The following is a 72,089-nucleotide window of genomic DNA, read 5'->3' on the forward strand; positions in this document are numbered from 1 at the left end:
GTCATTTCACAGTTTTTATTGATCTCTTTCCATAAAGTACACACAATTCTGGGCACTGGAGAGAGAGAGTATTAATCTATTCATTCTGAATAAAAGAATTGTAATATTAATACATTTATTTTAGATAATTTTAATGTTTTGCTACTCTTTACCTTTAAGACAGGACATGAGTCACAAGAAAACCATTGATATTAATGGTAACAACAACAAAAAACAAACAAGCTCTACTTTGTTTAGTGTTCTGAGGCTAATGTCAATGTAGCCTCCCCACCTTACCTCTCTCTCTGATCTTGAATAGTCCTTAGTCCTCGAGAAAGGCAGAATCGCAGAGTGGTTAGGATTTTATATTCTGGAGCCTAATGACCTAAGTTTGAATCCTGGTTCTGTCATTGACTAGCAGTGTGACCTGGGGCAAGTTACATTCTTTCTCTGTGCCTCAGTTTCCTATGTTGTAAAATGGTGTTTCTAATAATGTGTCTACCTTATAGAGTTATTGTGAACATTAATGAGGTAAAATCCTTAAAATAGGTCTTGACACCTCATATGTTCCAGATGGGATGATGCTGATGATTATGACAATCACAATGATGATGGTAAAGTGAGAATTACCTTTGAGATGGTTACCTGAAAGATGTCCCATAATAAATACAAATATAATTACACTTACTAGGCTGAGATTACTGAGACAAAATAATAGACTTAGATATTTATGGCAAGATTAAAATAAGAACCACAAAAACAAATATATCTCAGTGAGCCTTTAGTTAAAAATAAGTTACTAAAAGCTCTTCTACCTCCTCACAGCCCCAAAAAATCAGCTAATGAAAGTATATTAGATATCTATTGCTATGTAAAAGATTAACCCAAATCTTAGCATCTTAGGGGCATCTGGGTGACTCAGTCGATTAAGTATCAGTCTCTTGATTTCCACTTGGATCATGATCTCACAGTTCCTGAGTTCAAGCCTTACATCAGGCTCTGTACTGACAGCTCAAAGCTTGGAGTCTGCTTTGGATTCTGTGTCTCCCTCTCTCTCTGACCCTCCCCGGCTTGTTCTCTCTCTCTCTCTCTCTCTCTCTCTCTCTCTCTCTCTCTCTCTCTCTCTCTCAATAATAAATAAACATTAAAAAAATTTAAAAGCAAAATTTAGCATCTTATAAAAATACATTTATTATTTCATAATTTCTATAGGTCAGGAATTTGGGTATGGCTTAAGTATGTCCTGCTCAGAGTGTCCCAAAACATTGCAATCACGTTGTTACCCAGGTTCACAGCCATTCCAAGGTTCAATTGGCACAGGATTTGCTTCAAAGCTCAGTCAGTGGTTGTTAGTAGGATTCAGTTCTCTGAAGGCTGTAGGACTGTGAGCCTTAGCTCTTCACTGGTTGTTGGCTGAAGATCACGGGCCTCTCCATTAGACCCCTCATAACATGGCAGCTGGCTTCCATCTGAGCAAACAGAGAGCAAGTGAGGATGAGCTCTAGAAGCCTGAATCTGTCATAGCCTAATCTCGGAGTTGATATCCCTTCACTGTGGTCAAATTCTATTCCTCTGAAGTAAGTCACTCAGTCTAGCCCTCCCTCAAGGTGAGGAGATTAAATCGTGTGAGAATGGTGGAGGGGGGTGTGTATCACTGGGGACCATATGAGAAACTGCCTAACACAACCTTATATGAAACATAATTGGCTCATAGATTGCTACCATAGGAGGTTTGATATTCTGTGCATACTTATATAACTTGACTTAGTTGGTCATGAAGTGACCAGGCAGCAATCCTTCAGTAGCTCTAGTTAGAAAGGATGGTGAATATGAAATGTCTATTGTATATTTTTGTTTTTTATATTTTGAAGAGGGTAGGGAAAAGGTGTATTTCAAGGTTGGACTAAACTTAGAAATGCTTTATTTTCCCAATCTCTAGAATCTTTGAGAAGAGGATAATATAATATTCTTCCTACTATTATATCATAGATCAAACAAGAGAGAAGGAGAGAAGGAGGGAAGGGAGAGAATCAGAACTGAGGGGGCACATAACAGAGAGCACAGCTTGGCAGACACTATTCCCACTTTGTAATTTGTAACTCCTTTTCATATTTACAACATTCCTGGGTAGGTCCTATTATTTTTCTCTTTTTGCAGATGAGGGGACTGAGGCATAAATAGATAAAACAACTTGCCTAAGGTCCTAGGCAAAGTGAGGATTGTTAATGGCAAAGCTAGTATTTGAGCAGAGACATCAGGCTCCAGATCCAGCACACCAAACCATTGGTGAAGATGCTCTACTTAAAATGTGGTTGTACCAGTGATCATTCCATCCTTTGTTCATACAACAAGAACAGCACAGGGCAAAGGTAAAATCAATGGCCTTGAACACAAAAGAACATTCAAATAAGCCAAAGCAGAGGCATTTTCTTTAGCTGTCCTTGGTTATAGTTTCACCAATTGCCCATGAAGATGAACACTGTTCAGGTGAGTCGTTTGTTGGTGTTATGTAGTTATAACCAATTTAAATTTATTATTCTTATTCTATGGGGTGAGTTCAGTTACTCTCAAGTAATTTTTTCATTGACAGTATAAAGCTCCTATAAATGAGACTTTATCTGGGATTGTAACAAATGAGCAGATAAATTTTGACCATAAAGTATTATATTGTTGTCTGTAGTGGGAAAAATTTATAATCTGTAATTCATACATAGTGATACCTTAAAAAAGACTTATTCTTGCCTTACTGTGTAAACATATTTCTTCTCTCTCTCTCTCTCTCTCTCTCTCTCTCTCTCTCACACACACACACACACACACACACACACACTCACACACACACACACACACACACTTCTTGTTAACTGACAGGGTAGTAACAAAGGGAATAAAGAAATTTGCAAAGTCAAATTATCCCCCAAAAGTGCACTGAATTTCAGTTATGTCTTCCAAAATTTACTGAGCATTCAGTATATTCCAAGGAGTGTTCTCTTGATACCCTAGCTCAAACACAGCCTTATTTTCACCACTCAGGGCACTATAACGCTAATGCTGTAGAAGTTAATCAGGTTTGAAAAAAGATGATGGTCATGACGTATGTGTGTGTCCATATGAGGCATAAGACACACCAGGTGATTCTGAGAAAGAAAATAATGAAGAGCAGATTGCTAAGCATATAGAAGAGGGTGAGTGCAGGGGAGAATAGAAGGACTAAGTCACCTCACCCTGCTGCTTCTCTTCCTGCTTCCTCTGTTTCCCTCCCTTTCTCCTACAAAAGATTACGTGTTCCTTGGGGATTTTCAATTAAACAGGAACATGAATACATTAACCTTTCTTGTTTACAATACATCCATCAGAACAGCCTTGGCATGCCTTTGAATTCCAAAGCTAGGCTCTAAAGGAAGCTACTATGATATCCAGCAAATGCAAAAATTTGTCCAGATAAGGCTGGAAGAACCTACACTATGGTGCATAAATGAAAAGACTTATTTTTAAAAGGATATTTTAAAAGTTAAGTTTCTAGTTGGAAGAAAAGTGCCAGAACTCTGTGCTTATCTGAAGAAATTTTCACTAAAATAAGATTATACTAAATAGCCTCTATCCATATTTTGACTATGATACACATGGGTGAAGCTCTCCTTATTTACCCAGTGGTTTCACAGGTACTCCTCACAACAACCTGGGAAATAGGAGAAATGAAGGGAAAAGAAAGGAAGTAGTGTTAATTGAGATATGTATCAGGCTCTATGTTAGGGGCAAGTATTTTTATATTCCCATTTTTATAGATGAGAAAGTCAAGATCTAGTAAAGCTAAATGGCCAGCTACAGGAGCTCTTAAGGTGGACATTTTTGGGTTTTGTGGACAGGATAGGTCTTTGATGTATGGGACTGCCCTGAACATTGCTGTACATGTTGGGTGTCTGACGGCCCTGAATGCAAAGTAGCATTGTACTCCCCAATCAACCTGACAACTAGAAGTCTCCACATGTTTTCACATGCCATCCATTAGCGTAGGTATGGGAAGAGGGGCATACACACCACCTCTGAGGATTGGGACTGCAAACTGCATTTGCTGACACAGAGCTCTCTTTGCCCATATCTGCTGAGAAGTTTTCTTGACTTTCTTGCATTGGCATAGACAGGATTGCTGGCTTTGTCACGCTGAAAGAGTTGGGACCTAGTCTAGAATCAGAACTTGCATTGTGTGGGTATGAATGAGCAACACCATTTAGGGGTTGGCCGTTGTAGGAAATGAGTGGAGTAGGAAGAGAAAGAAAGTTCTGCACAGGGTCGTTGTCCTGGGTAAGGAGTTCGAGTGTGGTTCTGGGAAGCAGGGCAGGGTTCATTTATGGTGTCAGTTTGGGTCCAAGATACCAAGACAGAAATAGAATGCAAGGGATTTGTTAGGGTAATGCCTATGAAGGTAGAGCAGAAAGGACAGGCAGGGAAAGTCTTCAGACGTGGTTCCAGATCTCAACTCATGTGAAGGGAGAGATGGAATCAAGAGGATTGAATAAGAAGAGGCTTGACTACAGAGCAGTTTTGAGAAAGTCTCAGTCAGGCAAGAGATGGACCTAGACAGTTGCCTGTCAGAGTTTCCTGTGAGGCAGAAATAACTTTACTCAGACATTGCTGGAGGCAGCCTAGGCATGAATGCTGAAGCAAATCTAGAGGTTGAACTCCAGGGGCTCTCAGCAAACCATACTGCTCACAGCAGATTCTCTCTGGAAGGGGATCAGAGCAGGTACTTCATGGCTGCCTCCATCATGCTTCAGAGGGAGGGTCCTCAGAGGAAGGAATAAGGTAGAAAGGGAATGGGTGGGCATTACTGTGGAGACACAAAGTGTGTTCTCTCTGTATAAATAAATAGAAAATGACCATAAGGGAAGCTCTTAATGGCCACCCTTGTGAAAACAGAACTAAATGCCAAAACAGCCCTCTCTGTCAATCTATGCAAGCAAGACCAACATTACTTGAAGGTGGAAGATGAAGCCAGATACCAGGGAGGATGGGGAAAGACCAAGAAGGTGGCGGGGTGGGGGGGGGTAGGGGCGCTGTCCCAAACTAACTCCTCCACTTATATCTTCACTTCTACCTTATAGCATTCTACCTTTTATTTACTGGGTTATGTGAGGCCAGCAGCCCAATTCCATTCAAGAACATATTTCATTTTGAATTTATCTGTTGATGTGCTTATAATCAAAAGTATTCTCCCGAAGTATTTAAGAAAATGTATGACTGGAAGCAGTATACCACACATATTAAGAACCCAGATGGGGCGCTTGGGTGGCTCAGTCGGTTAAGCGTCCGACTTCGGCTCAGGTCATGATCTCGCGGTCCGTGATTCGAGCCCTGCGTCAGGCTCTGTGCTGACAGCTCAGAGCCTGGAGCCTGTTTCAGATTCTGTGTCTCCCTCTCTCTCTGACCCTCCCCCGTTCATGCTCTGTCTCTCCCTATCTCAAAAATAAATAAACGCTAAAAAAAAAAAAAAAAAAAAAAAAAAAAGAACCTAGAGCACTCTAGTGAAACTGTCTGTAAACAGCAAATTACTATTCTCTAAGCCATAAGGAAGATCATGGATAATAACAAAACCTGCAGCTGAAAAAGTAGGTTCCTGTTAGTGGAGAGATCTAGGTGGAAGAATAAGATACAGCAGCTAGAAGAAATGGACACAAATACAGTTCATCACATTTTTGCTGAGAGCCACTACTACATACAGAGTATATATAGAAGTGTGGCTTAAACCAGTGGTTCTTGAAGCATGGTACTCTGACCAGCAGCAACAGCATTATCTTGTTAGATGTGCAAAGTCTTGGGCCCTACTCCAGAAATCCTGAATCAGAGATTCTGAGATGGGGGGCAACAACCTGTGTTTGAACAAGCCTTCCAGAGAATTCTGATACAACTCTGTCCCCAAGCTTGGGAACAACTGGCCTAAATCATATTTTCACAGTAACCTTCATAATCTGACCTCTCTGCCTGTGTTAGTGTTACTTGGACCTTGGCTTATCTTTTCCCTTTTCCCTTCAAGTTAGACATACCCTACACTCCCATTTACCTCATTCCACCACACTCTCATCAACACTTACTACACACACACACATTCACTCAGGGACCACACAATTGATTTTTAATTTTCCATATATATAATCCATCTATCTTCATAAAAAGTTTACAGGCTCACATCAATTATCCCCACAGTCTGGACCTCAACCTCATCCAACAGTCTTCCAAGAAAAGCCCATTTCCCCAAATGTAAGAAGATAATATCTTACCTTTCCTCTGTAAGTAGACATAGGTCACACCTATGGTTAGAAAGTATCTTTCTATTTTGATGAGTACTAGAATAAGGATTGTTTTGGGTTGGAGACAGTGTGGGTAGTAGAAAGTGGTAAATCTATTTTGACACCTGCATTTTCCTAAGAAGTGTGAAAAAAAAAAAAGTGAGCGTCTATGTAAAATGATCTTCAAAGGGGTGTGGTTGAAAGAAAGGGATTGAAACACTAGAGCTATCATTTGAGGATACTTTTACTGCAAACAGCAGGTAAAATGGGGTCCTAACAATTCCAGGTAAATTCAGAGTTCTTTATGTGGTGAGCTGGATAGCGTTATGCTTCGTGCATTTTCCTTTTTATTCCTTTTGTTCCTTGTTGGTGATCTCCCTCAGCCTTTAGTGAAATCTTAGCCTCCTCTAGTTGTTAAGAGAAAACAAGAAATGGACTTGTTTTCAGGAAAAAGAAGAACACTTCTTGGGGGCCAGTGTGGTTGTAGCAATAATAAACACTGTAAGAGACCCCAAGTATATGGTGAACTTTGTGGGGAACTGTAAATCCACAGTTCACTTGCCTATGGATTCTCCTTCATGCTTCCTGACTTTAGCAGATTCTAAAAGCAATGGAAATTAGAGTCCAAAATATAATTTTAAGTCATTTACGTGGTTTGCATGACGCCCATAGCATGTGTTTCAAATTGCTTCCGAAAAGCAACTTTCAGTACTGCAAAAATACAGTCATGAATTGTTGGCTGAAATTAGCTCCCTAACTTAGCTACAGGAGCATAATTACTCACATCAAGAAAAAGCAGACCAGACACACAAAGAACTTGTTGAGGGGAAAAAAATGCACCACTGAGCCCTGGTAGACTGAACACTGCTAAATGGTTTTGTCGGATCCAATTTTGATGATTATTTAGCAATCTCCTACCCGCAGCATCAAAGTTCCCAGGGCATATCCTAAATTGAAGGATATTTGTAATAAAAAGATATAAGCCTCCAACTCTCATTTTTACCAAACATTAATAAAAATCGAATTAGAAGCAAGTGCCTTGAAAGGCTACTGGCAAAAGGTTTGAGGATTGTAACAATGTGAATCTGATAAGAAAAGGAAATGCTCTTCTTTTTTTCTTCCTTTTTTATTATAGTAATAATATAAAAAAAAACTTCTTTTTTAAAAAAAAGTTGTGAAAAGGGCAAAAAAAATCTCACATTCTAATATACCTAGAAAGAATGGATTCTTTTTTTTTTTTTCACTTTGCAGAGAATACACAGATCTGAAAGGCAGCTACCATGATTAAAAGCTGCACAACTACCTCAAACCACAATAGAGATTCTGACTCCAAATGCCCTTTTCATTATTCTTAATGAAATGCAACTTCATTTTCCCACACTCTTGAAATTGTGTTAGCTGAGAGTTCAAACATGCAAATGAAGCCAAACACTCAAAAGAATACCTCCATTCTCTGTTTCCAAAGGCCATGTGAGGACACCAGCTTGTGCCAAGTGAACACATGGGAGGCAGAGAAGGAGGATGATGGATTATTAACTTTTTACTTAATCTCTTTTGGACTTAGACTGGTTCTCTGGCTGATTTTGTCTTCATATACTCTCATGAATATAGTTAAACTGGTTTTAGATCCCATCAAGCCAAAATTTTCAGAAAGACTACCATTTCAGATTGATTTCCTTCTAGGACCAATGCCAAGGTCCTTAGAGGTCCCTTTGTGCTCTCCTATTTTATCTAAATACACATACCATGTTGTTCCCAGAGGTGCAGCAGAAAGATCATTGGATTCGGCATTGGAAGACCTGAGTCACAAGTCCAGGCCAAAGGATTCCTTAATCTATGTGTGCTCTTAACTGGAAGGACATAATACAAACAGGAGAATGCTCCTATTACCCTTATATGGGTTAGCAACACCAAACAACTTGATCATCCCGTTTATTGTATCCCTCCTTGTTTCCTTGCCTTATTTCTCAATATGAAAGGAGTTTGAGATGATGGGCAGGTAGAGTTAAGGATGCAGGGTAGAGGGTTTAGAAGAAAGTTTGGCATCAGACCTAAGGGGTGACTTATACCTCTTACAAGCCCAGAAGACTACACATACATGACTTCCTCTATCATCTTACTCCTTCCCCACCAACCCCCAACAGGCTTGCCATTGATAGAGCAGCCTTGTTTCTGTTCCTTGATATCATCAAGATCCTTCCAAACACAGTATTTTTGTTCTTGCCAGAACACTTAGCCTGGAATGTTCTGTTTCCAAATTTTCATGTAGCTAGCTTGTCCCCATTGTTCAAGTCTGCACTTTGATCTCCCCTTTTAAGAGGATCCTATCTGATCCACTCTTCTAAAATAACACCTACACACACATACACTCTCTCTAGCCTATTATCCTCTCTTACCTTCCCCATAGTACTTATAATTCTCTAATTTTATTCTGAGTATTTCTTTGTCCATTGCCTGTCTCTCTCTGATCACACTAGAAGGGAAACATCATTTGAACAGAGATATTGTCCAATTTGTTTACTGCCTTATCTTTAGGGTCTAGAATATTGTAAAATCTGTCTCACCATTGAGTTCTCATATTGCCTTGTGTTCAGTTGCTCAAAATACCTAGATCAAAAAATGTATTATTAGAAGCATTAGAAATGATCCATGCCCCTGGTTTGCTTATAGTTAAGTTGTGAAGACTTGCATTAAATATACAGAAAACTTGATAGTAAAAGTTTTAATACGATTTCAAGAAAAACAAAAACAGAGACCCATCACAATGCCTAATGAGGGAGCAGAGTAACAAATGGGTATTTTTTTTTATGCCCCCTAGGACAAAAGACCCCTAGAGAATTTTGTTCCTTTGATCTATTTTTAGAGACAAATGGGAAATATATTCTTAAAGCTCTTTTTCTGAAAATGGATTTCTTCACATGTTTTAAAACTTTTCCTTCTGCTCCTGTGATGGCCCCTTAGCTTATTATTTCCATTAAAGTGAAAGCACTAATGGTTGACATTCTCAATGCCATTTTAAAGATACTTGGAATTACAGGATTCAGATTTGTCTGCTTCCTTCCCCTTGCCACATGAAGCATTTATTTAGTTGAGCCTATTCTTCACTGGCTTGAGAAATCAACATTTGGCACCTTACATGAAGTAGCCCAGGGCTCATTCAGAAAATTGCCTTTTGTTAAGAAACTGGAAATAATCTTGGGGTAATATCATTTTCTCTGATATGGTTTCCAACCATACATTGGACATATTATGGATATATTGCACATATATACCCCCAGTTTCCATCTGAGAGAAACACTCAGCATGTCTACCACTGCAGAAGTGCTAGGAGATTTCTTATTCATGTTCTGTCACACAAGATAGCGCCCCCTTTCCCACAGCTGATTAGATGGTACCAGTGGCCCTAGGGTTCATAAAGTAGCTGACCTCATCTAAACTTTCTGATCCTCATAGTTGTATTCTCTAATGTAAAATTATGATCCTGGCCTTTTTTTCACCAGGCTGCCATGTCTCTGTGTCATATTCACATGTGAGTCTGAGAGATCAGAAGAGTTCTACTCCAAGATTTCAAAACTTTTGGTGGATCCAAAACAAGAAAAATGACTATTTTAAAATATAGCAATTTTGTCTAGTTCTGCTAACAAGAGAAACAATTCATTTGTGGGGAGGGGTAATTCTTCTCTTACTTGAGGATCCAGGTTATTTGGTTACCCAGAGGTAAGGTCTAGAGCCTGGACTAGAAGAGAGAGGCCTGATTAATGCTGCATAAAACATAACATGTTGCCTTTACTTGGGAGAGGGTAAGCCATTAATTACCTTTCTTCAGTGGGACCTAGAGAAAGGAGATTTTGTTTTTCCACTTTCTTTTTCCTTTTTTTTTAATTTATTTTTTTATCATTTTTTTCTTTTTTCTCACTTTATATCCAAAGGTGAAAGAAGATATAAAAGCAGAGACTAAAGAGAAATTAGATGGATAATATGCTACAAGGGCCTTAGCAGAAAAACTAGTCCTTAGGAAGTCCCTGTGAGGATAGATTTTTTTTTGTCTAATGAACTCTAGTAGCAATTCAGCCCAGTACTGTGGCTTGAGTTAATTTTTTTTCATTCTTTCTCCATTAGTAAATGCATCTGTTGCTGCCAAGACTTCAGTAAAATTTATAAGACACTAGAAGTTTGTATCAGTAGTGCTACCTTAGTGGCAAATATTTATGGAGAGACTTCAGCAGCATGGAGAGGACTTGAGTCAGTAGGAGACTAGAACCTTGTAGGGTTTCCACCAGCATAGACGCGTGCACATTCGCTGAGTCTGGGAGGCTTATACCCAGAGAGGAAACTGAACATCCTGAATTCACAGCATGGAGTTAAGGCAAAGGGTATTCTTAGGAGGTGGGGCAATTTAGAGAAACTCAGTTGACATATGTAAAAGTGCTTCAAAGTCTTCATTACAGGAGTGTTTTAAAGATTGTCAGTCCTTTAAGGGTAGATTTAAGGGCTCCAAGCAATGTATCCACATGGTCATACACTTGGGTAAAACTTGTATGAGATTTTAACTAGGTTTGGCTAAGGCCCCTGTCCTCCCACTTTGATTTCACACCCCCATTCTACTCACTGTCTTGTACAGTAAAATGGGAGCAGAATGGAATCTTTAGGATATTGTTAAGAGAAACTTCGGAATATTACTGCATCATGAAAATGCATTATGAAAAACATTATGAAATGTTTTAACAAAACAATAAATTAGAAACATTTTAAAGATATTGTAGCATATGCTGTGGGACCCCACCCATGTACCCCCGGGTCTTCATATTGTAGTGCCTAAAGCTGATGTCCAACTGCCATTATTTGCTTTTTTTCCCCTGGGATCTTTTATTGGTAGCCAAAGAATATCAATATTAGTCTGGGGTAACTAATCTCAAAATGACTGAGGATGCTGACATCCTTCAGCTCCCACACCCTTAATCATTCAGATTGGATACATCTGAAGCACCTACTTATACTGGCTCCCCAGGTTTCCAAACTGGTTTAAGCTCAGTAACCCACAATGGTTACTTGCTTGATAGCATTACCTTTCATTCTCTTTCTTTTCTTCCCTATGGCTTTTCTCCACTTCTTACTGATACTTCCAGGAATCAGTGCCCAAATTACACTACTTACACTGAAATCCTTATTTCAGATCTGCTTCTAGGAGACACCAAACTAAGATTAGTACTCTCTTTTGTCATCTTTCCATCAATTTTTTTAACTGAGAAAAAATCAGGTAAAAATAATGGAATATGTATGAAACAGAAGTTGTAAATAAGATTGATAAAGTCAATATAAATCATTCTGACAAAAAATGAATTGTAACAAACATATTCTTCAGAGCATACTGGAGCAGTATTTCTTTAAGAGGTATTCTATTTTGAATAGAAATAATAATACGCTGTTGGATTTTTGTTTTCTAATTGAAGAATTTTTAATCATAGGAACACATTAGAAAAATATGAATTTTCTGCTGATTTGACACACTCACAGAACATGAGACTAAGAATAAACCACCATAATGAGGACATGGGTGACACATGGGTTAATGAGCATTATCAATTAAAGGAGTGTTTAAGATGAGCCATTGCACATGAAAATCTGAAATGCCCAGAAATTGTGCAGTCTCTTGTGGGGAGAAGCAATCTTCCAGGAGCCCTGAGCATCTTTGCATGTTCACACTGGGTACAGTAAGAATGCAAACCTTGGCAACTCTTTATCTGGGCCATTTCTCAGGGTTGTGTTTAGAGTGAGGAAACTTGAAGGATGAGGTAATGTCTCCCCTTGGACAAATAGAGGGCTTACTTTCATGTACTATAAACGTGGTGAATCCCTCAAGCTTTCCTGCAATACAGCTCACGGCAGGTGCATGCATCCATAAGATCTTTGTGTGACCCCCATAGAAGGTATAGTGAAGCTGCCCAAACCTGGGCAAACCTACATTAATCTCTAGCTACTGCTTTTGCTGTGACTAATAAAATCCTTTGTCCTTTGCCTCTGACCCACCATAAGGTCTCTGTTGCAACTCCTAATCTCTGCCACTGAAGCACAGAGACAGCTACATGCAATACACAAATGAATGGACGTGGCTGTGTTCCTATAAAACTAATCATGGACACTGAAATTTTAATTTCATGTAATTTGGTTGTGCCATAAAATATTTTTCTTTAGATTTTTTCCCCAACCATTTAAAAGGCAAAAATCATTTTAAGCTTGCAGGCTATTATTAGTAGGTTCCTGATTTAGACCTAAAAAAGAAGTAGATAAACTAGATTAAATATAGCCATTGAGTAGGCCAATCTGAAAAATTAAAATGATGCCAGGCATGAATGTGAATGCTATAAAGAAAGAGAACAAAAGGAAGGTGTTTTATTCTATAAATGCATATTTTCAAGACTGCATGCTTGAGTATGTCTATGTTCTGAGCATATCTATCATTTCTCCTATTCTCGGGGATACTGTGATGAAAATAAGTCAGATTCACATTGCCTCATCTTCTCCACCTTTGGGATTCACTACTGGACTGAGAGGCAGGGAGATGCACCCTTTCATAGTATTGTGCTCAACAGATGAGTATTGTAGTTGCTGGGGTGACATGTTGTCTCAACTGTTCCTAATTATTGCCAAAGTGATTTAGGTTGTCTTGAGTAAGGAGTCAAAAGAGGCTTCTCTACATTCTATCAAAGGTTCTCATGATACACCAAGAAATAATGTAATATAGAGGAAAACATGATGCTGGATCTGGGTGAATATTCCAGTTCTACAGATTATTGTATGATTGTGTACAAGGTAATTATCCTTTCTGACCTCCATTATCCAATCTGAAAGATGGAAATAGTAGTACTATCTACTTCACTAGACTTGTGGGGAGATTAATGATATGACCTATATAAACTACCTAGCTAACCTCTATCCCCTAAACAAGTAGTTAATGTGTTAAAATTATCTATCACTCCTTCCCGCCCTCCCCCCCAACCCACATCAAGTCCTTGCCCCTAATGAAGAACTTTCACAGTTTGCTTCAGGTCTGGTCCTCATTCATGTTTTCATTTTTCTATTCGGGCAAGTGTAAATCATGCACTATGCCAGGTGCTGGAATTACACAGATGGAAAGCACCATCCCTACTCTCAAAATTTCAGTGTTTGCCTGATGGCTGGGTGGCTCAGTGGGTTAAGCATCTGATTCTTGATTGGCTCAGGTCATTCTCCAGACTCAGGAGATTGAGTCCCGTGTCGGGCTCTGTGCTGAGCATGGAGCCTGCTTGGGATTCTCTCTCTCCCTCTCTCTCTCTGTTCTTCCCCTACTCACGTTCTCTCTCTCTCTCTCTCTCTCTCTCTCTCTCTCAAAAATAAATAAATAAACATTAAAAAAAGTTCATTATTTGCAGTTGGGAGTAGGAGAGGATGGGGTAAGAAAGGCAAACAGATGCATCCACCATTACCTACTGTCAATGAAGCAATGATACAGTAAATATATCTGGGAACAAAGAGTATGGGGGGGGGGAGTGGGGCATGAAAAAGGAAAGGAGGAAATAAAGAAACCAACATGTCCTAATGTCCTACTATGTGCCAAGTGCTCTATCAAGAGCTTTGTATCTGTTAGCTCACCTAAGTAGGCTAGGCTCTGAAAGACCTTGATTTTTTTGTTGAAGAATATTGAATTGAACTTTGAAAGAGTGCTGGAAATATGCTTCATGGAGAACAGAAGTGGTCAGACTTTAGGAAAACTCCAGAACATCACAGAGAGCCAGAATCATCATTGGGGGAAAGGGGAGAAGGCTTTATAAAATATGCAATATTTAAAACATGAAAAAATTCTTTAGGAATAATACAAGGAATATCTGTATCCACCATCCAATTTAAGAAATGAAAATTTGCCAACAAAGTTAAATCTCTGTCGGTTGCATAGCAGTTCTGAAGCTATCTCTGAACCCCTTATAGGCAAGCTATCAGCAAGTGATGGCTTCAGTGGTAGGAGGGGGTTCTACACAATACGGCTCAAGATGCCTCACCTTAATTTCAGCTCTGGCTTTACAGACATGTTTTCAAATTCTGCAGCATTAAAACTTGGGGCTTTTAATGTATCATTTTAGCCAAATGCTGTGCAAAGCTATTTTAAAAAGGTGACAAAGTCTCCTTCTCTAGAGGTTATTAAAGATAATACAGAAATACTCATTTCCTGGGATGGTTTATATGTGGAGCTGCCTGCAGACAGGGCTTTGGTCTGAATGATCTTTGTATTCATTTCTCCTTATTTTAATCTTATTACTAAATCCCTAGGAATTAATGCTCTTCTGTTTGCTATAAAAGCAGGCAAACTAAAGTGGCAGATAAAAATTGAAATTCCTGGTCTGATGCTTTTTATTAAAAGAGAAAAAAGTTAAATAGGATTCCATTTATTATGGTCAGTAAACTTATATAGTGGAATCATGTCTACATGAGAAAAGAGAAATGGAAAATTGAAGTTGTTAACTAGATCATTCAAGTACCTTTCAAATACTTTTTTGGCTCTCAATTATCTAGTTATTTTAAGTCAACATAATATTTGGCCATATTTAGCTGACTTAAGCCTTTGTTTTGATGAGAATAGACCTATTTTATTTATTTTTTTAATTTAGCTGCAAGACAAATGTACCTAAATTTTGTATTAAACCAGAGGGCATAGACATAATCATTGTAGAAATTATGTATCTTTACTATTTGCAATCAGCATTTCTGCTGTGTTATAAGTGATAGAATGCTTACTTGCAACAAGGTTCACCTGTTAGAAGCTCACACTCATCACGAGTCTCTTTTTTCCCAGGTCAGGAGTGTAGGAGTTCACAAGGGAGGAACTGTCTGTCGGCAGGAAATAGCTGTGAAATCTATTTTAAGTTATTAATTAGAAGTGACATTTGGCCTTCTAGCGAACTCTGCACCCCATTTCTACAAAACCAGCCCAGTGAAGAAATGCTTAGCAAACATGACCAAAATAGGTCCTGAATATGCCAACAGGATCCTCAGTTTTTCACAGGTTTATGTGAATTATTTCAGGTCATTTGTCATGATTTTTATTCCGGATATATGTTATCCGAGTACCTGTGTCCACAATAAGTCAATATTAAGGATGGCTGATGCATTTCCCAGCAGCTTTTTTGGGTCTGTTGAGATGTGGTTAAGTACACTGGTTTTAGAGCCAGGACAAACAAGTCCTGACCTCATGCTAATTGGTGACATTAAGTGATTTACTTAATTGCACTCATCCATGGTACCTCATTTACAAAAGGGAGTTTAACATCCTTTTCTTAAGCCTGTTGTGATAATCAAATGAGATAAGATATGAACTAAGCCCAGCTCTGATTAAAACCTTGAGCAAGTTAGTTCTCTGTGACCAGTTTCTGCACTTATAAAATGAGGATAATATTAATGTTGAGCTGACAAAGTTATTGTAAAAACTAAATTAGTATACACTTACACATATATTTACATAAATTTTACTTCTATATTTATATATGTGCATATACTAATTTGATATATATATTCCCCATATATGTATAAAATATATATATCATATACAGAAATAGCTCAAATGAATTGATCATACTGTAGAGGGTCAATACAAGTAGCTGTTGTTTGGTGGTAATAATGTTGACATTCCAAAAAAAAGTAATTATTTTATTATTATTAATAGCCTCGGTCTAAGAAAAAGAAGACTACTTCTAGGTCAGCCACCAATTAGTTTTTTGATCTGCGACAATTCACTCCTTAGTAAATATTGCTTTGTACATAGGTAGGTGATAGTAAGCCCCGGGTTCCCTATTGCCCTTGATTTAGCATACAATATGGTTTTAACTGTGGTAGATACCAACAGTGTGAAGAAAAATACCCCCTTCTCTAGTGGAGAATATAATCTAGCAAACACCCAGACATGCCTATTTCACAAGCTGACATGGGCAGCTGTGTGTGCGTGTGTGTGTGTGTGTGTGTGTGTGTGTGTGTGTGTGTGTGTGTGTGTGTGAAGTGCTCCTGAAGGACATCTGCAGAAGCAATTCATTCTGACAGCAGCAAGATACAGTTGTGACTATGTCAAAAGAACATTTAAAAAAATGTGAAAACTATATGCAAGGAGATAAACTCCCATAAAAATTTAATGCAGAAATGGATCAGTTCCTTTTCCAATGGAACATCCACTGTCAAAGATAAAGAAGTCCTGTTACCACAGTTTTACCACCACAGGCTCCAGTGAACTTCTTTAAAACTGGAAGTAATGAACAATTCAGAGGATTTAAATACTAATCTCCTAAAGAGAAATGAACCCTCTAAGTGTTTTGATGGTCATAAAATGTTAATCAAATTTAGTCTCTTTAGATCCACCATGTTTGACAGGAAAAATAAATGTATTCAAAGGCAAACAATGGTTTCCCTCAGTGAACCCTCAAGAAGTCCATAAACAAGTTCTTACGTAAATTTTGAAGCAGGTAAAAGCCTGCCAGCCTGCCATCTCTGCCTTCCAAATATTTTGCATCTCAGACCTTACTTCTGCTTTTCTATCTACTATGGTCAACTCTAGGGCCTTCTGATTACCTGGGAACCAGTCTCTACACATCACTTCCAATTACACCTGCCTTCCCCAACTTCTGGCCCTGCCTGGGTCCTTTCAGACTTAAATTCAGAACATTTTTCCAGTCTGCTTTACTTGAATGCAATTTCTCCTTGTCTCTATGATCTACTAATTAACCTGAACAGCTCTCCCACCTAGATGTCAAAGATAGATTTGATTTTCACACTACTTACACAGTGTCTACTGTCCATAAAGATCTGCTCTAAGCACTAGCAGGATGGACTGATACTGAGATTATGATAGGAAAAGATAGGATAAAATAGGAAGAGAGGGAAAGGTTAGGACCTGACTTACCTAGGTGGGGAAAAACAAGTATTTTGTTTTTGTTTTTGTTTTTTCCATTTCTGGGAATTTGTCCTTTAATTCTTTCAACCGATTATATATATAAACAATGTATACAAGGATATACATCAAACTTAACAACAAATCCCTCTGGGTAAAGGGTTGAGAGATGGGGTAGGAGGAGGAGGAGCCTTTGACTTTTTACTTCAAAAATAAGTGTTTTGGAACAATGCTGGCAGTGTCTGACTGCAGCAAACACCCTCAGGCTTTGGGTTCCTCTTGGGAATGTAACGGATCCCACTTACTCCCCCTCAGGATTCCCTCAGGAATTTGTCAAGAGACCTGACTAAAAATAAGTAGACAGTAAAATGTATGACCCACATGGAATGATATGGCCATAGACCACCCTTCATACAATGAAAACGAGCCAACCAGGAATGGACAACCCAGCACCTAGTTATCCATCCAATAAGGGTAGAACCTGAAAAGGAGCAAGGGGGAACGTAAGGGGAGGTGGCCAGAACTGTATAAAAACAAGGACCCTTGCCAATTATCGGGGGCATTCACTTCCAAATGCCCCCTCTCTATAAAGAGAGCTCTCATACTATTCTTCCTTTCTGATCTCATACTCTAATAAACTTTTGCCTGCTGCTCATTTTGTGCCCACCTCTTCATTCTTCAAAGCAGTGAGATGAGACAAGGAATCACGGGTATTGTGGTAAAAAATCCTACAACAGGATGACTTTCCAACCCTGTGTTTGAGGAGCTTAAAATTTAGCTGAGGAAGTAAGACACAAGTTAAACAATTTAGAGAATTAAATAGAACAGAATTGAAAAAGAGGGAATTTTTTAAAAGAACAGAAACATGTTAAACCGTTGTGTCTCCAACATTCTTATGAGACATTTATTTGATGTCTAGGAGGCTTCTCCCAATAAAAACCAAACAATTTATGTTATTAATGACAATTATCAATTCAGTCCAAAAAAATATTCAAATATGAAATGTCTATAATATAACACCTCTGTATTATTTTAACCACACCTAATTGTCATAAATTGTTGCTAAGGAAAATATATTAGGAATGTTAAATTGAAATTTCTCACAACTATAAGCTTTATTAAAGGTTTATAGTGTGTTAGCACTTCCCTGGAAAATAGGAGGAAAGAGGGCTTCTCCTCAGAGTAGGGAGCGTGTGTTATAAACTGCTGGAATCCAGGGACATATTCACTTCCTATCTGCATAAGAATAAGAGGAAGCTTTTTTCCATTTGCATAAAGAATGACACCTCTAAGGTCAATCACTCCCCTGGTGCTCAGAACTAGAGAAAAAAGAAAAAAAGGATTGTCCCTTTGAGGGAGCAGGGATTCAGTTCCTAAGAACAAGTCATTCATAAGTCAAGTTCTCCCCAAATATGGAACTGCAGGTGAAAGTAATAAATAGCAGTGTCCTCCACTGTACAATGAGGGTTTTGAACTAGATCATTTCTAATTTTCCATTTAGCTCTACTACACTAGGCCTCCTTGCAAGGCATTATGAGCCTGAAATGGTTGATATGGATCCTCCATGCTGTATGAGTGGGGAAAAGGGAGCCATCCTATTTAAGTACAAGTATCCCTGGCTTTTAAAAAGTTCACATGATGCCACTTCATTTTTACAGAAGACTTGCGTTATTACCTGTTTTCTGTATAGAGGTAATGCACACCCTGAGCAGCAAGATTCGTACCACCAAGTCCCTTGGGCTGGTTCTATACTCAGCATCTTAGCATCAAACTGCCATAGCTTTGAACTGAGTCTGTGAGCATCTGTGCTTTATTTCAATTTATTTTGTGCATATGTTAGCAAGATGTGTCCTGGGGCACCTGGGTGGCTTAGTCAGTTGAGCGTCGACTCACTTTTGGGTCAAATCATGATCTCATGGTTCCTGAGTTTGAACCCCATGTGGGGCTCTGCGCTGACAGTGCAGAACCTGCTTGAGATTCTTCTCTCACTCTCTCTCTCTGCCCCTCCCCAGCTCATGCTCTCTGTGTCTCAAAATAAATGAACAAACTTAAACAAGAAAAGAGTGTAAATTTTTCAAAAAAAAAAAAAAAAAAGATGTGTCCTAAGTTACTATCAGAAAAGCCTAAGAGAGGTTATTTTGGGGGTCTGGAAATGCTGAAAAATTTTTCTATATCAATTAATGGTAATTGCTTCTTCACTTTATGCTATTTTGGCTTCCAAAAGCTCTACCTTTGGATAGTAGAGGAAATGTGTATTATGTCAAAAGTTTTCATGGGTGGGATGCTTGGGTGGCTCAGTCCACTGAGCATCTGACTTCAGCTCAAGTCATGATTTCAAGGTCCATGAGTTTGAGTCCCGCATCAGGCTCTGTGCTGACAGCTCAGAGCCTGGAGCCTGCTTTGGATTCTGTGTCTCCCTTTCTCTCTGCCTCTCCCCTGCTCATGCTTGTCTCTATCTCTCAAAAAATTTTTTTGTAAAAGTTTTCATGGGTAAGATGGAGCATGAGCTGAGATTTGAGGCGGTCAATAGCACTTGTCTTTGTGGAGAGGAAGTAGCCAGGAATTCATGAGGGGGCAAACATAGGAACCAAGACTTTGGGTTGCTCTCGAGGAAAATTAAAACTCATACAGAAGATCCAAGGGAAGTAACAGAGTCTAGGGAGGAGTCTGGAGAGGAAAGAAGCTGTGTTTATAGAAGGGCTGCTGACCTTACAATGCACTATTGAGTTTATATGACCATCATAGATAGCTTTACACCAAAGGAACTAGTAATGTGAGAATGTCAACTAGAGGCAATTCAGATACTTTTTATCCCTCCAATTATAAAAGATTTTATATAACTTATTGTTAATATTGCAAGATCTTGAAACCAGTTCAACAGACATATTTATATAAGATCCACAACATTAAAATGAGTACAAATGGAGGCAAACTGGCTTCTTCCACAGTGAGGGAAAGAAGTCAATTGACTGAATCTATATATCTGTAGACAGAATTATTTTGTATTGTTATCAGCTGCAATACACAGAGTCATAAAATAACTCAATGACAATGAAAGACTAAATTCAGAGAGCCTGGAAGGGTATGTTTTTACCAATGCATAGTTTCCTCTGAAGCATGATTTTTTTTTCTCTATGCAGCTTTGATGATTTTTAATGGCAGCTATATTTATAATGCTGGAACCTTCTCTGAAAAGCTTTGATTTCAATTCTCCATCCATAGACCTAGGTCTCTTGTAGCATTTGTAATGTCAAGACAAGAATTGTTAACGGTTTGCAATTACTTAATAAGCCCTCTCTGTTTAGGTAAAAATAAATTCACAGTCTTTCAGGGAATTGTTCTGATAGTAAAAGAACAGAAAGAAGTATAGTGGATGATAGAGTCCATCAGAAATGGAGAAATAAGGCAACATATGGAGAGGCAGGAGATGAAGAGAGGGGCAACCATGATAAATTTATGAGGACGTGATTTTTTACCTGGGACTAGAAAGATGAGTAGATAGGTGGGAATTTAGGAAGGTGAGTAGGCTCTAGGGAGCTGGAAGCAAGTATTTTTTTAAAATATTTTTTAAATGTTTGTTTATTTTTGATAGAGCGTGAAAGGAGGAAGGGCAGAGAGAGAGGGAGACAGAATCTGAAGCAGGTTCCAGGCTCTGAGCTGTCAGCACAGAGCTTGATGCCTGCTCTTCTCACAAACCTTCTCACAAATCATGTCTTGAGCCAAGATCAATTGCTTAACTGACTGAGCCACCCAGGCGCCCAGAAGCAAGGTTTTTAAAGCCCCAAAGTGACTGAAAGTATGGACTGATGGGGGAACTTGTATAATGTAACTAAGAAATGGAAAGATATAACAAGGAAATAACACCCCCCCCCAAGAAAAACACCCATATTCAGTACACTCAATTCTAACTCAATTGGTATTCTCTCTAATATAAAGGGCTGATTTTTTTCTTTTCATTTTTAGTTTTTAAGACTACTTTTTTTAGAGCACCTTTGGGTTTACAGCAAAACTGAGGAGGTACAGAAATTTCTCACATACTCCATACCCCTACATTTGCATAGCCTCCCCCATTATCAATGTATCACTCACCAGAGTGGTACATTTTTTTACCAAGGATGAATCTACATTGACATGTCAAAATTACCCAAACCCTGTATGATTCACTCTTGGTATTATAGATTCTGTGGGTTTGAAAAAAACGTACAATGATATATATCCATCATTTTAATAACATACAGAGTATTTTCACCTCCTAAAAATCCTCTGTGCACTGCCTATTTGTCTCTCCCTGCCCAACCCCAACAGCCATTGATCTTTTATTGTCTCCATACTTTTGCCTTTTCCAGAATGTTATATAGTTGTAATCATATATTATGTAGCATTTTAAGATTAGAATATTTTGTTTAAAATGCATTTAGGATTCCTCTATGTCTTCTCATGACTTGTTAGTTCATTTTGTTTTAGTGCTGCATAACATCCCATTATCTGGATATACTACATTTTTTTTTTTTAATCCACTCACCATAAACATCCAAACAGGTTTTTGTGTGGACATAAGTTTTCAACTCCATTAGGTAAATGCCCAGGAGTATGATTGCTGGATCCTGCGATAAGAATATGTTTAATTTTGTAAGAAACTTCCCAACTGTCTTCCAAAATGGCTATACCAATTTTGCATTTCCAACAGCAATGTGTGAGAGTTCCTGTTTCTCCACATCCTTTCCAGCATTTGGTGTTCCAAATTTGGGCCATTCTAACAGGTGTAGTGGTATCTCATTATTGTTTTAATTTCCATTTTTCTGATGACCTATGATATGGGACATCTTCCCATATGCTATTTATCTTCTATATATCTTCTACCTATGGTGATGTGTCTGCTAAGGTCTTTGGCTCATTGTTAAATTGGGTTATTTTCTTACTGTTGAATTTTAAGTCTCTCTCTCTCTCTCCTCTCTCTCTCTCTCTCTCTCTCTCTCTCTCTTTTTTTGGATAGCAGTCTTGTATCAGCTATTTCTTTTGTGAATGTTTTCTCCAAGTCTGTGGCTTATCTTCTAATTCTCTTGACTTTGTCTTTCACAGAGCAGAAGTTTTTCATTTTAATGGAGTCTAGCTTATAAATTATTTCTTTCATGGATTGTATCTTTGATGTTATTTCTACAAATGTATGTATCATCATACCCAAGGTTATCTAGATTAGAGGTGATATTAAGAGACTTCTTCCTGGGGAAAGAGTTATGGAAGAGCTGAAGGGAAACACTGTCATTGAGCATCTAAGTGATTCAAAAATAAGCAGTTAACGTTGCAATTCAATAACACCATTGGACAACTGAAAAGGAAAAAAAAAATATTTAATACAACTTGGCTTGCTATGTTTGTTAATAAAATGAAATCCTTAACCATTTCCCTGGAGTTTTTAAGTAAAGGCTTTAAAAAATAATGTTTAGGTTTATATCGCCCAGACTTAATGTTTTTCTGAAGTCAAAAAATGCTAGAATATTTTATAAAAAAGAAAACTAAAGCCCCATGTGGAAATAATTTGTGCAGTCATATACCTGGATGGTGGGATAGTAGGTACTGGCTAGACTTATTGTCTCATAACACCCATTCCAAGCCATCTCTGCTTCCTGAGAAAACACTGCACCAAAAAGTTTAATGTTTTTTTTTTTTTAGGGGATCTCAAAGTCTTTGTTATGTTCCTGTGGCTGTATATTTCTAAGTCAAGAAATACTATGAAACATTTCCTAAGTGCTCTATTGAATGAATAGAGCATCCAACACTCTTGAATACACACGGGAAAATGTCTTGTGCTATGCTGTCTTCCTTATGCAATCATATTTGTCCTTAATTTCTTTCCTAGTGTACATTTAATACAAGTTTTCTTCTACAAAGATCATAGTAAGTACTAATTAATAAAAAAGTAGTAGTAGCAGTAGACTAGTAGTCCAACAAATCTAGAAAATAGTGTACAAAAGTAGCATGACTAATTTAATCAAGAGGTTTTTATTTGTTTGTTTGTTTGTTTGTTTGTTTGTTTGTTTGTTTTTTCCTGAGTTACATCCAGACTAATCAAACAGCCCTGAGTCCTGACCAGTGGCTGATTAAAGATAATGAACAGAGGGGCGCCTAGGTGGCTCAGTTGAGCTTCCGACTTTGGCTCAGGTCATGATCTCACGGTCTGTGAGTTTGAGCACTGTGCTGACAGCTCAGAGCCTGGAGCCTGCTTCCGATTCTGTGTCTCCCTCTCTCTCTGCCCCTCCCTGCTCATGTTCTGTCTCTCTCTGTCAAAAATAAAACATTAAAAAAAATTTTATAAAAAAAAAGATAAAGAACAGAGATTATGGCAAAGGAACATAAGTCACCTGTCATCAATTTGTAAAATCAAAACATGCCCACCCACCCCATCCCAAAAATAAATAAACATTTTTTTCATCTAAAAAAAGTGGGGGGGGTGCCTGGGTGGCTTGGTCAGGTAAGTGTCCAACTCTTGATTTCAATTCAGATCTTGATCTCATGGTTCAAGGGTTCAAGCCCTGACTGGAGCTCTGCATCAACAGTGTGGAGCCTGCTTGAAATTATCTCTCTTTCTCTTTCTGCCCCTTCCTCACTCACTCTCTGAAAAATAAATAAATAAACATTTTAAAAATCTAAAAAAGAGTCCAAAAGAGTCCATCTCCATTCTGATTGTTTTTTGCTCTTTAACAATAAGAATATTGAACATAACTGAAATTAGGAAGAATTTATTATATGCCAGGAAAATTTAAAGCACTTTCCATGCAAATAAGCATTTATTCCACAGAACAACTTTATGAATTAAATGTAAACATTGTTATCTCTATTATGTACATGAGGAACCTGAGGTTGAAGTAAATTTCCAGCTGTGGGCCCAAGATTTAAAAACTAAGCCTTTTCCTTAGTCTAATATTCTTGTTCCCACACATGTTCCCATCTCCTCATATGTTTTTCCTATCAAACCTCCAGAAAAGCAAGCTAAATCTCATTCACATTGAAGCTTACGGGATTAACAATGACATGAGATTGGAGGTCAGAACCTTAAAACCATGACAGAATGAGAAGGCAAAATCAATCCACAGAAACACAAGACGAAGGGTCTTCTTATTGTGGAGAGGTCTGGTGGCGGACACACAATACAAAGATGTAAGGATGGAGAGAAGGGGTCAGAGAGGAACTTTGCCCTTTAAGTAAAATTTTAAAGAAGTAAGATAAAGGCCCCTTAACCCTTAAATAAAGTAATAAAAATTAAAAAAAAAAAAAAAAGAATAAAAAGCTCTGCTCTCTTTAACATCAGTAAGAAAACCGAAGAACTCAATTTCCCTTTTTTTTTTTTTTTTTTTTTTTTTTTTTTTTTTTTAACGACAGGGAAGCCTAGGCACTGCCCTCCTCCCAAAGGCAGCAAGCAGGAAATGAGAGCTCAGCATTTCCACTTTCCACACCTAATCACAGTGCTGAAGCTGAGGGCATAAACGCCAGGTTCTGTCAGTTGTGATCATAGTCATCAGAACTGAAGGAGGGAGCTGAGACCCCTGACACTCCCCAAACTTGAGACAGCAGCTGCCTCACATCTTTACCACGTGGACATGGTTGCCAAGCAGTGCCAGGGAGTGAAAGGCAGTCATGCTCCTCTGGTTCATCTCCAGTCCTGTGTTGTCCAATTTGAACCCCTGTCCCTTCCCATTTATCACACCAGTCTTGACAAAGCTGAATGTTGTTTTCCTCTTGCTTTAACCTGTTTCAGAAATGCTGACCTTGTTAAAGCAAGTCCTTCTCACATCTTTTTTTGACATTTAATTTTTTTATTCCAGTTGACAGAGCAAAGTGTTAGGTACAGACTTAATAGATACACAAATTAGTCATTCCTGAAATAATTTCTTGCTAATTGGGCAATTACTTTATTTTATATTGATGGAGGAGAAAGGATAAGAAGGAAAAAGGTCAGGTCAATTAATACTTGACTTCACTACTCACTTATGAAATAGCCAGGGCTGAGTGTCCCTTCATCCCTCATCGATACCTACTGGGGAATGGAAATAGGTGAAAGGGGAGTTTGTGATCAAACTCTGTTAAGGATGCACAACTGGGGGCTAGAATGGGAAATCAATGGTCTTGGAAAGAGTGTATCTATGATGGATAGAATGGGTAAACTCTCATTTGGTTAATGTGTATCTTTCCCTTAGATTTCAAACATACTTTTTCTTTGCCTTTGATTTCTAAGATTTTTAAAATAACTTTTGGGGCGCCTGGGTGGCGCAGTCGGTTAAGCGTCCGACTTCAGCCAGGTCACGATCTCGCGGTCCGTGAGTTCGAGCCCCGCGTCAGGCTCTGGGCTGATGGCTCAGAGTCTGGAGCCTGTTTCCGATTCTGTGTCTCCCTCTCTCTCTGCCCCTCCCCCGTTCATGCTCTGTCTCTCTCTGTCCCAAAAATAAATAAACGTTGAAAAAAAATTAAAAAAATAAATAAAAAATAAAATAAAATAACTTTTATATTATTACTAAAGGTACCGTTTTCCTGTTGTTGCTACCACACAGTGTGTGGCTTTAAAACAACACAAATTCTTAAATGGGTCTTATGAGCTAAAACCAAGGTGTCAGCAGAGCTACATTCCTTCAAGAGATTCTAGGGAAAAATATGCTTCCTTGTTTTTTTCTAGTTTCTACATCCCTTTGACTGGCTCTTTCCTCGGTCTTTAAACCCTATCACTCCAATCTTTGCATCCTCAAATCTCCTCTCTGACTCAAATCTCCTGCCTTCCTCTTACAAGGGTACTTGTGATTCCATTGAGCCCACCTGAATGATCCAGGATAATCTCTCCATCTCAAGATCCTTAACTTAATCACATCTGCAAAGTATCTTTTGCCATTTAAGGTGACAAGTTTACAGGTTCTGGGGAAGAGGACATAGACATCTTTGGGGGACCATTATTTTGTTTTCCACAGTGGCCTTCTCTCAATTTCCACCAAGAAATTGCTCACTTATTTTATACATTGTGCCAATATGCTCTTCTTTTTATCCCTCCCTTCACCTGCTCAGGTCTGTGTTACAAGAAATTATATTTCCCAAGCCCCCTTACACTTCTAGTTTCTCGGTAGATTTAATTATGTAATGGAAGGCAATGGTGTGAGATTAAAGGGCTTGGGAAAGGGAGAAGCCAGGGTATTTCTCCTCACCCTCTGTTTTGTGTGATTTGTTTTGGTATTGACTACATCTCCATCTCCCCTGCCTATAGTCAGATTACCTTCAGACTTCGATTATCAGATAACCTTATTGTCCCTCGCTCTAGGGTAAGTGGCAACTTCTTGACAATTGATAATCTACAGTTTTATCCCATCCTCAGTATGGTTTATTAGGTCTGTTGTATTTATAGTAACCTTGAGTTAAATTCCCTCTCTCTAAAAGACCTAGACTGGTTTCTGTATTACTAACCAAACCCTGACTTATATGCCACCCCATGGAGAGGCTAAATTGGTGAATTTACTGAGGGAGTAATCAGCCCTGAGAATGGGGGATCATGGAGCCTCTGCACTACAAGCTGGGAAACAGCACCCTGCTGTGCATAGAAGCAGCATATGGCAAGACTCACACTCCATTGCATTTATATTTGATTCTTCCTTTCATATCTCTACAGTGATGCTTATGAACAGCCCATGAAATGAACATGCTATATTTTGATCTTTTATTCCACAGTCTCTGAATTCTGAAAGGTGGCCCTGAATAAGCTGGTTTGACAGTGTTTAAATGAGAGCATTGAGTCTGGTGGCCATATGGAAGGTACTGGTTTCCTTGTTCATATCCTTAAGATCTGAATGGGTCCATCTGCTTTCCCAGCTCTGCTTCAGTTGTAAAGGACACTGGGATTATTTTGTAGGGGAAAAGAAAGGCCCATTGAAATCTGAACCCAGCAAGGTGCTCTGAATGGGTCAAGGTTACCTAATACATACTGCAGAGTTTTGAGAGAGCTAGGACTCATGCTGCACTCAACTGAGTCCTCTTGCTGTAGCCCCTTCACTATACAAGGCTTCACACTACAATCCTATGTACAAATTTCAACTTTCATACACGAAGAGTAGAAAAAGTTTGTTGTAGCAGTCCCAGATAAAATAGACAACCTAGATGGGATTGAGAGGCACAAAAGAAAACCAAGTTACCTGTGAACTTCATTTCTTCCAGTCACAGTAATGAGTCCTCCAACTTAACTTCACACTTGGGCAATTACCCACAAGCATCACAATATCAAACAGAATAGTGTTAAGGAAACTTGAGCAGAGAATATTACCCTTGTTGATTGATTTAACATGGAGCCATACAACTGGAGCTGAAAGGAACGAATGGTCCCTCTGCTGCCAGAACACTGTAAACCATTCTCAGCGGGTATTTTCAAAACCTGACTCAAGCATGTAGAAACTGGAGGAATATTGATCTTGTATTTAAGAATAAGAAGCTAGAGAGTTAACTATGTGTCTAGAACATAGCAGACACTCAAAAATTATGTTGACTTAGTTTACAAAACAGCTTATAATCTTATAATAATTTATTAGAACTTTTCATTGCTATGGAAATCATTTTATCTCATTGGTCTATTTTTTTTTAAATTTTTATAGTTTGTACTAAATAAAATATTTTAATTGCAGAAATACTGCAAAAAAAAAACTAAATAAAAAAAAAAAAAAGAAATGACTCATAAGCCTACTATCCAGAAATAACCATTGTAACCATTTTGTTACATCTCCTTTCTAGGTTCTGTTCTCTTTTGGTACCAAACTATTTTTTTTAGTTGTAAATGTATATTATATCTGAAAGTCCCATGGGAAATAAATTAGAAAATCAAGGCAAATCCTTGCACATTGTTTTATTCTTCAAAAATTCCTAATTATTCTTATTTGTTTAATTTTTCAGGCAAGTTTGTAATAATTTTCCAAGTTACAAAATAACAATATTAGGATGTAGTTGAGAATTGTGCTTAATTTATAAATTAATTTGAAGAATAAATGAAGTTTTATAATATGGCACATTCCTTGAGGGAATGTTTTATGGAAACAAAAGATGTAGCTTTTTCTTTGTCCACATTCTAATGTTTTTCTTGGAAAAAAAGCAAAGATGTCATGTATTTTGGATGCCAATCATACACTGATTTATTCATACACTTGATTTATACTAATTCATATAGATATAAAACTCTATAGTCATAAATATTCATACACATTTTATACATATCTAAAACTGTGCTTCTAAGCAAACATGTCATGTAATGACCAAGAACGCACCCTGGTTGGCATATTCTGACAGACAGACCAACAGAAAAATTGTCCATGTTGGACTTGCTGCCGCCCACATAACATGGGCCATGATAATATTCCACTTAATACTCAGCTCTTTTTTTTTTTTTTTTTTTTTTTGCCACCACATTGATTAAGAAGCACCAAGTCATTCATTAAAGATACATGCTAGCTTTAGGTTACCCAAAACTCCTATCACCACAAACGTGATGGGAGACTCCATATCTTCTGGTTTCTCAGTCTATAGTGTTTACCAATGCATCTATTGGAAGGTAAACAATTAGAAGGTCAGTAGTAAAAGAAGGCAGAAGCAACATCAAAAGTTATCTCTAAGATAATGAAAAACTGTGAACATGTGTGCTTTGGGACATGGGAATGTAAATCCTGTTGACTTTATAAATAAAACTTCCGGTTATTTTACCAGCAAAAATGGGTTTATTCAAGAGTAGCAAAGAATGGCAGTCTTGGACAAGCAAGCTGCACCAAAGCCATAGGCAACTCCACAGAACAAAGGAGAGGAATGCTCTTTTATAGAGGGAAGGGGGACATTGAGAAGGCAGTTAAAAATAAAAAGGTTATTGGAGTAAACTAGGAGTTTGAAGTATAGTGGATTTTCATTGGCCAAATTGTGACTGTCTTGGCTAGGCTGTTGCCAGGGTAGGAAGCTTCTTTCCTCCTGCTGGGGTATTATCCACATACAAGATCTCTCTTCCTCTTGGGAGTGCATTTGATAAGGAGTGGTAGGGGGTGAGAGCTCCCCCTGCTGGCCTCTCAACTCCATTCTAAAAGAGATTTCCTTTTATTGTCACAATCCCATATCCAGGCTTTCATCACAATAGCATGGTCAGTCTACATCTGTCCTTGTCAGAGCCTGACTGACTACTAGGGAAACAGTCCAAATTAAGTATTTTATCAATTCTTTTTCTTCAAATCCTGTTTTTATTCTTGCTAGTATATGTTTTTGAAAGGAAAAATAATCCAAAGCCCACATACATAACTAAATAAGAATTGTATTATTCATAACCAAAAAAAGTTTGCTATTCCCAAAGTGTGACAGCTTTTGACTATCCACCCTTATAGCACCCTCTTCTTGCCACTCGCCCAATATTGCAGATAAATCTTGCATCTGGCTGAGAATGTACTCAAGAGCGTGTTATTTCTTAACTCATGCTGTGATAAGGACAAAAATACTTGAATCTATGGTCACCGACTCAGATGACTAACAGTGTCTTTGTCTAGGTCAGCAATAATTGAAACTAGAAGAATGCCACTTGAAAAGAAATCTGGCTAGATGTTTTTTGTTTGTTTGTTTTTTGGTTTTTGTTTTTCCAACTAAGTAGTGGAATTCCTCCTCTAATTACTTGAAAACAAGATGAGGTCAAGTCTATTGGTTGCATTTCAAGCTTCAGGAAAATTCTAGAATTGGCTGTTGGCTTTTCAAAAATGATGGGCATCCAAAGTGAGCATCTCAGTCTACAAGTTAAGATCATCAAACAATGTGGAAATTTTAGGATAAAAATGGATCTAGTTTATTCTTGCTAAGCCATTTGACCTACATATCTTTAAACTAGAGACCAACCAAGACATTTTTCTAATTGCAAAAGCAGGGTAGAAGTAAGGAGAAAGCCTTTTTTTTTTTTTTTTTTTTTTGCCTTCCAGTTTCCATAAGTGATCTTCCAAATATATCTCTGTTCACTAGCATTGCCACTGAAGAGGTGGAAATATTTCTGATTGGTAAATTTGGTGAATATAATTAGACATTCTTGAGTCAGTTCAACCCTTCACACTGGGAAGAGTTATCCTCAGAAAGGGAATATTTTGGATGCTTCTCCAGGAGCAAGCTCTTCTGTAGGCTTTGGGTGCCTACGTCTCCTTTGATAAATCTGCCTACCCTGGGGTTCAGGCTCAAGTAAATGGCCCATTTGGCTTCCACACCAAGAGTTTTCTTTCTTAGCATTTATACAAGAATAAAACATTTAAAAATAAAAAAAAAATAATGTTTATTTACTTTCAGGAGAGACAGAGACAGTGTGAGCAGGGGAGGGTCAGAGAGAGAGAGGGAGACACAGAATCCGAAGCAGGCTCCAGGCTCTGAGCTGTCTGCACAGAACCTGACACAGGGCTCAAACCCACGAACTGTGAGATCATGACCTGAGCTGAAGTCAGAAGTTTAACTGACTGAGCCACCGAGGTGCCCCAAAACCAATTTTAATCTCTTAACTGTTTTACTCCTCAACGTGTTCAGACCCAGGAAGGAAAGAGGTAAAAGGAACTCCGGTTACTTAAAAAAAATTTTTTTTTAATGTTCATTTATTTTTGAGAGAGACAGACAGAGAACGAGCAGGGAAGGGGCACAGAAAGAGACACACGCAGAATCTGAAGTGAGCTCCAGGCTCCAAGATGACAGCACAGAGCCTGACACAGGGCTCAAACTCGCAAACTGCAAGATCATGACCTGAGCTAAAGTCGGATAGTTAACCAAGTAAGCCACCCAGGCATCCCTAGGAACTCAGGTTATTTTTTAACTCAAGACTGGATGTGCTATACCAGTCGTTTAAAAAGCTAATATCAAGGATTACTATGAAGAGGGCATTAAGTCTTGTGCCCCTGAGCAAGTGAGCATGCGTATACTGAGCATATGAAATAAGTATTGCCAAGAGCTAAATCCCACAAACACCATAATTTCCCCTGGTGGTTGTTTAGTCTCATTTCTCAACATCTCAGCAGTTAGGAATTTTCTTTGTCACCCTCCATGCAGCATTACATCAAGGGAGAATAAAGACTTTAGAGTAATTATTTTCTAACCAGTTTATTTATCAGCTAATGACCAGATCAGTGCTTGAGAATGTCAGGAAACTGTTTAGAACCATTGCCAAATATTAGAATTTAGCTCTAATTTGAGATAAGCAGATTATATAAATCATCATTTTATTTAGAATTGTTTCTACTTTGTATGCCGTTCATGATCAACTAGTGTTAATGAAGGCTTAAAAAACCAACAGAAATCCTCAAACATGTTCTGTTTTTAAGGATTCACAGTTTTACAAGTCCAATGTCCATTATGATCAACCATCTCTTGATTGTTTTCTTTTTAATGATCTTAATTTGACTTTATACATGAATTTTTCAGAAATGGCCTTTTTATTATACACGAATCTTTCTGTATAAATGAGTTCCTACCCATAGAAAATAACCTATTGGTTAAGTGGCTGGCCAATAAGGTTAAAAAAGAAACCATGAAAACAAGATCTGGGTTAAAAATAAACTCCAAGTAATCTAAGAAATAGTGATAGAAACAATAACTCCTACTATGATAATTGTTAGTACAGATATTTACACAATCCTTTCACAGGCAGGCTTATAATTAATTTATAGTTGATAAAACATTTATGCAAAATCCAAATGACGCTTATATTATTAAAATTTTGCTGTTTAGTAGATCATATAAATTTCATTACTTGACATACTATGTTCTTGGATACAAAGACTCAACATTCCAAATATGTCCAACATCACTAAGTTCTAGAAATCTATGTAATCCAAATAAAAATACTAATACATTTTTTTTTGTAACTGGGAAGTGATCCTGAAGTTCATATGAAAATATGCAAACATAACTTAGAAAATTAATATGTGAAAATATAACTCAGATATAAAATAATTAAGAAAATGAAATAGTGGTGCAAAAATAGACCTGCTAATCAATTCAGCTAGAAAATATAGAAATAGTGCCTCCAAATATCTTAGATTTTAGTGAAGAAGATGTGGATAATTTACTATTTCCTATTGAGATAATTTGATAACCATCTGGAAAAGATGACTTATTACCTCCTATCAAAAACCAAAATAAATTCTAGGTAAAATTTTGAGTTTAATGAATAAAAGCAACAATAACAAAACAACCCAGAATGCAATAGTAAAGGAAACAAAGAAGATGTATATGTAGTCTATGGCAAATAAGGTATAAATGAAAGATGTTCAATCTCTTAATAAAAGCAATAAGAAACTATCATGAGATTTTTTTATACCTATTACATTGACAAAATTCAAAATGATTATCATGGTGAAGGAGTAAAAACACTCATAAAATGAAGATGGAGATACGAGAATATAACCTGGCCCATGCTAGTCCATCATTTTAATGGAGAACAATTCAGCAATATATTGATATTTAAAATACACATCTTCTTTGGTCTATAATTATTCTATGCTACATCCTGCAGATAGGGAATATAATTAACAACATTTGAATCAGATCCTTTATTATGATCTTGTTTGTAATATCAAAAGACAACATATGCTAAAGGTTGGGCTCTGTGGTACTTTTATGGTATGACTAAGTTCTATAAACCCGGTTTGCCTAAGAATAAATATGTTTTTGCGAATTAGCAAAGGAATAGTATGCTCTAATATTTTAAACTTTTACCTTGGTTCAGAAACATACTATTTCTTAATGTCTTGTTACTCTTAATATACTCAGAACTTCCTGACCCTTCTCAAACTAATATTTACCTTACAGACTGCTCTTTCACATGAGAAGTCATCAGTATCTAAAGTACAGTAATTTTCTAAAGAAAGTTAGCTTCTGTTTCATTATGTGTTTTTGAAAGTTTAATACACTGAGCTATTTACATGTTAGTAACCCTTTAGGTTACCATTGTTCAAAGTATATTCTATGGAGCTTTAGTACTATAGGATACTATGAGAAGAGGTTTCAGAGTAAAATGAAATGTGAATTCTACTGCATAAACCTCCTCTTGAAGTTTAATGGAACACATTTACACGTAAAAGTCTCAGTACTTCTATAATAAAGAAACTACTGCAATCCTGTTTTATTTAGTTCTGGCTAAAGTTACCTGGTGACAGAACCCTGTGTTCTTGGTAAAAACAAATTTAAGAATCTGTATGACATACTCTTTGGAAAACCTGATTAATCTATCCGATTAGTTTTCTGGGTCCTAAGGGAATAATAAATGAAATAAATATGTAGATGCAGAGGCATTTGTATTTGGACCATCCAAAAGCAGGAGAGGGAAGCATCTGAGGTAAAACATAGGAGTCAGTGACCTTGGAGAGAGGATAGGGTGGCAAAAGGAAGACCCACAGCATGAAAAGGATAGCAGACAACCATGGGATATTCAGAAAGGAGAGAGAGAAAGTGCAAAGAAAAAGGAACAAAAATTGTTTTTTTCTACCTTCACATTTTATCTACATAGCTAGTTTAATACCTGTAAACAGATGGGGACAAGAGCCACACAGGAACAGTAGGCAACATTCTTTAAGGTAGTCAAAGGGTCTCCAAACTGATCTTTAGGAAGACCCTTGGACTGTCTCTTACCACTGTGGAGGTGCTAACCCACAGTGAGTTTGTGCTGAGTTTGTGCTGCACGCAGTGCTTACCTGGCCTTGACCCCAGTTGTGGTTGGAGCACTGCATTCCTTTTATCTGCTTCTTAAGGATCACATAATTACAGACTTTCAGGGCTGGAAGGAGCAATACAAATCATCAAATTCACTGCCTCATTTTTATAAAAGCAGGGAAACCAAAAAGAGAAAATAAGGAAACATTTGTCCAAGGGTACCCAGTGAGTTAATATTGGAGCCAACCTGGTTAAGAATGCAAAGTTTGAAATCAGAAAACTATAGATTCAAATATAAGTTTTGCCTTTTATTAGCCATATAAGCTTAGGCAAGTTATTATTTACCCAGCTTCAGTTTTTTTCCTCAAAAATTTTTCAAAAACAACAAATGAGATAAAATGGGTAAAATGGATAGTACACTGTTTGTAGATAGTGAACAATAAATGACAGCATGTAGTAGTGGTAATTATTATAACAGTGGTGTCAAAGAAGAAAGGAAGCATACAAGTTGCAAATTCAACTTGAAAACCCAGGAGGTCCTTGCTTCATTTGAGTCACTGTATGTATGTATTACAGTTCTGCAGAGAAACAGAGCTGATAGATATGTGTAAAGTAAAATGTGTACAGGTATATATATATATATATATATATATATATATATACACACACATACATACACAGGCATATATATGGAGAGAGACAGAGAGAGACAGAGGCAGAGAAAGAGAGAGTGAGAGAGACATAGATTGTAAAGAATTGTCTTATGAGATTATGGAAGCTAATAAATCCCAAGGTCTGCAGAGTGAATTGGCAAGATGGAGACCCAGGAGAGTCAATGGTGTAGTTCCAGTCTGACTGTGAAAGCCTGAGAAACAGTCAACCAGTAGTGTAGTTACCATCTGAAGGCCAGCCGCCTTGACACACAGGAAAGCTAATATTTCAGTTCAAGTCCCAACGATGGAAAAAGCCAATGTCCCAGTTCAAAAGCAGTCAGGCAGAAGGAATTCTTTCTTACTTGGGGAAGTTTTGGCATTTTGTTCTATTCAGGTCTTCAACTGATTGGATGAGGCCCATCCACATTAGGGAAGGCAATCTGCTTTACGCATTCTAGTGATTTAAATCTTAATCTCATCCAAAAACACCTTCACAGAAAGTATCAGAGTAATGTTTAATGAAATATCTGGGCACCCTATCTGTGGCCCAGTCGAGCTGATACATAAGATTAACTATTGCCTAATTTTTTCATTTATGAGTGAAAAACAGTTCTCATATATTTCACGAAGAATCATGAAAAAATACTTTATACTTATTCATTCTTTCATCCCCTTCATCCTTCTATCCGTCCACCCATTCACGCATTCATTCGCACATCACTTAACAAAATTGACTGACCATCTTTCACTTTTAGATATTGTTCTGTCCTCTTGATTCAGAAACAAACAAACAAAATAATGAAATGTGTCTTTCAAGGATTTGATAATGACTTGAAGTAACCAGGGGAAGGAATTACTTGGGAGAATTTCTGGTATGCCATAGGTATAGAAAACAATTCCTGGGCTGGATGAAAGCCTAAAAAGTCACTTGATCTCTACTCCTCTGTCTAAGGCAGCTTATACTACAAAGGCAAAGAAATTCAATATAACACTATGTGTGAAAACAAATCTATGCAGAACGTCTTTGAAATGAACCCTGACTTCCGTATCACAGTCATTTTCAGGATGTTAATCCAACATACTCTCTATCAGGTATTTTACTCTGAACATTTATACGATGGAAAAAAATTAAGAAATGCAATTTTAGTGTTGCAGGAAGTACTATGAGCTATGCAAATTTTAATATTTCGTGCATATGGATGGCTATTTCTTGAGTTCACATTGAATCTCAGGTTCTGTGAATAATATTTTATTTTGAAAAATGAATGTGATTATGGAAAACTGGTTGTAACAATCTAAAAACCTATGCCTTAATTAGAATCCTATCATTTTTTTTTAATTTTTTTTTCAACGTTTATTTATTTTTGGGACAGAGAGAGACAGAGCATGAACGGGGGAGGGGCAGAGAGAGAGGGAGACACAGAATCGGAAACAGGCTCCAGGCTCTGAGCCATCAGCCCAGAGCCTGATGCGGGGCTCGAACCCACGGGCCGCGAGATCGTGACCTGGCTGAAGTCGGACGCTTAACCGACTGCGCCACCCAGGCGCCCCAGAATCCTATCATTTTTATATCCTGCTAGGCATTTGCATCAGGTATTGGTCAGTTGAACTGTGGGAAAGGAGGAAGATCTGGTATCAGTTCCCATCACAGCAATGATCTCAATTTCAGGGTTTTTTAAAACTTTTTTTTTTCATTTATTTATATATTTTTTAATAAAACTAGTATATTCTTAACTTGTACAAAATGATGATTTGATACACAAATATAATCAAATACATAGTGAAATAATTACTATAGTCAAGCTTATTAACATATCATCACCTTATATAGATAATGCTTTTTGTGTGATAAGTGTACCTGAAATCTACTCTTTATATGTTACCGTTGTTCAGTATAAGTAAGTAGAGTCATCAAGCTGGTAAACCCCAAACAGTTGATGTACAAACAGGCTTCACTAATGTTTAGGGAGAGAAGGTGAGAGGATATGAATGGATAACTGCAAATCCTCTTCTACTACAAGAAATAAAAAGTCATATTACATAAGCCTCTTCAAAGCAGACCATATGTCTTTTGCTACTTTATATACTGACTTCCTAAGTGCCTTGCTCATTCATAGCAGATAGCATTTATTCAATGATTGGTAGTAATGAACACTTACTGGCAATGGATTATCAGCATTATTCCCTCATTTCCCATTTTAAAAAGTCATATTATTTTTAATACCACCTCTTGGAGCCTTCTGTTTGTGTTATTTCCCTCTCACCTAAATAATTCTTATCCTTTAAGGATCAACTCAAATTCCACAACCTCAAGGAAGTATCTTGGTGAGAACTCAAACTTATTTAGTACTTTGGAAAATAAGGTTTACTATTTTTATTATTTTTATTTTTAATAGTTCAATGTTTATTTATTTTTGAGAGAGAGAGAGAGAGAGAGAGAGAGAGAGAGAGAGAGAGAGAGAGAGAGAGCATCTTCTCGGGAGAAAGCCAGAAAGAGGGAGACAGAAGATCGAAGCAGGCTCTGAGCAGTGAGTGCAGTGCCCAGCATGGGGCTTGAACTCACAAACCATGAGATGATGACCTGAGCCAAAATCAAGAGCCAGCCACTTAAATGATTAAGCCACTCAGGCACCCCAAAATGCAATTTAAAAGCAATTTTAATTCAAGCTGGAAAATGAGAACATCCCCAGTGGTACAAATAAAATGGTAAACAGTGGATGGTGAGTTCAGATGAGAGAATCTGAGAAGGCTTGAAAAGTAATGTGTCTTTGAGGTGCTTTCCTAGAATGATAGGTAGAATAGATTTGTGGTAAACATTGGAATGTGAGGTACAATCACTCTATGAGAAGAAAACAGTAAGTACAAAACACAGAGGCAAGGAAAACTCAAAATGTTTTAGTCTAAAAGTGAGAAATAAAACCATTATTTTCATGACTTTATGTGCCAAGCTCTACACATATAGAATTCGGTTATTTCTTAAAACAGACCTCAGTGGTAGGTATTAGTAGCATATTTTACATATTCTTGTGATTAGAATACTAATGCTTACAAGGAATAAACAATGTATATATTATTAAAAGTAAGAACTTTTTAAAAATCTGGTCAACTAAAATTTTGATAAATGTCCATTTTACACATTATTTTGTGTATCCTGAATCTTTAAAGTTTCTCATCATGGAATTGGGAGGATCTTTTCTGGCCCATGTACTCCGCTGGTTAACACTAGTCTCAATAACCCCAAACCCATTCTACAAAGGCTTAATTTCCTTCTGGGCAAAAAGGATTGGAATGGAATACTGACCAACAACCTCTTAAAATGTTTGCAGTGATCATTACTAAAAAGATAGTTATCCACAAAAATTCATCCTCAATTTTTTCTTGGCTCACAGATGAACTTCATTTTTTTGCCCCCTTGAAGTTTTCCCTGACTTTATGGGGATAAGTTCTAGCCCAAGTAATGATAATTGAAATAATGTTTGCCTGTTTGGGGGCAAAATGTTTTTTTCTAAATCCATTTTGGACTAGCCAAGGAGCAATAAAGTGGCAAATTGTGATGCTTTCCTGTATAGTCATATCTACATTATTTCTAGGTTGAGTGTTGGGTAGATATAAATTATCTACCTATAGGTTTCAATTTCTTCCTACTTTAATCTGGGATATTGACATTTTCTTACCTACAAAGTGAGACCTTCAGCAAAGATAAAATGACATACAATAATTTTATAGAAACAGATTGAGACTATTCAAAGGGGCTTTAAAGTTGTTTTAATCTTATCATGCATTTAATTTGGCATCATCTCTTTAAGTAGTCCTGGCTGAAAAAAATTTCAGCTACTGTTTACTGTCCCCTGGAGAGAATGAGATAGTTCTTCAGTGATCACCAAAGACTAATCATTAAAAATTATTTATATAACATGTTTCCCTGGTCTCTTGGTGAATTGTCTTCTGGAAAGCTACATCACATGCTTTTAGAGACATCATTTTAAGAAATGTTCTTAGGTATATTTAAGGAGAAGTTTTTTTTTTCCTTGAAATATACAATCATCACCCTCCCTCCAGCAGGTGTAAGATTTTCATTAATGAATCTACTCTGAGAATCACCTCAGAAATAACTATTCTAATTTCCTACCATTTGAGCTTACATTACAATAAGTGATATCGCCTTTTCTTTATACCTTTCAAATTTGCTGAGGTGGAGTAGTCTCTTCTTTTTATTTTTAAATACTGTTTCACTTGAAAAAATTAGCTTGAATTTATTTTTTAGAAATCAAAATGTATCTCTAATCATTCTGATCTATTTTCCTGTCTCTTCTATCATTCGGGTTGTTCCCTAATGGAACAGTGACAAAGTTGGTCAACAGAGCTCTGCCTCCTCTCTAGTTTTTTGTTATTCCCCTTTATAGCTTTCTGGAGTATTTCTGAACTTGACCCTTATAGTGGGGATGAAAGATGATTTAAGAATTTAAAGAATACCATATTTGAGTTATTCAGGATCAGTGATGCCTATATGTCAGGTAAGATCTAGATCAGACAAAGATATATATTTAGAGGAAAGTTTTAAAAGGTACTCTTTAGAAAAGTATGGGCAAGATTTAAAATGACAACAAAATCAAGAAGACATAGCATAGTATTCCAACTGAGGCTTTTGGTAGAAACACACAGTCAAGTCATTATAACCTGTCAAGAAAGGAGCTGAGGAAAAGTACCCTGACTTCATATTCATCCCAACCTTCAGTCTCCTACCAGAGACTCCCATTGGACAAACTCAACATATAGTGATAGGGCAAAATGACTCATTAATGAATACCCCAGGGCACACAAAGTAGATTGGAGATTTTAGCCATTGGTCTGGAGAAGCAAATGGAAGACAATTAGGAGAAGGCAAAAGAAGCCCACCAGCAGAAACACAAAGGTGGTATATGTAATATACAAAGAGATCCAAGACAAGAAACCAGAGAAGTAGCATCCAGAGGGGCTACTCTGTGTCAGCAGATGGCATCTTTATTTAAATAAACCTTCAAAAAAGCATTATGAGATATTACTGTCCTATTTTATACTATTTCAATAACTTATATATGTAAGTTCAATAGCTATTATATGTTATTGAAATAAATTTATCCAAGTTGATAATGGCCATGCCACAATTTGAACCAAGGTTTATCAAACTTTGAAGTCATCCTGTCTTTCAAATTGAAGGAAGTTAGCCAGGCTCACAGAGAGCCAAGAAACTGGTGGTTAAGACAGGACTGGAAAACAGATATCCACAGAACGGCTTAGACGCATAGGACACACAGACTCTGGATGAAAAACAAAAGTAGATTAGACAACAGAAATTATAGAGCATCATCCTCCTGTAGGAAAACAACCAGCAACATTGAAACGAAACCTTATTCACAAGAGTTCTCATTCTCAGGAGTAGAGAGGTTGTACCACTATTTAGAAGACATTGTTATGCCAATAGGATATTTCCCTGTTCTTCCAAATCCCCATATGTGAGCATGGCCAACTATCTTTTCTATGCCTGATAAAAATAACTTGGGCTTCAGGTTGCTAGAGTGTTCCACACTTTATAAGGTAAAATCTGCACTTTCTACTGACAGTGTGTAAGCTGCAGGGATATTAGCTAAGAAATCTATTAAAATCTGCATTTGTAATGCTAATTATACTAAAGCATGTTAGAAGCATAACTATCAAAAATGAAGAGCATTGCTCCTTCCTAAGAGGGTTTCTTAGACACATCAGCATTAGAATTAAAATGTAGCATTCCTAAAAGTGTAGGTGGCGAATACAAGACCAGAAAGAAATGCTGGAGTGTTTTGACTCCACCATGATTTAGAGGCCTTTGATTTTAAATTTAACTGCTTACAGACATAGAGTCCGGAATTTCAAGGCAAAATCACAGCTCTAGCTCCCCACTCATATTGTATACTAGGGAAGTGATTTCACCTCTCCATGACTCACCTTCCTCACTTGTAAAATAAATTATTTAGATTGTATAATCCCTCGTAATAGTTCCTTAGTTGTGGCTCGGTTGTCCATAGTTATGGTTAAGTTCAAAGAAAGGAGTTTAATTACATTAAGATTATCCCTGAGAACTCTCTACATCACCTGCCCATATTCCCTATTAAATAATATCAAGCTCTCAAATTAATCACATAAATTTGTTAAGTTTGAATTCAAATTCTACCACTTCCATGGAGGCATTTTTTTCTTCAGAGTTTTTCCATACACATCCATAGTTGTTGTTTTTAACAGGTATAATTTAATGTAGTAATAGTCACCCTTTTTAGTGCACAATGCTACAAGTTTGACAAGTGAAACAGTCATGCAGTCATCACCATTATCAAAACCCATACCAGTTCCATCGCCCACAAAAATTCCCCAGTACCCTTCTCTAGTTAACACCATTACATCTGGAAGCCACTGATATGTTTTCTGTACTTATAGTAGTTGCGTAGATTTGAAAATGCCATATAAATAGAATTACACAGTATGTAGCCATTTGAGTCTGGCTCCTTTCACTTGGAATAATGCATTTGAAACTCATCCAAATTACAGAATGCATTCATAGTTCATTCTTATTTTCTCTGACTTCCTCTTTTATTTTCATCAATTTGAATATTATGTGCCTGATGTGAGTTTTTCTGGGTTTTATTCAGTTTTGTATCCTTAGATCTTCTTGGATCTATGGTTTAGAGTCTTTGTTTAGTTTTGGAAAATCCATTGCCATTATTTTTTACATGTTTATTCTGCCCCTCTCCTTTTTTCTTTCTCTTAAGGGAGTCAAATTGCATATATCTTAGGTGGTTTTATATTGCTTCATGGTTCTTGAATGCTTTGATCTTTCCCCAATTTTTTGTTCTCTTCAAGTTTTAGTTTTGCATAATTTCTATTTACATATTTTCAAGTTCATTAATGCCTTCATCTGTGTCAAGTCTACTGATGGGTCTTGAAAATATTTTTTCTGTTTTTGTTTTCAATTGAAGTATAATTGACACATAGTATTTTATTGGTTTCAGATGTACAACACAGTGATTTGATATTTGTATATACTGCAAAATGATCACTGCAATAAGTCTAGTGTTCCCATACAAAGTTATGCAATTTGCAATACACTATCATTGACTATGGTCACCAATACTATTATATCCCCATGACCTATTTGTTTTTTAACTGGAAGTTTGTACTTCTTGGCTCCCTTCTCCCATTTCACCAACCCCTAAATGTCCCTCCCATCTGACAACAACCAATCTGTTCTCTGTGTCTATGAGTTTTGTTTTGTTTGCTATGTTTTTTGCAGTTGTAAATGAAATCATGTGGTATTTGTATTTTTTCTGCTGGATTTATTTTACCTTCAAGGTTTATCTATGTTGTTGAAAGGGCATTTTTAAATCACATTTCCTTTATTCATTTATCAATGGTTCTTAGGTTGTTTCTATATCTAGGCTATTGTAAATAATGCTGCAATTAACATGAGGGTGCGTGTATCTTTTTGAATTAATGTTTTCATTTTCTTATGTTACCAAGTGGAATTGCTGGATCATATGGGTAGTTCTATTTTTAATTTTTTGACAAACCTCCCTACTCTTTTCCATAGTGATCATACCAATTTACATTCCCACTAGCAGTACCTAATCCTTCCATTTTCTCTACGTCCTCACAGACATTTGTTATTTTGTCCTTTTTATAATAGCCATTCTGACAGATGATATCTCATTGTGGTTTTGATTTTTATTTCCCTAATGACTGGTGATGTTGAGCATTTTTTATTTGCCTGTTGCCCATCTGTATGTCTTCTTCAAAAAAAAATGGCTGTTCAGGGGTGTCTGGGTGGCTCAGTTGGTTAAGCCTCAGACTCTTGATTTTGGTTCAGGACATGATCTCATGATTCATGTGTTCGAGCTCTACATTGGACTCTGTGCTGACAGCATGGGCACTGCTTGGGATTCAGCGTCTCCCTCTCTCTCTGTCATTCTCCTGCTCATGCTCTCTCTCTCTCTCAAAAATAAATAAACATTTTTTAAAAAATGTGTGTTCAGATAATCTGTCCATTTTTAAATTGGATTGCTTGTTTTTTTGTTCTTAAGTTGTTAATATTTACCTTATTGAATATACAGTTTGCAAATATATTTTCCCATTCAGTAGGTTGTCTTTTCATTCTGTTGACCATTTCCTTTGTTGTGCAGAGCCATTTTAATTTGATGTAGTCACATCTGTTTATTTTTTCTTTTTGCCTTGTCTTTGGGGTCAGATCCAAAAATATTGCCAAAAACAATGTCAAGGAACTTACTGCCTATGTTTTCTTCTAGGTAGTTTATGGTTTATGGTTTTATATTCAAGTATTACCTCTCTAGAAACTCTTATTCTAGGTAATTGCCTTCATTAATTCTAATTTCATTCAGTGCTAACCCAGGTCATCCATAAACAAGAACCAAACATATGTATTTTTCCTGACATTGCCCTTCATCATGGGAAAGAGAAATGCCCACTTTTGATTAACATTATGTTCCTGAATTTGCTCACAGGGCAATCTTATTGTTCATAGACTCTATTGGGCCAAAATAAGGGGCTTGAATTTTTTTCGTTGGCACTCTATTACATCAATGGATAAAGATGTAGAGGAAGGAAAGGAAGCTTCTAATGTGAAGTCAAAGAAACAGTGAATATGAAGGAAAAGAAACAATCTCTAAAAAGTGGAACATTTTCATGCTGAAGAAAAATTATAGAATTTTCACATATATGTTAATAAAAGCTTTAGAACAGTGCTTCCTTAGGTCACTAAGGAAATACTTAAGGGAGACAATTAGTGAGAAAGTAACTGTTTAGTGCACTAAATGTTGCCCTGCTGACCTGAAAGAGTTAATACTAACTTTACAATCTTAAATTATTCCCAAGGAAATTATTTTAAGTAGATATTATCTGAAAATGCAATGCCATATACTCTCCACCTTCATGTCTCACACAGTTTATGTAGAATTATTTTATAATGAATTCCAGAAGATGATCAAATTGTTTGGTTGCATCATAATTTTGTGATAATGTATTTGCTACTAGACATTACATTTTCATTGTGCTAGAACTATAGATAAAACCCCGCAAATGCAAGTACTTCTGTAGTGAATATTCAAGCAAAAGGAAATGTTTAAAGAGAAACAGAAATGCAGTATGCACAAGCCACTGTCATCCATCAATTGTCTATATTTCTCAGGTTCTTTGAGTTAGTTACTTTATTCAAAGTTTTATTCAGTTTGATGACTATGCTGCTGGAAGATATAACAGAGAAGGAGGTTTAATACTAAGTGCAACCTGGTGCCAGGAAAAAACGGCAAAGGAACTCCTCTCCTCCCTTCTCACATTGCAGTCCACACAGTTAAACAATATCATTTATAGTGCTATGACTATTACATAGGCAAGGACCAGAGAAAGTACTTACATTATGGGGACTTCACCATATGCAAGGCATTGTAACCAGATATCATTACTATATATTGCCATTTGAAAATTGTCTAACAGAATCTGCCTATAAAATGAAAGCATAGTGGCTATAACTGATATTCTAAAAAGCAAAAGCATCTAATGCAGATTAAAGGGAGCTGTCATTAAGACTCTTATGGGACTGGTGAAACAAATATATTTTAACTGCAATTGCTGCCATGAGTTTAGTTTTAGATAGATGTTGATCTCCTAATCACCTCTGATTGTAAACACTCCCATATCCCCCACCCCCACCCCTTCCACACTCTATGTGGTAAATTGCTTCCTTCATCTTCCTATTTTACTGTATTTATATATATTTATATGGCTACTATTGCATTTGTCCGATTCTATTATTATTTTATGTATGTGTACCCCAGTGTTTTTTTTTAATATGAAATTTATTGTCAAATTGGTTTCCATACAACACCCAGTGCTCATCCTAACAGGTGCCCTCTCAATGCCCATCACCCACCCCCCCAACCCCCCATCAACCCTCAGATTATTCTCAGTTTTTAAGAGTCTCTTATGGTTTGGCTTCTCCCTCTATAACTTTTTTATGAGCAAATGAACTACAAATATTAGTTTTATTAATTATTGTATTTCCCATTAGCCTAAATGATGTCAAAGGTTGAACCAAACTCTGAGTGGCCTCAAGGAACTTATAGCCTATTGAAAGAGAAACATAAGGAATATAAAAATACATGCTAAAAAAAAATACATGCTAAAGGAAATGAGAAAGATAACTGGGTATTATGGGACGAGCAGCATCACCTTGTTTTAGAGAGTCAAAGGTTTCCTGGAGAAGAGAATTATTTGACTGTTTTATAAAAGAGTAGATAAGTCTAACTAGATTACTAGTTAGTGAGATGAAGAGGTGGAGAAAATTATTCTGGGCAGAAGGGAAATCACCATAATGTGAATATATTATAAAATTTCAATAATTCTAGATTATACTGAAGACTAAATGACAAGAAATAAAGCCAAACATCATCAAATAGGAAGCATATCAGATTGGAGTTGCTGTAGAAGTTGTTAAAAGAGCTTAGACTATTCTTTTTTGATGGGCAGTCACGGAGTGATTTATTTTTTAAGTAGAGAAAGGTTGTGTATCTATATCTACTGTGCATCTGTGGAAAGGATGAATTTGAAATGAATAATATTGGAAACCAGATGCTAACTGGTTTTAATGGTTTTAATAATCCATGTGAGAAATTGTGGTGGCCTCAAGTAAGGCGATAATGAAAGTGAGGAGACATATGGGGCAGTGTTTGTTCCTCCACTTTGGCTTCACATTAGAATACCTAAGGATATTTTAAAAATCCTGATGACTCATACCCCCTCTGCCCCCCCCCCAAAACCATTTAAATCAAAATTTAAACTGAAGCATCAGTATTTTTTAAAGTTGTCTATGTGATCCCAATCTGCACCCAAGGTTGTGAACTCCTGGACTAGAGACATTTTTAGGAGGTATAATTAGCAGGTCTTGGTGATGAATTGATATAGGAAGGTAGAGAGAGATAGGCATTAAATATAAAGTCCAGATTTCTAGCTTGAGAAACTGGGTAGATGCTGGTACTAGAGAGAGAATACAGAAAAAAGAGAACAGTTCTGTGGGACTACAGCGAAATCAGCTGACACATGATATCGCTGAAGTAGGAATACAGGTGCTGTCCAGCCAGCAGTTGGTGGTATAGCAGAACAGCAAAGAGTCCAGGGTACAAGTTTACAGAATAGCAGAAAAGGCCCTCTCTGACAGAAAAGCAGGAATAGCCTTAGCTTGTTGAAAATGTTCCAGAGGTATATGGTAACACATGAGAAAAACTACAGTTGAGTGTCTAAAAAGGCTGTATTTATTACAGTCTCTTTGAGCAAACCAGAGAATATTTCTCTAGGATTTTTCAAGCACTGAGTTCAGGGATTGTACCAATCACAGAGATGCAAGTGTTTCATGATTGTTTACTCATTTAGCTGTGGAGCTGTGGTTATCAGAGTGTCTGTTGCTGGTGGCCTGGCTTTCAGAAGCATGGCTAGTGAAACAGCTGTCATTTGTTGACTGAATGGTTTTCAAGAGAGTTCTGGTAGTAACATGTTACTGAGGCTACTGAATAATTAGTCTTTCCAAAAAGTCAACTTTTATCTCCTTGTTGGCACTTGTTACTGGATAATTGTTTTCCATTGTATTAATTTAAGCACTTACTGTATTATTTCTCTTTTCTATTCTCTTTAGACTTTTTGCTTCATTTTATTTGTTATTGTTTAAAGTTGATGTTTTAGATCTCTTCAGCCTTTCTTTTTAAACTAGAAGCCTTAAAGCATAAATGTCTAATAATTACTTTGTGCTCCACAGTACTCTTTTTTTTAATGATCTTTGTAGATGGTATTTCTTTTATAAAGTCAGGTTTTAGTTCCAATCTACAAGCTAGTATTCACTCTCATAGATGTATAATTCCACAAGTTTTTGACAAACATATTCAGTCATATATCTTCACCAAATTGAGAAAAAGAATATTTCCATCAAGCAACTCTTTGATTTCTTGATACATATTATGTATTCTTATTTGAGAGTCTCCATCAGATACAATAAATAAATGATATATTTGTGTGGCTAATTGTAATGTTTTTTATTTCCCCTCTGATTTTACTCATGGTTCTGTTTCTGTATTGTAATTAAAATTTTTTAATGTTTATTTATTTTTGAAAGAGAAAAACAGAGAGAGAGAGAGAGAGAGAGAGAGGAGAGAGAGGAGAGAGCAAGCAGGGGAGGGGCAGAGAGAGAGACAGACAGAGAATTCAACCCAGGCTCCATGCAGGCTCTGAGCTGTCAGCACAGAGCCTGATGTGGGGCTTGAACTCACAAGCATTGAAATGATGACTTGAGCAGAAGATGATGCTTAATCAACTGAGCCACCCAGGTTCCCTCTGTATTGTAATTTTTTTTTTTTAACTCTGACTTCATGTTCCTTGAAAATTGTGGAATTTTTTTGATACCTCTTTTGGATGGTGTTCCTTCTGAGAGGAATTTAATTTGTTTCTATTGGTTATCTGTCACTTCCAGCCCATATCACTTTCAAATAAATGATTTTCTTGGGCTTTTTTGGGACCACATTCATTAATATCATATTGTAAAATGTAAATTTATAATAAGAAATTCCTATTACCCCCTGCCCTACAACTCTTCAAGTTCAAGAAAAGATAATTTCCTTGTACTCCACTTAATATTTAGTATTTTATTAATCTTTCTCCTTATAATGAGCTTTTGCAATGATTTTCTACTAGATATCTGTCATTATTAGTTACCTCTTGGTTCTTGTACCTCATAGCTATCAAATGGAAGTTCAGGGTACAAGGTAAAAACTAGCTTTGGAACTCACTTCTCCAAGTCCTTCCTTTAACTTCATCATGGCATCGCAAATGATTTACTATTTTTCTCTGATCAGTAATGAATTTAAAATATAAAATTCTCATTTTAATACTTTATCAACTTACACAGTTTGTTTTAACCAAGAGTAACATTCAGAGTATACATTATGTTATATTGTGGAAAATAAAAACCAGCTTGTACATTTTGCAAACAATCCCAGGAAAGTCTATATGTATAATAAAATTTAAAAACCACTGTACTAAACCTCATAAAGTTTGTTACTAAATGCCTGTATGTTGAGTAGCAAGAATCTAAGCAAAAAGATAAAAAAAAAAAACACCTATAAAACATTTTTAAATGTTATAGTAAGGCTAAATGAAAAGCAAGTGGTCACTTAGATATATTCAACTCAATTTAGCAAGAGTGTAGACTAGATGCATAGAACCTCCTCTGTGCTAAGGAGGTTCAAAAAAAGTGCCAATCATAATTCCCTGCAAGCTAAGAGTAATAATCATAAAACCATTAGACCTAAATACACTAATAATCATATATCAAATGAGTTAATGAGCAATCATGGCTCTAAATGCAAAACTAGATGTAGTTGCTGGCAAATAATTAACCTCCCTAGTCCTCTCCATATCTTCCCTACCCCACCCTCAAGTTTCATGAGAAAAAGTGAACTTGAACTAAATCTAAGAAGTTGAGAGAAGTTGAATATGTGGAAGTAGAGAAGGGGTGATAGGATTCTAGGCAAGGGCAAAAGTGTAATCAAAATCCCAGAGATGAGAAGGGACATAGAAAATCTAGGCTGAATTGAAGCAATCAACCTGGCTAATAGAGCAGTATGGTGACACCCCATATGGTATATGGGTATGGGATGAGTTGGTGTGAGCTCAGGTCCTCCTGCCTTAACTAACTTTATTATGCACAGAAGAGGAGATATATACTTCTTGACTTGTAATAACCTTGAACAGTTGGCTAAATTGTTCAATCTTTATCCTTAAATAATAAATATAATTTCTTAAGCAGGGGATGACAAGATAGACAATAACAAAAGCAAGACCAACTCAGAGAGAAGGAAGCTATTCTGAGATAGCGTGGGCTCAACTAAGTATTATGGAAGTAACTTTCATGTTACTTTTCATTCCAGAATATCCACACATTTCGTAATAATTGAGGGATCCTATTGAGAAATATGTTACAGATGAAATTTAACTGCTATTTCTTGTCTAACCCAAACAGAACTCATATAGTATAGATGTTAAAAAATGTTTTGCCTTACCTATAATGTTCCCTTGTGTGTGTGGTAAATGAGATCCATTTCAGTTTTGATAAGGAAGAGGCATAAAATCATATATTCTTGTAAATAATGTGCACAGTATTATTTGTTGACGCCAATGCTATAAAAATCTGCTAGTAAACTGGCAAATATCTATGATTCTCATGAAATACAAACAAATCATAGATTTTATGTTGATCACCTTTATATATTTGATTGGTTTTTTTTTTTTTTCCTTTTTCATTGTATGTGTTACCTAAATGCTAGGACAAAATACGTGGATATGCATTCTGCCAAAAACACATAGTTTTCTTGATGTTCCCTATTATAGCAGCCATTTCTTTAATCAACAATACAGGCTAGCAGTTTATTGAACAATTGCCACATATCATGCCTTTTGTATACATGGATTAGCATTAGCACTCACAGAAACCCTACTATGTGAATATATGTGCCCTCCTGTTTTCGAAACCGATTCACAGAATTCAAATGACTTGCTTAACTACACAGTGGAACAGAAAACAGTTTGGGGAAAATGTCAAATTCTTGAGTCTCCTCCACCCCAACTAACCATGGCAATTTTATAGTGATTGGATCTCTGGCTCAGGAGTACAATGGGAATATTGTTTATGAACAATAAATACAATTGGCTATGAACACAAGTATGTGAAGACTGAAAAGCAGGAAGTCATTTGTGTGTGTGCAAGTGTATACACACATATAAACACATACATACATATACACAGGAGGTTGGGAGTCTGAGCAGGCATTTAGAGATCTTAGAAATCTTATTTGTACCACTAAATAAAATGTTGTTTTAATATTGACAGGCAAAGTGCAGAGAATCTAAGAGAAGTGAATCCATGATGCAAATAAAGTAAAGAAGTAATGCTTACCACCTTGGCAGAGGTTCTGATGGGTGGTAAGGGTGGTCCAATCCTCTGTTTTCTCTAGCCTAAGTCATGGCCACATATTAAGTGGATATAAAAGTTAGGCACCCCATGTGGCGCCTGGGTGGCTTGGTCAGTTAAGCATCTGACTTTGTCTCAGGTCTGATCTCACCGTTTGTGAGTTCGAAGCCCATGTCACTCTGTGCTGACAGCTCAGAGCCTGGAGCCTGCTTCAGACTCTGTGTCTTCCTCTCTGTCTGACCCTCCCCCACTCTCACTCTATGTCTCTCTCTCTCTCAAAAATAAATAAACATTAAAATTTTTTTTTTAAAGTTAGGCACCCCAAGATAGGAACAGTCTCATGAAAAACCTGCAGAGTTCTAGAAACCTGTCCCTATTGACTACTGCTCAGCCAAAAAACTATATAACCCCAAACTACCATGGCCTATCTTGCTACGCATAGGAGAATCCTTATGTCACCAACACCAAATGCCTATTTATCTTTATCTTTACTTCTTTTTCCTCCTTGAAACAAAACTTTCAAAGTGTATTCAGTGAGATAAAGGTCGGTGGGCTGCTGAGAGTGGTGTTTGAATAGGGGAGTTTGAGCAGATGGACTGATGGTCCTCTGCCATGCTTCTCTCACTTAAGCAAAACAGCTTTAGTTTATTTACCTAGATATTAAGATGCTGTACAATATTTTATTTTAAAGAAAAGGTAGGCTAAAATTAGTTTGAAAACATCTGTGCTAGTAGATGGTGAGTGGGAACGGATTAATCAGATACAGTAAATGTGATTGATTTTAGCGCTTTCAAGTTTAAGGGGATTATTAAAATGATTTTCAAATTGCCAAGGAAGGCTGAGTCACAGCCTGGAGACAGCCATATATGTTGCCTAAAATAAGGCTGGCTGATGCTGGAGCAGACAGTTGGTATTTTTTGATTTAGCTCTTCAACTTCCTTTTTGATCAGTTTTCTGGCTCTACTCCTGATTGGTAGTTACCTAAGCTAGATACCCAGTTTCTTTAGACTTCAAATCTGGTTCTTTCCCTTGGCATCTTACTTCCATGAGAGATTGACTGACTGATGAGGCTCCTACTATTTTTTTGAAACACTTAAAATAAAAATAAGTCCCATTTTTTCTTTGAATAGATATATTATAGAAAAAGATACAAGAAGGTATAAAATAAAAAGTAAATCTTTCCTCAGATGGAACTTCCAGTAAACGAGCTTTGTTCTCCCGGGGCCAGTAGATTCTTCTGTCCATGTTCAGTCATTCTTTGCATGACAAGTGGAATCTCTCCATGTTCAGAGTCATTCTCTGCATGACAAGTGGACATGTGTGTTTTATTTTTTTTCCTTTTAACAAATAAACAACATACTCCTCAGCATATATTCTGGGGATTATTCTATATCCATATACAATGATCTTCATTTTTTAAAGCAAATTCTTCTGTTATGAAGATATATAATGATTGAGTTAATCAGATGTAGTACTTCGCATGTTTTTTATATTGAGCTCTTGTAGACAATGTTGCAGTAAATATATGCACATGCTTATACAAGCATGCCTATGGAACAGATTCCTGGAAGTGGAATTGCTGCTTCTGCATCAAATTTCCATAGATATTGTCAAATAATTTCCATAAATTGAGCACCATTTTACATTCCCTGAAAAATACACAAAAGTGCCTATTTTCCATACCACCCCTCAACAGTGTGTTTGCAAACATTTTAATCTTTCCTAATTGAAAAAAAAATCTTATAATTTTTAACTTTTATTTATCTTATTATGAATAAGTTTGAGTTTGAGCATATTTTCATTTGCCCATTTATGTTTGCTTTTCTCTGACCTATTTAAATCATTTGCCCATTTTAACTTGAGTTGCTGTTATTTGTTCTCAGAGATTTATAGAAAATTTTTACCAAGAAAGGCAATCAATTTGCTTTTGTACGAATTGAAAATTTTTATTTTATTTCTTACTTTTTTTTAATGTTTTTTGATATATAGGATTTTTAGAATTATATAGTCAACATCATTTTTTTTCTTTTATGTCCTCTTTTATTCCATAATTAAAAGGAACTTTCCCATTCCAACATAAAACAAAGTTTTTCCAAAATTTCTTCTTTTGTTTTAAGTTTCATTTTTCACATTTAAATTCTTATTGCACATGGAATTTATTTTTGTATAAATTGGTAAGAAAGGATACTTCTTCTTAGTTAACCAGTTGTTCCAATTATATTTATTAATAATCTATTTTTTTACCTATGATTTAAAATATTAACTTTACCCTATACAAATTTACCATATTCTATATATTTTTTTCTATTTCTAAACTTTTGGGACTATTCCATTGATCTGTCTATTAATGTGCTAATAAATCACTGTTTCATTTAGAAGATATAGTTAAGCATGTAATAGGACTATCCCCCATTATACTTCTTTTTCAAAATTTTCCTAGACTTAATTTTATTTTGCTTTTTAAAATATAATGTTTAAAATTATCTTGTCTAAATGCCACTGGTATGTTTATTGAAATCATAATAATTTTATAGGTTTATGTCATGATATCTAATATTCCTAATTGACAACAAGATATACTTTTAAGTCTCCTTTTGAAGTTTTTCTTCATCTAGAACCTGTCCACTTCTTAACAAGTAAATTCTTTGGTAGTCTGTTCATTTTTTCAAAATTACTTTGGTAAATGGGGTCTTTTCTTCTATTACACATTGTCTGGGTATTTCTATCTCTCATATGGTTAATTGATAATTTTCCTTTAGTATGTGCAAGTAGTGATGCACTTGTGGTGTGTGTATTTGGTGTATGTTAATTTTCATCTCTACCCTATGAGAGGTTTATACCTTTTGTAATACACTCATCGCAAATATATACTCAAAGTTATTCCTTTATCACTTCAAATATTGTTATGGAAATGGCCAAAAAGTTTATTGATTCATAAAAGAGATATCAGAAATATATATTACCTAGTTAAATAAATGGTGTTTAGGATATGTGATAAGGCAGAAAAGCTTTCAGGAACCCTAGTGCCTTAGCATGAATGAGGTAAGAGAATCCCAAGAAAAGCAAGCCCAGCTTTGCCAGCAGCACATGAGATGTAGAGCCTTGTTCACCTTGTATTCCTTTATTTGATGGAGATTTCTGTGGAATGACCCAATGACTGGCCCTTCCACCAAAATGCCATTGTGTACTTCAGAGTGGGCCTTTTGTTCAAATATTGTTAGACATTGTTCAGAATGTATCTTGCTTTGAGATACAAAACCAGTTACATGACAATTCTTTGAGGGATTGCTGGTAATTGCTTGTGTCTTTGTCAGAGCTTCTTCTGAGACATAATTTCATTGTTATATACCATGAGGCAACAGAAACTGATCCAGGCTGGTGCCCTGATGATTTTGCATAAATCAACAGAGGCCACATGAGGAAGGTTTAACCACAACAAATCTTCGCAGAATGCCCTGTGATCCTCCTGGAAAACAAGAGCATATGAATCTTCTGAGTTGTTGCTACAAGGCCATTTCTTACTTATCTTACAGAAACAATCTTTGAGATAGTTTCTCATCCCCTCCCAGGTCCTGACAAGGCATGAGGATTTTGGCCTTGCTTTCACCCTTACATTACAGCTGCAAACTGTACAATGTGTTAGCTATCGCATGCAACCAGTTTTTTCAGCAACAAGTTGCCCTACCACTCATGTCTCATTGTCATCTGTTCCCTTCTGTTTTGGTGCTGTCCTGTGGAAGAAGAGATGTAGTGAGCTGTGACCTGTGTTATTCTTGTTTTGATTCTCCAAGTAAGTAATACAATATCTGAATCTGAAAAGGACTTATTGTTTCCTTACCATCCAAATATGTTAGATTTGTTGGGCAGCTTTCAGGGGTATAAAGGTCTAACCTCCAAACACTTTTAATGATTGGAGGCTGCTGCTATTTCCTGAAATAATCTAACAATGTTGAATTGATAAAATAGTTTTAGATAATAATATTTATATATATGAAGAGTATTATTCTTATAGATTAATTTTTTATCCAGCCTTTTTACTGAATTATCTTAACATTAATAATAGATTTAAGTTTTTCTCTTGGGTTTTCTAGTCTCTCTTGCTCTGAGATGACAATGGACTCCCTGATAAAAATTGTGTTTAACTAGTTTTGATTGGATGAATCAACCTCTATACAGTTGATTCTCATCATTTGCAGTAGTCACATTCTCTAAAGTCACTGTGAACAATGGATTAGTGAATATTATACCATTATTCACAAAGGGAATCTCTGTCATCTATCTATCTACCCACCCACCTACCTATCTACCTACCTAGCATAAATTATAATATCAAATTATAACAATAACTTATTCTGCTAGATTCCCTTTTCTTTATTCTACAAAAGAGAAAAGAAGATTCTGAAGCATTATGTGGCCTGAGGCCACCCTCCAACAGGAACTAGAATTGGGATTCAAACCCCATCCAACTGGCCCTGAGCTAGAATCACTACACTGCACTGCTCCTTGCCGTCTCCACAATTGGTCATCTCTGTATGAGGACTGAAATGAAAGTCAGTGTTGTCTTGTTCAGCCTCAGTTGGGATTGAATGTGTGTGTCAGGCAATTTACTTTTGCTATTTTGTGTATGTTTGCAAGTGACAAGAAAGTGCTGGTCATATTCATTTTGAGATTATGAATAAATTTTAGTGAGTAGGCCAGTTCACAAATATACATATGGGTTCAAATTAAGTAATGTGTTAGTCTTCACATTTGGGGAGGAGATTAAGGGCTAAAGGCTATCAGAAGGAGAGACCCAATTCTGAATTTGGTCACATGCACTTGGATATAGGGGCTGCTAAAACTTTAGCTCCAGAATTTTAGTAACTGTTTGCTGAACTGATAAGATGAAAGTCTGGAACAAAAGAAAAATGTTTTGCATAACACTAAATAGTGTTATGGCTTATAGGAAGAAGGAGACCAGGTAGAAGAAAAGGGAGAATTCTATAGGACAGAGATCAGATATGATGCGATAATGTGATTCATACTAGAAAAATATCTAAATTAATATGAACATGAGGAACACCTGGGTGGCTCAGTCAGTTAAACGACTGACTCTTAATTTTGGTTCAGGTCATAATCTCACAGTTGGTGAATTTGTGCCTTGCATTGGGCTCTGTGCAGTGTGGAGCCTACTTGGGATTCTCTCTCTCTCTCTCTCTCTCTCTCTCTCTCTCTCTCTCTCTCCCCCCTCTTTCTCTCTCTGTCTCTCTCTTCCCCTCCCTGCTCATGCTGTCTCTTTCTCTCAACAATAAATAAATAAATAAATATTTAAAAATATGGACATGAAAATAATGTTAAAATTCAAAGGGAGACAATAAAGTGATAAATATATATATTGTCAATAAAAAAAATTTAAGGACTCAAACGTACATTTTTAGTCAGCGTTTCAAATGAACAAAAGTAACCTAGTAGTAAATTGTAATCATCAATGACTTTCAACAAAGATTTCCAGTGGCCCAATTACCCAAACCAAAGGTGGCAGGATCATTCGGTCTGCCATCCACAGGCAGACATAATCTCCCATGAATTATCAAGTATATAGTTACAGGCCTCCTGTGGGGCATTTAGAAGATATTTTTAATGGTTTAAACCTTATACTTCCTAGATGGGGTAATTCCTTAGCAAGCAGTAGTATAAGTTTATTTAACTAACTTATTCAGTCTTAATTTTATGTAACAGAAAGTATAATATTATGTTGTTGGAATATAATGTGAGTGCATATCAATTAATGCAACCAAGAAGATAATATTTGGTGATAGTCAACTACATGGTTGAAGCTTTAGTAGCCAAAAATGCGACATGAAAATATTTTGGCAATATTTTGACAAATTCAAGAAATTTTATTTTCCCTTACTTCATAATATTCTTTAGGACTAAATTATAGGAAATGGTATCAGCACATGCCTTAGTTCCTAGTTTCCCAGATGGTTCACCTTTAGCAATTATTCTCTATTCAGTGCCTAAAGGAAACCCTGCCTCTCCGCATTTTAGGATTTTAAAATTGTGATGAAGACACATAAAAATTATAAGATGACCCATGATATGCTTTAAGGCCTCGTAAGAGATACAGGTATAGTGCTTTGAAATTGAAGACCAGGGCCGCCTGGATGGCTCAGTCGGTTAAGCGTCCGACTTCAGCTCAGGTCACGATCTCGCGGTCCGTGAGTTCGAGCCCCGCGTTGGGCTCTGGGCTGATGGCTCGGAGCCTGGAGCCTGCTGGAGCCTGCTTCCAATTCTGTGTCTCCCTCTTTCTCTGCCCCTCCCCTGTTCATGCTCTGTCTCTCTGTCTCAAAAATAAATAAACATTAAAAAAAATTGAAATTGAAGACCAAATCTTGCACAGAATTGTTATAGAGTTGTCATGGGAGTTATTTCCTAGAAAAACAAAAAGTTTGGTTTTAAGATGGACCTTAAAGGATTCAGTTTTGGCCTAAGAACCACCTATTGCTAATAGACAAATCTGCAGTCATAGGTAAATTCAGGCTTCCTTTAAGATCTTCCCATTATCCTCTCTTCCCCAGAGTCACCTTCTTAGAGTCCACTTTTATAGCCAGAAAATGCTCCTTTTTGGATAAACAAATAAAAACGAGATCTACTCTGATTGCAGAAGGCACTTCATCATTACTGGGGCACATTTTTCTATATAAACAGAAAATACAAATTAGCACTTCCTTCCAAGAACTCTAGATCAGATGAACTGGATTGTTCTGAACACGTGGTACAAAGCAACAAGAAATCACAGGTAGCATAACTCCAAAACAGAAGTACTAATTAATCTGTCAGATGTTGGGAGATCAGCATTGGTGCTTCTTTGGTTCACCTAAGGGCCCAAAAGAATCAGATGAGTTAGAGAAAGTTCTAAGTAACAAGCTATCCTGGCTTCCAAGGAAGCAAAAAATAATCTTTATTAAAAACTAAAGACTAAAGAAACACTAAACATAATATCCATGTCTATTGTCAACAAAATATTTTGAGTCCCTGAAATTGCTTCCCAGCTTGAAGGAATGACAACTCAGATGTTTCAATAAAGGTCAGACAAATTTAATGAGGAAACACTGCCTAAGTTAAAATTTGCAATATTATACAAGCAAAAGAAAACATTTTAGCATCAACTAAAATAGAGAATAAAGTTTGTATCTTGAACAAAATCTTGAGCTCTCCTTCTCCCTCCCACCCCAATCCCCCTCTCTTGTCTAGTTGTTTTCTCCAGAAAGCAATGTGGAATTCACTGCATTTGGGCAAACTAGAAATCCTCTGTGACTGTAATAATTTTTTTCTCATAAAAATATTTCTAAAAATAGAGAATTCTGAGAAGGAAAGCTGGTGGATTCTTAAATAGATTTTAAGAAAAAGTATATAAAACTTGGAAATAGGCAAGAAATAATATTAGATGTTCTTTTGGTGCAGTGGTGGTTGGCTTGCATTTGGTTGACCCTCTCTTGACTGCACTTTTATACAACTCTGTAAGGCCAAGATGAAATTGCAATTTTTATCTCAGTAAAGTGGCAGAAAATTTCTGTCTTGTGGAAAACAAAACCTCCAATGTTGCAATTTATTATTTTCAAGGATGTTAAACTATGTTGTATCAAGTCCAATTGTCTTTTCTCACATTTCTTTATTAAACTGCTTATGAATATCAAATTCCTCAAATTCTCATTTAACTGGTCCCAATAGCCTACTGATTATCTCCCTCCTTTCATGTGTTTATTTTATATTTACATGAGGGTCATAATTTTACATTTTTGAAAGTTATATTTTAACAAAGTACTTATAGGCATTTATTAATTTGGTGAAACCACTTTGCTCAGGGATTATGTCATTAGTTTGAAAACAGTACCCAGAAGTGACCAAGCTCTTGAGGAGTGATTCATGCTAACCAATCTATTTATTGATCAATATATTTATTGACAACAGGAGAGAGATTGTATTTGCGACCAAAAGACTTGGATTGGCTCAATAGACTCCTTACCTCTGGCTACCAAAAAAACCAGAAAGCCATGCTAATTTATTCACATATTGCTTGGAGAGGAAAAAAATCAATAACAGTAGGAATTGAGAGATCTTTAATGAAATATTTCCCCCCCCCCTTTGGAAAAGTCAGCTGATATTTTTTTTTCTTCTCAGTCTGCTGTGCTTTCTAGTCTCCATTTGCCATTGACCCTATCCCTTCTCTGATTTGTTCTGTGCCCCAGGAGTCTGATCCCTATGGGAGACCAGTCCTTCCAAATATATTTAAGTTACATTCAGCCAATGAGAGTTACCAACAGAAGAGTGGAGTATGGGAGGAGAGAAAGATTGGGGCATTTTCCCCCCTGTTCCCTCATTGCTTCGGTGCCATATCTCACCACCACCACCGCAGCTACCATGAGTCCTTCCCCCTTTGTCTTCCTCTCTTATTAGGGTCCTATAAGTATTATTTTTTCTCTTTCCTCTTCCTGTGTTCAGTAAAGGATAATCTTTAGGTGCCTTAATATCTCCTGTCCATTCTTTTAATGTGGGAATGGTTCTAAACAGTATGTAAAATTTTTCTGGATTAAAGTCTCTTTATTTGAACCATCTCTTCCCCTTAACCAGCCTATCACAGAGATGCCAGAATCAGTTCTTCATTCACCATATAGTTATATTAGTTCTCCTTTTATAACATTTACAACCCACCTTAATTCTATTTTTGCCGCATGCATTGTCTTCTGCCATCCCAAAGTACTAAGCTGTATTTCAAATCACGTACTTAATTGAAATAGGTATTTCCAAAAACATTCCATATTCTTTCTTGCACATTTCTTCTGTGTTCCTTAAATACCCCTTTCCCTCTTTTTCCCACCTATAAAAAAGACTAAGCATAGTTTCATATCAATCTGCCAAACCCTGATTTTCAAAGACCGTCATGGTCTATAATGCAGTAAATTTGGAGGGGAGGAATATTAATATCTTGTATACCTCTGTGGACCACAGGAACCCCTAGAATTCATAAAATTCAACAATAAATTATAAAGCTCTCAGCACAGTACCATGGATATCTCTTACCCCTTTCCAAACATTGAATGTACCCCTCCATCAATGGTACTTCTAGTACACCTGCTACATTTCATTTACATTATGCAAAAATAACACCTTTATATTCAAAATAAGCCTGTTTTGCCATGCCACCTTCTTTTTGTAGTCCTTTAACCTTAATATTATGCCACAGTTTACCCAAGTATTTCTCAGACCCTAATCAGAACTCACTTTTCTGTGGTCACTTTTGATTATGTGTACTTTTCCTACTTAATCAACACCTCTGGGGCCTCTTGCCTGCTTGGACAACACTACCTGCTCTTAATTACCATTATCTTGTTAAAAGTGAGTGATGTCTAGAAATTTAGTGTTATAAGTTATGTTCACTATCCCTGACCACTATGATGGGACTACAGCTACAGATCCTGGCAACATTAAGTCTTGAAGAACTGGCTCATACTGAACCTACTCTGTGAGTCCCTTCTTGACCACCTTGGGTTCTAGACAGTGTTTGTTTCCTTCTCTGTGTTACACACACTTTTTTTTTTTTTATTTTTTTTTCAACGTTTATTTATTTTTGGGACAGAGAGAGACAGAGCATGAACGGGGGAGGGGCAGAGAGAGAGGGAGTCACAGAATCAGAAACAGGCTCCAGGCTCTGAGCCATCAGCCCAGAGCCTGACGCGGGGCTCGAACTCAGGGACCGCGAGATCGTGACCTGGCTGAAGTCGGACGCTTAACCGACTGCGCCACCCAGGCACCCCAACACACACTTTTAAAATGCCTGTCTTATAACACTTCTCACATGGCACTGTCACTATATATTGATATATTTTGTATCTCTCACTGTGTTGTGAATCCTTAAAGCCTAGACCATTTCTGAATTGTCTGTGTATCTCCAACCCCTAATGTTGCAATGTCTGTGGCTTAAAATGTGATCAATAAAGGGGCGCCTGGGTGGCGCAGTCGGTTAAGCGTCCGACTTCAGCCAGGTCACGATCTCGCGGTCCGTGGGTTCGAGCCCCGCGTCAGGCTCGCGGTCCGTGGGTTCGAGCCCCGCGTCAGGCTCTGGGCTGATGGCTCGGAGCCTGGAGCCTGTTTCCGATTCTGTGTCTCCCTCTCTCTCTGCCCCTACCCCGTTCATGCTCTGTCTCTCTCTGTCCCAAAAATAAATAAACGTTGAAAAAAAAAAAATAAAAAAAAAAATAAAAAAAAAATGTGATCAATAAAAAATTTGAATAAATGAAGGAATGAAAGGCTTGAATGGTATTGATTAGGTTAGCACTTGATTCAGTGGTATTCAGCTTGAATATATATCCTGGTAACATTAATTGGACTTGGATATGTTCTTTGTCTCCTAGCCACAGGGGTACTTCCATCTGATTGATTTTTTCCCCATTTTGAGCTTATACTTGGTTGTTTGACTCTTAGAGAGTAACTTTATCATTTTCTTTGAGGGCATATATTTGTATCCACTAAGACTTAGCTTGTCAGTGGGGCTGACAGGGAGCTGAGCATGTTGATAGCTTAACTTTGTGAAGTGGGAATCCTCAGTGAATCAAACATCCTATTACAATCATTTGTCACCAGAGGCCAACTCAGTTCACAGTTGAGGGACACAGCTGATAACTCTTATTTATCTCTACCAAACTAAATTCCCCCAGTCCCTGCCTGGTAGACTAGATACATGTACTGACAAAGACACAGAAGTATTTCCTTATGAAGACCATTAGTAGCATCTATAGTGCTTTTAAAATTATGTGCTACATCAAGACAAAAATCAATATTATCATTCCAAATGATACATATGTCACTTGAATTATTTAAAAAGGCTATCTAAAAATGTACATTAGTGTGACACTCTTCAGGATAAGGTTGCATGCCTTCTGGGCTGCATGTGTCCCTCTTTGTTTACATGGATCATCTCATTGGTATATTATGGACAACTGTTAATACAATTGTCTTGCCTTCCAGGGAAGATGTGAAAAATAACTAATTAAGGAAGAATATAGAGAAATGTGAAGAGCAACAACATTATTACTTCTGGACATTGTTGAAACATCAAAAATAATGGAATCTTAATAGTTTCCAATTCTCCCCCTGGAAAGAGCCAAACTTGCTTCTGTATATTAGGTTCTAGCATTTTATCTCTTGTTGCATAGATGCTATAGAGATAGAGATAGGGATAGAGATAGAGATAGAGATAGAGATAGAGATAGAGATAGAGATAGAGGTAGGGGTAGGGGTAGAGATAGAGATAGAGATAGAGATAGAGATAGAGATAGAGATAGAGATAGAGATAGCTTTAGACGTATACATGTCCTATTTTGCTCACACTGGACTTGAGTTCTGGAATTCAACTCTTCCTCCTTTCTGATGTGTTGAGAAAACTTGAAATTTCTCTAACCAGAAACCCTGGTACTGAACTAGGTTATGCCAACATACTGTTGAATATGACATGAAGTCTGTTTTTAGTCAGTATACAGTCTAGTATGAAATTACAAGATTTTTTTAAGGAATAGTAATAATGTTAGGCCTATATAAATATTTGAGGGGGAAAATCCATAATTATTCTTTATTATGTAACCAAGAACTGGGCTTGCCTTGCCTGCCTTTCTCCCTTCCTTCCTTCCTCCCTCCCTTCCTTCCTTCCTTCCTACTTTCTTTTGGTCACCCCTCCCTCCGTTCCTCCCTCCTCCTGTCTCTCTTTTTCTTTCTCCAGACTTTCCACTTCAACTAATGTAATCAGTTTACTGCACTCACTAAATGATCACCAGTTCCAACGTGGAACAATTGGTCAGGTCTGATGCTAGACGTGATTCTTGTAAGAAATGAGTGTCATGAACTCTCAGGATAAGAGGTATTCATAAGATTTATTTGACCATCCTTCTCACACAGTGTAATTTAAAGCAGGTATTGATTGAACAACCTGACTCATCCAAGAGGCAGTAGCCTTCTTATCAGTTAGATTTCTAAGAAAGTAAATAAAATTTAAAAAATAAAACAATGCAAATGCAGATGTAGCTTCAGACAACTTTTTTCCATCTTTCAAATCTTGGTTCAACATTTGCTCAGTACAGAGTCCATTCTCAGGCAGTTATAAAATTGAGGATATAGCCCTGCATTCCAAGAATGTTTCTTGAAATTCACTCCAGTCAAATGTTCTAGCTCACCTGATCTCTGATCCATGGAGACACAGACTGGGTTTTTCAATATTATATACCCATAATTACAGATGGGAAAATTAATAGGGGAAAGGAAGCTGCTAAGACAACAAAAATACAGAGACACAAAGTGCCTGATTGTAGTGCTACTTATGAGGCTTCAATGGATCCAGTCATTCTTGTATTTACACATAAGGGACTCTCCTCTAAATTTCAAGGGCTTTTTTTTTGACAATATAGCTGGCTTTTATATTCTTAATGCTGCATTATTTTGCCATTTTGCCTTTCTGGTTAAGCTGCCCCCATTCATTCAGCAAGATTTTGAGTTCCATAGCAGAATATGTTTCTTTGTATTCTCCTTAAATGCACTGTAAGGGGCCAGGCATCCAGTAAATAGGTGGTAAAAAGATGGTGAATTGGTATAAATTACTATCCAGCAGATTATTTTCCTCTATCAGGAGGCAGTGTATCTTTTTCAGATTTTTCTTCCTGTACTAAGCAGAGATATCCAAGATCTGTGATGATTTAGGGCCTGTTCCAACTACTTGACTTTGAATTTATCTTTTAGTTTTGGATTTTGCTTTTTTAAGGGAAAAGAATCACACTTGGAACACATTCTTTGTCCTGCATGCATAATTAAAATTTAAGTAGTAGTCATTTTCATTTGGACTTTGTCATCTCAATTAAAATATTAATTTGGGTGATTCTGTTTTTGTAGACTTAATACAGATTGAATTTGCAGCTAACATCATAGATTCCATTGATGTAGAAACTATAAGAGTAATAACATTAGGAATTATAGATGCTCAGGAAGGGAAAAGGAACTTGTTTTAGAAAAATAAGTTCCTGAATCTCTATCTTTGAAATTTTTTTCTTCCCTTCCTGCCCACACACACCTGTCGGTAGCTGTGGGAACATACTTAACAAAAAGGAAGAAACTGCAGAAACTCTTTGAGCATTTATATATTGCCAACAACATTAAGCCACACCATAATATTGTTGCACAGATACAACCTTTGAGTGAACTTTCAATATTTGGATGAAACAGGGAATATTAACACAATAATGGCAACACTGCCCAGCCTGACTCTCCAGGATCACCTGTAGGCCATACTCGCTGGACCCATATGCTCCAGCCACACTGAACTTTCAGCACTTGGAATACATTTCAGGGTTATACCATGTGCTATTGCCTCTGTCTGGAATGTTCTTTCCTTTTCTTTTTACATGGCTACCTGCAACCCAGACTTCAGCTCCCAACACAAATATCACTTGCTTAGATGCTTTTCTTGACCCATCATACTAAGTTAAACCATTGTGCCTTACTTAGCACACTGTAGTTTTCCTTCATAGTTCTTTCCCAAGTTTATAATCAAATGCTTACCTGCATATTTATTTAGTTGATATCTGGCTTTTACACCACCACAAGTCATAAAACAACATCTATTTTGTTCACAACTGTATAACTACAGCATAGAACAGTTCATCTATAACAGCTGCCTAATAATTATTTGTGTTGAAAAACATGAAACTTTCAGTTTCTTAATAAATATTCACAATAGCCATTAAAGGCTGACTGTGGTATAATTTCCAAAGGTGAGTACCATTAATATCTTCCCTTCCTGTATGTGCCTCCTACTCTACCCATCAAGAGATGGATTCAGTTTTCCCTTCCTTTACATCTGGGCTCACCTGGAGACTTGGCTTGGCCAATACAATGTATAGGAAGTTATGTGTGCCAGTTTCTGGCCTGGCTTTTAAAAGTCTGATATCTTCCTCTTCCCCTCCCCTGGAAATTAGCCACATAATGAAAGGGACATCAGGAAAGACTATTGGATTATGAGACACTATGCAGAAAAAAGACAAAGAGACAGAGAGAGACAGAAACAGAGACCACATGAAGGAGTATTGAGGTGCCAGACATGTTCAGGAAGCTGTCTTAGACCTTCCAGTCCAACCCAGCTGCTAACTCAATGCAGCCAAGATAATGTCCACAGCCAATGCTAAGTGTGACAGAAAAACCTCCCTGCTGAACTCTACTTGAATCCCTAACAGCAGAATCATAAGAAATAATAAATTGTTCTTTTAAATTTAAAGTGCTATTATACCACAATAGAAAAGTAAAACTGTGGTCTACCAGGAATCTTCAGCATCTCTTTGAAGAAAAGAAAAGCACATTTTAGAGAGGTTTAGACAACCTTCCCAGGGTAATGTAGTTAGTAGAAGGTAGAACACAGATAGTATTGCATGTTAAAAAAAAAAAAAATTCCTAGTAGAACTTTGTCTTTAATATCACATGCAGTTTGTGGCCAATCAAATATATTCTCCATGTTCCTAAACAACTGCAATGTTAGAAATATGTGTAGTATTTTGTAGCATACAGACCATAAGAGCAGAATGATTGAGTGATTTGTGAAATGAAAAAATCAATAAGCTAGGAGTCAAAAGCCCTGGGTTGGGTTAAGGGTCAAAGTTACTGTCCTTAGCTTCAAGCACAGTTACTTCATCTATAAATTAAAGATGCTAGCACTCATCTCCAAGGACTGTGATAAACTTTAAATAGGATCATGACTTTAAAGCCCTTTGTATTATAAAGAGCCATAGATGTGTTAGTAAATAATTATCCTGAAATTTTAGAATCTGGTTTAGAAGCATTGAGTTGTTTAAAGGTTTACCCATTTTGCAATTACCATTAACCTTTGGGGTGTGATGTTTATGCTGATTCATTAGAATGAGAATAACACCATTTCAATTATGATTCTGGAGGGAACTTACAGTCTGAAGAAACAAATTATTTGTCTGAATTTTAGTAATAATTAAACAAAATTAGCCTGAATTTTGATAAGGCACAATCCAACTGACACAATTTTGACAGTTTTGCAGCACAAGGACAGTCCTCTGTTCTCTATATGCCATAGGCTCAGGGATAAAATTAATAGACAGTTATTAAACACTCATATCTAAAAATTATATTCCACTAACTGATTGATTTTAAGGTATAGGTTCATCCATTTATCAACTGACTGATAATGCAGATTTTTTTTCTTACAACTGAAATAAAAAGAATTGGTTCAAAGTACTAGATATTAAAAAAAAAGGACCAATCCCCCAGTGCTTGGTCGTGAAGTGGAAACAAGAAGGTAAAGATGGGTGGAAGAAAAAACTTTTTCTGTTCTGACCAATTATATGTTGTAACCAGGCATCAGAGTATCTCAGATGTTAATTGTGTGAAGATAATCAGTGTTATATTTTCACTAGTCATTGACTTCACCTAACTTAGTTTGACTCCTCAAATACCTCTGTATAACCATTCAATTATCTCTGCTTCCCTTAAATATACCACACAAGGTGGAAGGCAGTACTAATCAATTTTGCTGATAAAAAAAACCCAGAGAATTCAAAAATAGTTGTAGCTGACCTTGACACTTTTCCTGTAGATTTGTAGACTGAAAAATAATGGCGGCAGCCATGATAGACTAACTAGTCTTCCAGGATATGAATCTCTGTTGATTTTATACCCTGCATCCATATATCATTTCTGAAACTAAACTAATCCTACTACTCTTCACCTGTCAGCTCAATGAGTAGTTCATCTTCCTCCATAGCATTAAGGGAGAGAAATCTTCTAGATGGGCAGAAAACAATTTAAACTCAGTGACACCTAAGAGAAGAAAAACAAATTGACTCTAAGCCATCTAGACTGCAGCCCAGAGATGAGGATGGAGTGGAAATTAAAACAAACCTCTAGCCATCATTTATTGTACTAATATGAAGTTTCAAAGAAAGTGTCCAGAAAGGAATGGAATCTTTGAAGACACAGAATCAAACCTAAGCCCAAATTTTGTTTATTCTACTCTGCTGTGGATTGAAGCATAACTGAATACTGTCCTCTCGTCAATGAGGCCATTCAAGTACCTGAAATATAAGACCAAACTCAGTGCTTTCCAAAACCTTCTATTCATCAAAAGCACCAAAGAGCTTTTTGAAAAACACAGATTCATGGTCTCTACCCTAGGTATTTTAATTTGTAGGCGGGTAAAACATTAGACTAAAAGATTTTGATTCCTTTAGTGTTCCCAAGGCCTATAAGTTATATTCATTGTCTACACAGAGCCTATTATCCTCCACAGAAAACCAAAATTTTATAAAATCTAGGGGGTAAAGTCAGAGGGAAAAAAATTTCAACACCTTCTTTTATACCCTACATTTATCTGGAAGAAAGGTAGTAATTAAGAGTTACAGTGTATTTGTAAAATTCAGTATTTATTATTGTATTATTTTACTGTCTTTTCATAATATGGTTTATACTCAAAAAGCACTATCAGCAAATTGTGAATCCAAGATCTTCTAGGTCCATATTCCTTCCCATGGAAGGACTGCCTTGCCTTGAAGCAAGTCTACAAAACTAAATTTCTTAAGATGTAAGAGAACATGGATTAGAAATTTTCTGCTTCCAAATACACCTCTTACTTCAACGTCATTTTCCCATATCCCATTGCCCTGACAAACCTTCAAAAGATCAGTGCTATTGCTATTTCTATGGCTACTGCTCTTTATAGCTAAGATGTCTGCTTGGGGAAATGCTGTGAAAGAATAATTTCCATGTTTCTACTCAGAACTACTATGGCAGAGAGTAAGCAAAGCTGGAAGGAAGACAGCAGCCCTACTACAGTACAATAATTGGTCTTGGGAGTATTTGTTGTTTTTGTTCATGTGTTTGTGTCTTATACTCTGGCACCTGCATATTTGGATATTGCTATTCTTCCTCATACCCACTTCACTTCTGCCTGCATCCTCTCCCACCCATGAAGCCCCACTACTTTTAGGTTCTCTTGAGAGACTAAAGCATTATAGAGTTAAAGTCTTAGCCAAATTCCTGAAGTAACTTCTATTGAAAAAATAATTCAGTGTGTAACATGCTTAATCCAAAGGAAGAGTCTCAACTGATACATTTTAGGCCTCAGTAGATGAGATATTTGGGGAAGGGTTGTCACACCATATGGGGAAAATATGTTATTGCTTTTCCCCCTTTGTACCAGGCAAGGAAAGTCTTCCATGGTTTATCTGAGATAATATATACAGCACAATTGTAAATTTTTAATCTCATACACAAACAATGTCAATTTCATTCACAGATGTCTTGTAGAACACCCTTCCAAACCCACCTCTTAGAAATTGCTTGAAATGGTCAAGGGAAAAAACATAGGGGAAAACAAACAAACAAAAAAACAAACCTTTGTGAGTCATCAAGTTAGATAATAATTAACTACTTATTGCAAAATAGGAATTTATACAAGCCACAGAACAAGTGAATGTATTGAGGGAGAAGTCACAAAGGACCAACTTAAAAGATTATACTAATAGCTATACTAGATGGCAAACGAATCAGAAAACACGATTTCTATTTTTTTTTTCAACTGGGATCCTTGATTTTTCCTATTACCTTACCTTTCTCTGTCCCTTGGTAATACCATATGCAAATCTCATTTCTGACGGATCACTCTCAGTGTTAAAACAAAGTACAATAAGGTTTAAACAGCTAACTCTTATAAATATAAAAAATTCTTTTCAATCCCAGGTACATAACTGACTCAGGGCTAAGGGTGTTACTGCGGAGAAGAAAGTCATGATCTGTCTATTTGCCTTTCCTCCATCTTGTCCTGCAGCTGGATCTTCCAGGGTCAAATTGGTAGAAAGACTTTTCATAAGAAAAGAGAGAAGTCCTGTATTACTGGTCCTGTAATACTGTGATTTATAATTAGAAATATATATTTGTCTTGGCCCCACTTCTGACACAGAGCTCCTTAAATCCTTAGAATTTCCTAAATGATGAAAGCAATAAAGGTGTCTTTTGCTACATTAATGGGTGAGTTTTGGAAGCACCTAAGGATGGGAGCTGGTTGACAGAACAACCAACCTCTTGGGAGGGAAGAGGACAGAGTAGCTGGAGACTGAGATCAGTTGCCAGTGGCTAATGATTTAATGAACCAACTCTACCTATGCTTTGACCCTCCATAAAAACCCAAGAGGACAGGGTTTGGAGAGCTTCTGGGTTATATAATAACACGTGCAGGTGCTGGGAGAGTGGCACTCCTGGCGAAGGCATGACAGCTCTGCATCCTTCCCCCATACCTGGTCCTATGCTCTCTTCCACCTGGATGTTCTTGAGTTCTATCCTTTCATAATAAACCAGTCATCTTATGTGTGAATGGATTTCCTGAGTTCTGTGAGTCACTCTAAAAAATTAATTGAACCCAAGGAGGGGGTTGTTGGAATCTCTTATTTATAGCCATTTAGTCAGAAGTACAGGTAACAAAGTGGACTTGCCACTGGTGTCTGAAACCCAAGGAAGAAGATATTGAAATCCTCAATACATAACCAGTCTATCAGAAGCACAGATAATCTAGGCTTATGACTGGCATTTATAGTAGGCAGAGGGGTCAGCATTATAGGATTGAACCTTTAATCTGTGAAATGTGATGCTATCTCCAGATAAATAGTGTCAGAATTGAGTTGAATTGTAGGACACCTCGCTGATACCCAGAGAATTGCTTCTTGGTGTTTGGGGGGGACCCCTCCCCACATCGTAATTGGGTCCAAGAACCCAAAAGAAATATTGATGTAATGTTGTCAGTGTCCTCTGTGGCAGCCACTCAATTCCCGAGTGGCTGAGGTTCTTTGGTCATGCATTTGTGGGTTTATGTGGAAGCACCATATGGATTTCTATACTGTAGAGTTTCCAAACTTAGGGGATAAGTTTTCTGAGTGACCCTTCACAATCTTCATATTAGTCCATTCCTAATAGTATAACCTACAACCTTTTGCCATTCAGTATCTTTCATCCCGGTCCACCAACATCTTGGGATGGGTAGTCTTTAAGATGACTAATAATGGATAGCCTCTGTGGAAAACTTAGAGATTCTGGCCTTGCCAACTGGTTGGAAAGCAGTGTGGTGCTACGGATTCCTCTTTCAAACCCCTTCTTCCTGAGCTATTATAGCCAAAACCCAGACCTTTATAAGCAAGGGCAAGAACAGTCTCTTCATTCTTATCCTTTCCAGGAACACATGAAAGGCTATTCTAAAAAGTCTCTAAACTCAGTGTGTGTCAATGAGTTTCAGCTCTTCGGCAGGTGTGTAGATAAGAGATGCCAGTATTCCATTCTTCCAGAAATCCTCAATATCTATAAGTAATTTTCTTGGAGCTCTTATCACTTGATTTGGTTGGGGTTGGGACAATTCTTCTCTCTTCCACCATAAAAAGGGGGGAAGATAAAACCCAAAATTTACTCCCACTAACTAGGGTTATATCATACTATCTCAATACTTCTCTCTAGTTTCTGGTGTCTTCTTTAAATGAATGATTGGGTAACTGACATAGAACTATTGATAGCTATTACTTAACAACAAATCACCTCAATTGTAGCAACATTTAAAAATACATTTTTGTTGGTTCACAATTTCCTATGGATCAGGTGTCCAGTTATGCTTAATAAGGTCCTTGGCTTATGGTTTTACAAGGCTATTGGGTCAGGTTGTATTCTAATCTTGAAGTTCAATTAGAAAAGATCCTTCCTCCATGTTGATGCAGACAGTTGGCATAATTCATTTCCTTGCAGCTTTAGGATCCAGGGCCTCAGCTTCTTACTGGCTGTAGATTAGAGTCTGTTATAAGGCATTAGTGACTACACATAGTCCCCTGCCATGTGGTCCTCAATATAGCATTTTACCTCTTTAGTACCAACAGAAGACTATCTCTGCAGTCAGATAAGATGGAGCCTTAGAAATAGAGTCTTATGGACTTATATATAAGTGACATTCAGTCACTTTGACATATGGCATAAACTAATCAATGGAGTGACATCTCATCACCTTTGCCATATTGTACAGATAAGAAGCAAGTCACAGGTCACTTAAAGGCAGGGAAATATACAGATGTAACACATTGAGGATCACCTTAAGGTATGTCTGCCAAAATAGTTAAACCAACCCTGTAGATATGTATCTAGAAACCCCATTTAGAATGTGCTAGTGCTTATCTATTTAAGGCAGCTTGAAGTTATAGCTATAATTCAAAGCAAAAGGAAACTTTTCAGCCAACACTCTGTTAAAAAAAAAAGAGGAAGAATCAAAACTTAAGATTCTATGAAAGGAAAGAAAGATTTAAACAAGGCATGAAAGAGATATGGGAATTGCATATGTTTGAAAAAGATTTAGTCCATGTATCAGAAGTACATTTTAGACATACATTTATTTGTGATCTTAAGGAAATTAAAATACAGCTAATGTTAAGCAAGAAAAATGGGAGATAAGAGAGCATACTACAATAACAAATAAAAATGACCTAGTTAAAGACTTTAAGGACAGAAAAAACTGCCACAGCAAAAGTTCAATATTATTCGTAATAAAAAGGAAATCAACTTTGTAAAAAATATAACAAGTAGAGGACAATCTTATTAATGACAATCAAAAGGTAATATTAGCATACATAATATGTTCATCATTTCCATGTAATCAGATGATAATTTCATTCTGAAGGTTGATAAGTTGATAAATACAGATTTAAATGTTTTGTAAAGAATTGAATATAACCATAAGTAGAATGAAAACCATCTATAATATATCACTTTACCAGAGGAACAGTATTCCCTGGTTTATACAATACATAGGAAGGAAGTGGAAATAAAAAATAGAAAATAAAATCATATCACTACAATAAGAGTAATAAGCCTACCGTGATACTAAGTTTAATGTGATTAACTTTCCTAATTAAAGAAAAGAATATTTCATATATATAGTGGTAAATATAATCACAACCAAAACATAGATCCAGAAAGTTTAATTATATTAATAAGGCTGACCTGTTTCAAGGCTAGGTAAATTGGATGCCATTTTTTTGGTAGGAGGAAGGTCAAACAATTTGCAGGTATGTTTTAAAACTGGAACAACTTTCTCATGTTCCTAGTGTTGTTTCTTCCAGGATTATATCACAAAGGAGATGAATTAGAATAAATAGAGAGTCATTATAACCTGGCTATTGATAATTTCTGCCATAGCAGGCATCCATCTTTCATGAGGCACCCATTTATCATGAGTGTATTTGTTTATCTTGGAAAATTCTTCTGTAAATTTCTTTTGAGGCCACATTCCACATTGCCCTAGTTCCCTGAAGAAGTATTGCAGTTTTTGGCTAAACTCTTGTAAGCTTCCTTTCCAAGTTCTGACTATATTTGTACCACCGCCTACAGGCTCTTACTATAAATCTCTACCCATATAGGCAAACCACTATGTTGGTAGGCATACTAGTGCTCTGTAGTAGTTACTTCCCCATTGGTAACAAATGCCTCTCTGTCTGGCAAATGATAGAAGTGATGCTTGCCCAACATTATCTGCTCTTTCCTTGGCCTGCCATCCCAGGAAATTCTTGCCCTTATTATTCTCTGTGTGTGAAGTGGGTGCTCATTTCTTTGTTCAGGTATACCCTCAAAACTCAAGGGACATATATGCATTTTCCAGATCTTTTTCACCATGCTTCACTCACCCTCTTGTATATGGTTGGGGTAGGAGACAGGAGGGAAGCCAAATATATCTATACTTGCACAAATTCCTTTCAAACAATCTAAGTTTTTTAGTGTTTAACATAGTTTGGAGGTTTAAGGTCATGATGGAGCAAAGCAGAAAATATCTGGTACCTTTTCACATTCTTCATAGATGTATCTAGCACTTATTTTTAAAATACATAGAAAATGTTTGGCTCATAAAACTAATCCTGAGTTTTCTGGATTTAGCCAAATTTCTGAGTATTGAGAAGATCCCTTTTAAACATCTTATAAAATAATGACTAACATTTATTAAGCATTTATGTTATAAACACTATGTCTAAAACTTCACTGTATATTTACAACAGCATTAAGAGGTGTTAGTATGCCAATTTTACTGTTTCTTTTGGTGGGGGCAGGCCAGGGGAGTAAGCCAGGAAATATATTCTGAGAAGAGGATTTGCCCGCAAGAAGTTTGCTGGGGTGTGCTCTTAGGAACAATGCCTGTGAGATAGTGAAGGTCACAAGACTGGTCAGAGGGAGAGGCTGAATTTAAAGGCATTTGCAACATAAGCCTCAGTTGATCCTAGAGGATGCTCCTGAGCTGGAGTTACTCTTCAGATTTGTCCTGACTTAAGTTAAAGATGCCTGGACTTTGTATCTGTACCCTGATTACTCTAGGTCAGGGAATTCCCTAGTTGAAAGCAATTCCTTCAAGGGACTCAGCTCAGTCATCATCAAATGGAGGAAAGGAATGCCTAAGTCCAGAAAGCCTGGTCTGGATGCTAACCCACTAATGACAATAATGACAAAACTTGAGATAGATTATACTTTCCATTTTTACACAGACCAGTTTGGAG

This window comes from Puma concolor, chromosome A3 (genome assembly GCF_028749965.1).
Source record: "Puma concolor isolate L17-30 chromosome A3, mPumCon1.1.hap2, whole genome shotgun sequence".
NCBI lineage: Eukaryota > Metazoa > Chordata > Mammalia > Carnivora > Felidae > Puma > Puma concolor.